Below are 72,089 nucleotides of genomic sequence, written 5' to 3' on the forward strand. Positions count from 1 at the left end.
TATTTTGATTTTGTTATTTGTAAGTCATGTATATTGTTTTGATTAATGTATTATTTTGCATATTTTTGTATATTTACTTACATGCATGAGTTCTAAACCAGGGCTCTATCCTTTTTAGGAGGAAGTGAATGTTCTCGTGAAGTGATAATCTCTGTATTTGCTAGTGAAATACTTTCACTCAAATCGAACCCTTTCCATTTGTAACCTATAATGGGTGAGGATTGATATGCCTTACTAGTTTGTAATAGGTGATGTTGTAAGGTTGATTTGGAAACTTTTAGACGAATAAATCTTGACCTAGCATATAGTGAGTAATAGGAAGCCTTCTTAGGGCAAAGCCATATCACCTTATAGAAAATTACCAAAAGTTAGGAAATTAGATATATTCTATTAATTATATGGTTGCTATGTTGTTTCCATTATTTGTTTGTTTTGAATTATTAATTCATTTTATTTTTATATTTTTTAATTTTGTTGCATATATTATATAGGCATTATATTTTAAGAGAAGGTATTTGTTTTAAGTCGATTATAAAAAAAAATCAAAAATTAAAAAAAGTAAAAAATGGTTTTCATCAAGCCATTAGTGGTGTTAGCCTATTGTAGAAATTATTTGGAAGTTAAAAGCTATGCCAATCTTTTTCATAGAAATTACACAAATGTAGAACATGTAGGGTATTATGATGCAGGTTGTGTTTAAGGTAATAGAGTAAATAAAGTTAGAATAAAAAAACGAGTCCAAATAAAAAAAAAGGAAAAGGCAAAGAAAAAAAATTTAGGATAGGTAAGAAGTTTGTCATTTTTTTGGAATTTAATCATTGCATTTTATATTCATCGTTAAGGTGATTTGTATATTTTGGGCTATTCCATTTTGGTATATATTTGCATCATTATCATATTCAAGCATTCATAGACATTTTATATAGCATGTAAATTAGGAATTGTTTTGTATCATTTATTCATTCAGTAAGAAGAGTAACATCATCATTTTTTGTTTAAACCCTTGAAATAAAACATTTGTTTTAGTAGGTATATGGAAGATCAATTAGAGGCCCGAACAAGTATGTTAGAATGCAATCAAGAGGAGTTTGATCATGATATTAGAGAGATGACAAAATAGCTTGCTGAGTTAATGAAAACTGTTGATAGACTCAATGAATTTATTTTGGTGCCTTTTCAAGGGTGGGTCTTTACCAATTTCAGCCCAAGTAAGCATTATGAACTCATGGAGTTGTGATCAAATGATTCTTGCTGGGCCCAATACATTTCTTGAGCATGTTGAAACAATCAGTGGTTTGAGCAATAATGAAGGTTTGGACAAGATCATGAAACGAATGAGTGATTTGATCATCCAAGTTTCAGAGCTCCAAAATTTGATTTCCAAGATAAAGTTACCAGGTTGTGTGCAACTTTCACCAATCATTTCGAACTCGACTCTGTGTCTAAATCCTTCTCATGTTTATTTTTGACCTCTTTTCCAAACATATAGGTTCAGGCCCCAAAATGTCATGCAATCTCTGAGAAGTCCACATTTGAACCAAAATCTTCAGCCTTCCATTCCTCAACCACCTATTAGCCAATTTCTTAACTCCGAACCTTTGTACCACCATTAAATTTATGGACTCCTAGTCAATATGTTACCCAAAAATTATTTAAGAAAAAGAAACAGTTAGATCTTATCCCCATTTCATATGAAAAACCCTTTTCTTATCTGTTTAAGAGACACCTTATTGTCCTTATTCCTTCAGAGCTTTTAAAGCTTTTATACCCAAAATATTTTGACCTAGATGCAAGCCATGAATACCATGATGGGATTATAAGGCATTCTATTCAGAATTGTGAGGTTTCAAACATAAGGTGCAATCACTCATAAATACGAAGTGGTTCGATCCAAAGACAATAGTAGGATAAAGATCTAGGAATAATGAGAAAAAGATAGCATGATGATGACATGAATAAGATTTTTTATTAAAAACGATTTTCAAGTGTTGGGAAAATGAAATGCTTTGTGATTTCCTTTTGTTTGTAAAATGTTTTTATATGTTAATATGGTGTTGTCATTTTAAACTTAGATATGTGAATTATGGCTTGTCTTTAATTCTTGCCTCTTTTTCAATTTTCACACTTTTCACCAAAAAGCTTTGTCATTTGTGCATTCATTCATTCATTCATTCATTCATCTATTTATATATCCATTTAATAGCATGCAATTTATGTGTGCTCTAAAAAAAAAGATTTTCTTCGAAAATAATCCTTGTGATTTCTTCTAAGAATTAGGAGAATACTAATTTAGGAGAAAAGATTGAGGAGATTATGAAGGGACTTTTTGCTCAAGAAATGATCAACCCGAAGGACCTAGTTTATGACCTATAAGGGAGGAATCATGAAATCTAAATAAACAGAGTAGGTGTAGTCTCTTAGAAGAAAAAATTTAAGTTGTTGAAGGTAAGAATAAATCTTGTGATGCAAATGAATCCCAATTAGTTTCAGATATGGTTATTTTGCCCAAATTTAAGGTTCTCTTGTTTGAAAAGTATAATGGAACTAAATATCTTGAGACACATTTAGCTCCATGTTGTCATAAAATGTTTAGGTATACCGGTGATGAAAAGTTACTTATTTATGCCTTTCAAAAAAGTTTGACTAGGGCAATGACCAATTGGTATTATAGTTTAGAAAGAAATCAAATTTGTACTTAGAGGAATTTATCTTGGAAATTTTTAAAATAGTACCAACACAAATTGGAGATAGCTCCAAACTAATTAATCCTTCAAAACATGAGAAAGAGTCTCAATGAGAGCTACAAAGAATATTATGTTGGATGGAAAGAGGTTGCATTACAAGTTCAACCACCTTTAACTAGTAAGAAGCTGAATTCTCTATTTATGGATACATTTCCTTCTCCTTATTATGATAAATTAATTGGTAATACATCATAAGAATTTGTCGATTTGTTATTTGTTATGGGTGGAATTAAGAATGGGATAAAAAATTAAAAAATTATGAATGCTAATGTGAAAATTCCTAATGAAAGGCAAGAGAATATTTTTGACAGATACGCTTATGAGATAATTATTGAAAGGAAAAATAAAAGAAACCTCACCATAATACAGGAAGATTTGGTGAATGAATATTCCCAACGGTCACCGTATTATTCCCAATCGACACCTCGGGTATGTAATTTTTCTTAACCATTTCATCTATATGCTCAAGTTTCTTCGCCACAAACATTCACAAAACAAAGGATCAATCCAAGCCATTCATAAAGTTGTAAGAGAAATAGAGTCAAGGTTTATTATTCACTCCAAATGCCTTATGCTAAGCTTTTCACCTTACTTGTCAAAAATCATATGATCTCTGTTGTTCCTATAAAACCCAGAAAGCCTCTATACCTAAAGTGGTATAATTCCAATGCTAAGTGTGAATTTCATGATGGGGTCAAAAGACATTCTATAGAAGATTATACTGCCTTCAAGGATACAGTTCAGACTTTGATTGATGCAAATCTCACAAAGTTTAAAGAATTGGTTAGTGGTTTTGATGATTGATAATGGAGAAGTTACGAGTCAATGATGTTAAAACTGAAGCAGCAAGGGGGGAATTTTTGTTTTTATAACTTTGAATGTCATCATAAAAACACTATTAGAATATGAGTTTTGAACTTTTACTTTAGTGTTTGCATTAAATGAATGAATGTTGTGCATTATAGTGTTTCATGGATTTATTTTGTCATTTGAGGTTTTGATATTTTTAAGTTTTAGAATAGTAGATTTTCTTTGAAAAAAAATGACAAAAAGGGAAAAAAATGTTAAATTTGAATAAAGCGTCTATGTAGTTAAGTCCCAAGGTTTTAGAAAGAGAAATGCCTTTAAAAAAAAAAAGAGAAAAAAGAGAAAAGAGAAAATATTTTGTGAATAAAGAAAAAGTCTTAGATGCAATCGCTATTAGAAATTTGTCAAATACCTAAATAGTTTTTCTTAAGCCTTTCAGTTGATTTCATTCAATAGTCATGACCCTTCAAAAGCCATGAATTTGAGTTCATGAATCTTACCCTCACCTGATAATGTTATGATATTAAAGGATGATATTATTTTTCAAGAATATCAACAATAAAATGACTAATTGAAAAAGAAAAAATAGAATTCCTAAAAGATCATGCATACATGACATTTTTAAGAATTAAGATATGGTAATTTGATGTATCAATGTTACATTGTAATTCAAAAAATTTTCAATGTCAAAAGCAACCTAAGTCTTGTAAAATAATCTCAAACATACTTACTTTTCAGCTTTTTATCCTAAAATTAGCCTAGTCTAGTGTCATAGGGGCACGTAGATAAGAAAAGAAAGACTTCATTGCCATTAAGACTATTTGATCTATGATCAACCCATTCGTTCTCTTTTTGGTAGTGACATGGACCATTTGAAATATTTAACGAGTTTATTTCATATGACCTTTTTCTTGTTTATTCTAAATGATCTTGTTCTCACAATAACTTTCATTAAAAATGGTTTGTTAAAATGGAGCATCTTTCATGAAACGCATTACTAGCAAAGTGAATTTAGGTATGAGTTATGATAACAAGTTAAAAACAAAAACAAAAAAGGGGAAAAAAATAAAAAAAAAGACAAAAAAGGAAAAAAAACTGATTATGATAACATGCATTTAAGAAATTTGAATAAATCCAAATAAAGTCTTTATAAATCCAAAATTTTAGAGAAAAAACAGAGAAAAAAAAAACCTAAAATGAAAAAACCAAAAGAAAAGTCAAGAAAGCCAAAAATAAAAAAAATAAAAAAAAAGAAAAATTTTTTGGTACAAAAAATTCTTTATTCAAGTTCATTTTTTCTAAAGGGAACTACTTTTCAATTTAAGTATTTATGCTTGAAATGACAAATTGTCACTTTCATCATCCTTTTACAAATATAATTTTATCCCTAATTATCCTTTTGAGCCTAATAATTTTCTTTCAAAAATAAACCCTAACTGAGGAGTACTCTTTACACTAAGCCCAGATTAGCTAGCACATAAGCTCGAATTAGTTGAAAAGTGCATACACTTTTTGTCCCCTTTATATGGTGAATTTTTTTTGATTCAATAAAAACTTTGGTGGGTTAAACCATCGAATCCATTAGGAAAGAAAATTTTCTTTTTTCATTTCTAATAGGAATTGCCAATTCTCCAAAAAATCTAAGTCCACCCAAGTTTTAAGCTCAGTGAAGTTGGCATTTATGAAAAGATTTAAGCCTAGCTTAGCTAGCACACAATGAAATTTAAGCTCAGTTTAATTGGCATTCAATGAAAGTTTAAACCTAGATTATTTGGCACCAATGAAAATTTTAGGCCAAGTTTGGCTGGCACTCAATGAAAGTTTAAGCCCACATTATCTGGCATCCAGTGAAAACTTAAGCCCAACTTAGCTGGTATCCAATGAAATTTAAACCTAACTTAGCTGGTATTCAATTAAAATTTAAGCTTAGATTAGCTAACACCCAGTAAAAAGTTAAGCTCAGTTTAGCTAGCATTTAATAAAAATTTAAGCCCAGATTAGTTGACACTTAGTGAAAATTTAAGTCTAGTTTAGCTGATACCTATAAAAATTTAAGTCTAGATTAATTGGCATCTAAACCCAGAATTAACTAGCACGAAAGCCCAGATTAGCTGGCACGTAAACTCAAATTAATGATCACTTTATTTGACTTATGATTTTGTTTCCATCATTTCATTCGATTTGTAGTTTAATCCCGATCATCCTTATCTTTTGATTAACAATTTAATCTTGGTTGTCATAAAAGAAAAAAGAAAAAAAAAAGATATAACAAGACGAAAACAAAAAAAAAAAAAAACAAAAACAAAAAAAAACATAAAAAAAGATAGAATAAAAAAATTCTTCTTAGGAAGTAGTATTCAAATAAAATTATTGTTTATGTCTTTACATTATTCCTAATCTTCATAAACATGCAAATAAGGACAGCAATAGACACCTAATTTTATCTAATATATTTTGTTTTTTAAATCGAGACTTGTTTCTGTAATTGAGTTTTAATTATCAATTTTTCGGGTTCATTAACAGTCTATTAAAAAATGTTCAAAGATAAGGCCCAATGTAAGCCCCAAAATGAGACCTGTTGCATTGGCTTGAATAATACCCGCAATAGCCCAATAAAAGCTTAGTAAAAGAGTCATCTTTAAGGCCCATCAATGATCGATTGTTGACCATTAAATACAAAAAATAAAAAATATATAAAAAAATAGATATAAAAAATGGGTTTTGGCCCAAAATAAAATTGCGAAAGCCTAATTGAATCCGAAATGGCCACAAAGCGAGTTTTAGCTTCATACATTCCTATGGTAACACTTTTTTTAATTCTAAATTAGAAATATACCCACTTACAATTTACAATTATTAAAAAATGTAATTTTTTGTTTAATGTTGATAAATGTATTTTAAAAAAATTAATTAGTAAATAAAAATTGCATGAATATTAATGCGTTACTATAAGATTATTGGACTAGACTCAACGGTTATTTTTTTATTCTCAAAGAGTAAATAATTTTGTCACTATTCTCCGTTATATTTTCCATTGTTTTTTACATATGTTTAATGATTATTTTTCTATAGCAATAAAATAATTATTTATTATATATATGAAGTACCATTAATTTTTATTTTTCAAACTCATAAACTATTTAATTATAGAACAAAATAAAAGAAAAAAAAAATTTTTTACTTTTACTATCGCTCATTTTTTTAGGATGTACTGTTTATTACTTGATTTTGTATTTTTTGCTTTTTTTTATTTTTATAATATTAATAATTATTGATCATAATACTTGCTTCTTGATTTTCAAATTTTCTATTTTTATTTTTTATAATATTTGTAATAATTGTTTTTTATTAATTCTGTTTTCTATAATTATGAGAAAAACGAAAATATTCTTTTAATCCTAAAGATAAAAACACCCTTCAAAACATTTTCTCTAATAATGAGTTCTTTTGGTAATTTTCAAAGTAGAGAGAGGAATTAGTGAAGAAAGAAAAATTCAAAGTAAAATTTACTTCATTTTGAGCACAGCAATGCTGAACTGTTCAATGCTTGCTATTGCCACAGATTAGTGTCAATGCAGAGAAGATAGTGGGATAAAATGTGTTATGATCACGCTCCTCGGACACTTGGTCTTAACGCGGGGAATAAAGTGCTAGAGAGGACACTTGGGTGTGTCCTCACATCAAGGACACCTCTATAGCCCCTTCGGGCTCAAGATTAAGGATCTCCCAAAGAATATTTTGGACAGCTTGCCAGCTAAACTGTCCTTTACTACAATTAAGACACATGGCTCCATTCGAACCGGCCATAGTAGATCCCCAATACTCTGACAACGCATATAACCTATTGGCGTAAAAAAAAAAAAAAAAGGGCAAATACACTATTTAAGGTTAGACTTTCTCAGCTCTTCCTTAGCTTTGACTTGACCATTTGAAAAAGAAAACTTTGAATATACATTTTTTTTTACATTTAAAGCTGTCAAGATTTAAATTTTTAAATTTTAAGCACCGAAATTAAAAGTTTACTATAATAAAGCTACAGGCTGTTAGAACACTAAAACAAATTTTGACACCCCCATTTAGTGTTGCAACTTGTAGAGCTCTCTCACCGAATTGTGTCCAAGCTTTAAAGTCACTTCCTCAACACCTTTCCTCCATTTTCTTTCCTTCCAAGCATAACTAAGATACAAAGTTATTATTAGAGAAGCAAAGGGCTAATAAAGCTAGCCCAAACTTGAAAAATCCCCCAAACTCCTCGAAACCCAAGCCCGTCCAACACCAAAATAAAAGACTTGAATGTCTAACATGAAACGATCCCAACATAAATTGATTTGACTTTAAAAATCAATAATTTGGATAAGAAATGAGTCAAACTCAATGATCCCAATTCGACTAATCCAAGTGTCAAACGTGAACAATCAGAACATGAAATGAACCGAACCTCAAACAACCTCAATTTCCTTCGACCCAAAATGACCTGACCCAAACCAAACTTGCCCCACCCAATTGGCACCTCTGGACTTAAAACTATCATACTTCTAATAGTCAAACCAAGAGATGTCTATTTCTTCAACCTTTGCAGCAACAATAACTCATGCTAAATTGTTCTCAACTCAAACATCACCTCACAGAAAGCAAGAGTTGACTACAGGCTGTGTTTTCTTCCTTAAAGTTAAAAAGAACAAAAAACCTGCATACAAAATGATGTTCATTCCCTCTTTGCTGCATCTCATAGCATGTGTGAACGTGACACCATTCTAGTTGCTTATGGATGTTTAACATGTGCCAGGGGTCAAACATATGGCTCCAATTTGATTATCATTTGAACAATGAAAATAAAAATTACCAAGGGGCACTATTTTCTAATCAAGATGCAGGAATATAATTTAGCTTTCCAATACTGCTGCAAAAAATTTATGTTTGAGAGAACACATGCAAGCTCCAATTTGGATCTTGCTATTAAATTGATAAGGATAAACATTTGGCATTGAAACAAAGAATAACATACAAAGGGATCAAACAAATTTGTATTCTTGAATTGCAAGAAATTTTATTCCATCAAAGTTTTATTTTTGCCTACTGGGTTCACATTGTGACTAGATGTGTGTGCTTTGCATGATATTTTAAATACTGATGCAACTGAATATGAAAATTGAAGAGCAAAAGAAAATAATAAATATAATTTTTTAGAGCATGACAGTTATAAGGTTTTCTAGCTCTTGTACCTTAAAGCTTGGAGTTTGCTTTCTTACTAGTCAATGCAACTGCTGTCTTCGAACTAGATTGCCGACCCAAATGCTTGCATATAAAATCTCCAGCCAACATGAGCTTTTCAAGATCCACATTTGTTTCTATTCCAAGTCCATTGAGCATGTAAACAACATCCTCAGTGGCAACATTTCCTGAAGCACCCTTAGCATATGGACAACCTCCAAGGCCAGAAACTGATGAATCCACAGTGCTGATCCCCATCTGTTAAGGGAATAAAAATTACTAACAGAAATTTAAAGTGCTTGAAAACATTTCTAGAGCATCTGCAAATTTTAAATTTTTGGTTACAAGATAGGGTGCTGGAAAATGTTTTATCATTCAAAAATGATGAGCTGGAATAACTAGGACAAACAAGTGACTCAATAAATTTTGGCCACTGTATAAAATTAGATCGTAGAATATTGGTCAAAACATGTCCAAATAGAGAGCAAATTAGAATCCTGGGAGGAAAGAAACAGGAAAAGAAATGAAGTAACCGAGATCTACATGTTGGTTTCATTTCATCTGTCTTTAACCTTGCTGTCAAGATTTTTGCAACTGTAAAATCATTAAACCTACAGAGCAGACCACCTTTTCCATTAATTTTACAAAGAAAAAAGAAGTTAACTAGGTAAACCCGGATCTGGTGAGGGTAATATTTGATCTGCCTTTAGTACAGCCTGCATTTCCATCAACAGCCAAATCCTAAAGCCTATTTCTTCAAACACACCTTTTACATTGATTTTATTGCTTCTAGAACCATGTATGAAGAAACTAATCAACAGAGTCCATGCCATTGATAAAACCTGGATCCTTGCTAAAGTATTGCAAAATGTTGAGGGCCACAGTTTTCAAATTTACATTATCAACAGTCATGAAATGAACAATATGATCTTTATAGATCTAAGAGATGCATATAGAAGTGTTCTCTTCAGTGAAAAAGAAAAAGAGAAAAAGACGTCGATGCACAGCAGCCAAAAAAAGAAAAAGAGACAGTATTGGGATGCACTCACTTTTGCTCATATTTTAAACCAGAAACAAAAGTGCGTTGCCATGAAACAATCAATAATATCACAGGTTCTACTCATACTTTTCTATTTACTTATGAACAATCTATTTGAAGCATCAGTGAAAACAGCTTGCTAAATAGAGAAGCATCTCCATTGGTAACACAAGGGATATGAGTTAGACCATTGTGTTGGCAGAAATGCAACATGAGCAGAAGTTAATGTAAGTTCACTCTACTTAAAACAAACAAATCCTTCATGTCAGCAGTTTAATGTGAGGAGCAGGAAAATGAGTATTGCTTACTTGGAGCGATGTTAGAATATTAGAAAGAGCTTGCCCATAAGTGTCATGAAAATGGACAGCAAGCTTATCAATTGGGACAACACGAATAACATTTTCAATCATTGGAATGATAGTGCCTGCACCAAAAGGAAACAAAGACGAGAAGCCAAATCTAAGTAAAGACTGAAATTATTGCACATAAACTCACATAAAGGTCAAAGTCTACCAGAGAATGATGTCAAATACAGATCTACAATATACAAGCTTAGTCAAAATCAAGTAAAAGATGGATCACCATGGGCATTATGAGAAATAAATCGTTTCCACAGATCAATCAATGCAAAATGAAAAACAGTGTCATTATGGAAATGTCCACATACATCAAAGGATTTTAGAGGGGATACTCATTGTTTAAAGAACAATTAAGAGTTCATAGAGCAGCTTGTAAAGCTAGCTCGAAAATCTGCTGTCAATCAAGTTAAAAGAGCCAATACTGATTCAAGTTTCAAAAAGTCTTCTAAATAAGAACAGTAGTCCCGCACATTATCTCCGATAAAAAGGAAACCAAAACATCTCTATATTACCAATCCACACTTGTCTTGCTACCAGAATGGATATATTCATCTATATGTGTCTCCTTCAACTAATCATCTCCACTAATAAATGGGAAAAAATGAAAATATTATTTTAAAATTGCATTATTTTCTTTCATTTAGAGGTGCATATCTATTCCAAAGTCAATAACAACAATCAGATGTAGTAATAAATTTCGATCCAAATCTTTTTTGCTCTCATAAAAATTGCAATCAGTTCTGTCATGCATCAGGGTAGTCCTCGTTCACAAGGATAAAAATCCAAGCATTTAGGCATTACCTTAACGCAAGAAGTTTAAGCAGTCAACTTCATGACAGAACATTATAATTCAGATTACCACATTTCTTTGGATGCAGGATTCAAGCATTTCATGCGTTCTTAAAAATCTCCCTTGCAAGAATCTTAACCAAAATTGGAATTAGAAACATCAACATGCCCGCTCTACCATATAAGCTACCAACCTATGAAGCACAAACACGCCTCAACCCCTGCATATCAGTATCGTGTTCGTGAAGAAAAACACACCTCAGACATGCTGGATACTTGTGCGACACATTACACGTGGCAAAAAATATATATTATTTTATTTGGACATAGCTGGAGATGCAGATCAACACCAGAAATTCGAAAGCAAAACTGAAGAAAACAAAAAGAATGTTGCAGGTCTACAACCGATGAAGCATGGTAGCAATACCTCCACCTTGAACAGGAGGGCAAGAGATGATTCTAGATGACAGAGGAGCAGAAGAAAAGAAATGGAGAGAAGTTGGCCTGAGTGTCGTCATGGCATCATGGTTTTACCAGCACAGTTGTTAACGTGAGTCATCAAAGAAGGAAATGGTAAAAGGTGGCTGGGCAAGGACAAGTAGGCTAGATTTTTTGGAAGAAAAGGGAAAAATAACTTATGTATTATGGGCTTATAACTTGTGTTGCCGTTTTAAAAAGAGCCCGCCCAAACCAGAACACTAAACACTAAATCAGAAATGATCTGAACCCAAAACGAGTCACATTCAAAAAATTAGCTGAATTCTTTTAGACCCAAAATGACCCAACCCGAAGTAACCTACCCTACCCATTTGCCACCTCTAAATGTATGCATGCATGTGTGCAGAGAAAAGCATGGATCTGTGTACATGGATATAAATTACCTTTGCATCCTAAACTCCAGCATCAGCACCACTGCCCACCCGGAAAAACACAAAAGAAAAAACACCAAACAAACAAGCATACGCAGTAAGATGATTATAGCGGGCGGTTCAATGGTGTATGTCATAACAGTAAGGAATTACTAACAGAAGGTAACTTTAAATATTACCAGGTGTACCAACACCAATTGTATCACCAAGGGATATTTCAGAGCAACCCATATCAAAGAGCTGTTTAGCCACGTATGCTACTTTTGATGGAGGCACCATTCCTTCCACTGGACAACCAACGACACATGATATATATCTGAGAAGATCAGAAAGTTCTAGGACGATCATATTTCTAAAATACATCATACTGGTTATTGCTAACAGAAAAAAAAAAGAATCCTTTTTGCTAATCGAAAAAGTTTCAAACCCATTACTAGTTTTTTGTAAGAAAATTCTGATTAAAGTAAATTCTTTAAAATCCATTCACCTGACAAACAAGACACCAGATATCTGCAAATTAGAGAAATTTTAAAAATAACAAAAAAAAAAAAAAAAACTCATTATATAACCTAAGGAAACAAATCAAAAGGAGGAACCATTGTTTACTTTCACCAAAAAAAAAAAAAAAGGATCTGGTTTGGGATTGCTCTTTTTCATTCCAGGGTTTCCCTAAATTTCAATGTTATCACTTAATAAGGCTTCCGTACCACCTACTAATTTTTCAGTCAAACCTTACTCAGAAGGAGATATAAATGTTCTTAGGTATGACATTTGAAATTTTGCAAGTTGACATCTATACGTTGTTGACTCCAACTTATAAACTTTATAACTCTTTCTTAGCACTACAGCTGAGCTTGGTGTCCTCAAAAGTTGGATTTTTCAGTTACTGGTTGCCTAAATTCCTCACTCATTTCAAAAACAGATTCATTTCAGGATGAATTAGAATAGCTAGTTAACTGGATACGTTCATCTTATTGTCACTCAGTTAAATCAATGGAAAACCAACAGGACAGATATGCACAAAATTAATCCTTCTACATTTTTACTTCATCATCATGTTTGTTCATATTAACAAGGCCTATTTTGATATATAAGCTGTCAAATACCTAGATAGCTATGATCAAAATGTAACAGAAAGAAACTTTAAATATTGTCATGATTAAGGAGGATACTTTCAAGGACTGGAAAGTGCTACCATAGGATGATGCCATAGTCAGTTTCCAGAACTACAGTAGACATAATTAATAACTTCTTCAGGATATAATCCATAAAGAGAAATGATTAAAAAATTCTCAAAGCAAATTCAAAAGGGAGAAATGATACTAGGGCACAAAAAACAAAATGTTTGTATACATTTTACACTTGTGAAGTGTGCTTGGAAGACTGCTCCTCTTCCTCTGAAGTAGATTTGAAGGAAGCATTTCTTTGCAATTTTATTACAATTTAACATTTAAGACTTTGGGTAACTCAATAATGCTGAGTTGCAGAATTAATAAGGCCAAAATTTAGTCTCTTTCACCAATATTCAATTTGCAACTCACATGTGATACTCAAAAGTGTTAATCAACATCCAAATTAAAAGAACTATTCAACAGCAATCACGGTACTATCCCTATCAAAATGCTGCATTTACCTGACATTTTCTTCCTTTTGGGTAACTAAGGTGTCATTTAGATTGCTGTCAATTCTGAACTGACTCTCAATTCATTGCAAAGTCCAAACACATAGCTTATTGAAAAATATTCAATCTTTAACTAAAATTGATGCTACATGAAAAGAAGCCTAATTCAAAAGCCAATACCACGGAGAACACAGGAAACAAGAACACCCTTTCCTCCTATGAAAGAAAAAATTGAAAAGAAGTGTTCAAATTCTGATGCTATACATATGTCAAGACCAATGCTACCACATCAAATCAATTCTCCATTGTCCCTACACGTAAGGGAGAGTATTAGAGAGGAGATCAAAGAAATCCCACTTTTGTTAAATTGGGGGTAACTTGGGCAGACAAAAATAACAAGAACCTCTCCACCTATTGCCAATTGGATTTCGGTTGGATGTCCATATTAAAATTTAATAGATGTGGGATTTCTTTTTTCTCCACTCTAATTCTTCCTACCTTTAACCTCCCCTCACCACCTCTCCAACTTATGGGAGAAACAAAAAAAGGGGACAAAAAAAAAAGTACTTTCTAAAGGGAATAATATGTCCCATAACTCTTAACATAGCATCGTGGAGGCCATAACTAACCTGATTTTTTTATCTTTGGGTAAGAAGAAAGATCTGACATTTAATATTTCAGCTTTTAAGTTGACTATCTAACTTGTTTCTTTAGCCGTGAAGTGAACATAAGAATGATGCTTAGCAAAACTAGGGGATTTCTAGAATATTTCAGACTTGAAAACCGAATTTATTATAGTTCACTCTTAAAATGAAGATAGTCTTTACCTCACTTCTCTCCATCAGCCAACCCCCCAAAAGGGAGAAAGAAAAAGGGAATTTTTGTCAATCCTACGTTAATTAGAAAATATACCCTCGAACTGGAAGTGAGAGCTTTCTAGCAGCAGAAGCAACATCTTTATAACGAGCAAGACTATCTTCAATGCTACAATTTATGTTTGACTTAGAAAAGGACTCAGAAGCTGAGGCAAAGATGGCCGCTTCTTTGGCTCCAGCTTCAACAGCAGCTTCAAAACCCTAAAGAAAGCATTTTATGTTATCAACAAATTTGCACAATTTGTTAACAGAAATGTTTTTATCTGTTAGAGATAGCTTACTTTAAGGTTGGGAGTTAACACTGGAAATCTGGCTCCTCGAATATTCTGGATTGCATCAATTACATCCTTTGCATCTGCCAGCTGCAATTCAATCATGAATTAGCTCAGGATAGTAGTTTTTTGTTTTTCTTTTTTGCAGCATCCAGTTCCTTTGAAAGATGAGCATGACACCAATTGATCCTTAAGTCCATCGAACAAAATACACCATCTTAAAAATGACAAAAAAAGTGAGGTGTACCATACCATAGAGGTTTGATTTATTTATTTTTTTTATTTTTTATTTTTTATTTTTTTTTTTGGGGGGGGGGGGGGGGGAGGGGGAAGATAACATAGGGGTTAAAGGAAGAAAAAAATAGCAAAAAACAAAACAATTATGATTAACAAAGCATGAGCCGTAGATGACTACTAACATTAGAGATTGACAGAACAATGCAGACCAAAAATCAGAATCATGAACCAAGAGAATTATAAGCAACTCTACATCCAAGTTAGAAGCATTATTTGAGAAAAGGTTGATTACCTCACATGAACCACAAAGGCACACTAACCTGCGGAACCCATTTTGGCGAGACAAAACTTGTGGCCTCAACAACAGTCAATCCTGAAGAAACTAGCATTTTTATCAACTGGACCTTTATGGTGGTAGGTACAATTTCCTTTTCATTTTGCAATCCATCCCTTGGACCAACCTCCACTATCTTTACATATCCAGGAAGGTTTCTTAAGACCTGGAGTGTAGCATAGGGTATAGACTACAGAATAAGTAGTAAGAGAATGCAAAAGAAAGAAAAAACACCAAACTACACTTAAAAAATAAAAATTTTAATTGACCTTATTTGTGGGACTATGATTGCAATTGGAGCTGTAATGAGAAGTTGAAGAAAAGGCAGCAACACCATCATTGTTACAAAGCAGCCTAACTTTAGGGTTCCAAAATTCAGTCCAAAGCAATGATTCCTTACTGCAATCAAAAGAGAACAACATTAAAAATTCTATAGAGCATCAGAATTGAAAGGGAAAACTAATGTAAATGCTTACTTGAGAGCTTTAAGCGAATAAGGAGTGGCTCTGCTTCCCATCAGCCTTGATATCTTGTCAAGTCGCCTTGCCGCTATCATTTCTTCAATTATTGTTTTCCAAGCAAATATTCACGCACTTGAATCATTTAAAGAGACAAAGTAAAAGCAATTTTTTAGAAGGATGAACCCCAGCACAGCAGCAGCAGGTTTGAATAAGAGGATATAAAAATTTTAAAATGAAACTTGAAGAGCTCTTTTCTGGTGTGAGTTCAATCTTCAAAGGATTCGGAGCTTCTTTTTTTTTTTTGTTTCCTTTTTGCTAAATGATCGTTATCTACCAAAATAGTAGTAATATATAAACAGACTATTTTTTCTCATTTTTTTCTCAAAATGACAGTTTCGATTTATATCTATTAACAATATACAAAAATGATTAACTTATTAAATGGCATGTAAATATTTGAAACCAAACCCACCCGTCCTCCAAAACAAAAAAAAAAAAACAACAACAAAGCCTAAGAAAGAAAAAAAAAGAGGTTCAAAAATGTAAAGCTGATATATGGCAGACTTTCCTCTGTTAAATCCCAAACACTGTGGAAACTAAACTGATACTCAACGCTATTTTGAACCATCTAATTCCAACATGTCACGTTTTCACAGAAAGTCAAATGAATCACTACTCACAAGTTACAATTAATTACGCTACTAACTAATTCAAACAAAAATAAATTGCAAAACAGCTAACAACCACAACTTATCAAATAAATTGTCACTTTCCAATCTAATATACCAGATGCTAACTTTCTTATATCAAATGTATAATCAACCCTTCAAAGTTTCCTTCAGAAATCTGATAGAGAATATATAAGAAAATAAATTCCAAAATTTACTTGAAATAATCGCAACACGAGCTTATTCCAATAATAATAAAAAAAAAGTTAATTTCCTCCACTCGCATAACCCAATCAAGACAAAACAAGATGATTTGCTTCTATTTTGAAAATTAAAAAAAAAAAATCACTGTTCAAATTTACCATGCTGAGCACGAGAAAGGATTTCGACAATAAAAAAAAACTTACAATTGAGAAAATTGATTCTAACAATTAAGTACAACCTTTTTCGACACTCTTCAGCGATGGACGGGTTTATCTTGAGCTTCAACACAGGCGTACTTAAGATTTTAGAGAATAAAAAAACGTATATCTTCTTCCGAAGTGTCTAACGAAAGCGAAAGATAAGCAAGTGTAATTCCTATTTTAATTTAATTAAACCTAAAAAAATTTATTAATATTTATTTTTGGGGCCTTTTTTTTTTTATTTTTACGAAGAAGCTAAAATCAGTTATATCTTAAAAAATTTTATTAATTTTTATTTTTAGGCCAGCTTTTTTTCTTTTTTTACAAAAAAAAATCACAAGTAAAAATTAAAAAAATTTATTAGAACTGGTATTTAAACCCAGCTTCAATGATTACATGAATAACTAAAACTCTAAATTCTACTTATTTTTAATTTGAGTAAATTATATAAAATATCTTATGATTTGAGGTGAATTAAAAGTAATTTGTGATGTTTTAAAAGTGACATTTAATTACTTTATAATTTAATTTATTATTATTATTTTATCTAAAACCATTATTTTTTCCTTATTCTTCATAATTAATTCTTTCTTTCTCTTTGAAACCAAACAAACGAAGTTTTTCATTTTTTTTTTATCTATTCTTTAGCTATTTCCAACTTTCATGAACGTTTCTTAATCTTTTTCCATCTCTAAATCTTTGCAACTTGCATTTCTTTTAAATTTCGATGAATCCAAAATTGTATTGTATGGATTTGTCATGAAATATTAAATTCTAATCTATTTCTTGATTTTTGACACTTTTTTAATCTTTTCACTTTGCAACAAAAAAGTGCATATTAACCATATCTTATTATCTCAAAATAAAATAACTTATATTTCACAAATTTTAAAACACAACAACCTATTAAAAACCTGAAATAATTCAAAACACACATATTAAAAGTTTCAAGACCCAATTTAACAACCAATTGAAAACCAAAATAATTGAGTTTGATGATATTGGCATAACCGCCCATAATAGGTTATAATCCCTTGATGAAGTAATTGTTATAATGCAATTTATTTCTTTATATAAAAACTACCTTAAACAGTATACAAACTCTTTTTAAGAAAAGAAAATGGCACCCATTTCATAATAGAAGATTATTATGGCATTCAACCATTAATAAAAAAAGAAAGGAGAAAAAGGTCTCTCACAAATACAAAAAGAGAGAAAAGGAGAGAGAGTAATTGACTAGGCATTGTATAACTCTCAAGAAGAATTCTTACTTTGGTGTATTGAATGACTTACACAGTGGAAATAAATAATTTTCGTATTTTGATTTTGTTCAGTGACCAGTAATTCAAGCTAGGTTTCGCTTTCACTTCTGCTAATAAATAAGAATATGTTATTATGTTCAAGTGTATATCTTACATGAATTTTATCTTTCATTAATATCAAAGCTAAGTTGGCTTGTGTTCTAGTTTATTTTTATATTCTTCATAATGGAAAACATGATACGTTCTTACATGCTTACAAACATCTATAGGAGTTGACATAATTTTTGTGTTCTTGGTATAATTAATGTTATTGTGACAATTCTTGAAATTAAAAAAAAAAGCCATTGATATTTTGCCACTTTTAGATTTTTTTTTTTTTTTTTGGTTTTTAGATAAGGTATTTGAATGCCTTAGATAAAAAAATTTTTAAAACAATTTGTCCTTGATTGACTTTGGAATGTGATTAGATCTCACAAGAATGATTGAAATGGATCTGAATAAATTTTTTTACTTATGCTAAAAGATTTTATATTTTTTTCTCATATTTTGTTATAGAAAGTCATGACTGTTTTCATAAGAACTCCCATCATTACGGGGACACATGCGAATTTTTTAAAGTAATAAGGCTGATGGTAAAATTGACACAATATCGAATGGATTCAAATGATGATATTGATAGGCATATTATCAAGGTAATGGCATGATCTAAAATTTGATCTAGCATGGCTTTATACACATTAGGAATGACTAGATCAAATATGAAATACTGATAAGTAATCTTCTTTAAGATATCTAGAATTATTTGGAGAGTGATCTTAAGTATGAACATTAATTAAGAATTTTGTGAAATAATACATGAGAATAGGGGCAAAGAGGAGTGCAACCCTTTTAGTTTGCCTAAGTTTCCATAATGGGAAACACAAAATTCCTAGACCTCCATGGATAAACAATGTGAATGCAGAACTATCAGAAAAGTTTTAAAATCAATTCTTGTTTTTAGACAAGTCATTCAAAATGATTAAGAATATGTTTAATTGACATTTAATATGTATATATACTTTTTATTATGAACACATTTATGGATTCGAATTATGTTTTGTAGGAATTATTGTGTGAAATCAATATATATTATTGATTATATGTTGATAACTTTATGTTTAGTAGGAGTTCTAAGATAATTAATTTATTCTATCTTAGAATAATTGATTTTGCATAATGAAATAAATTAGTGATAATCAAATACATTAAAAAAAAAATTGATTGTGAACATAGTGACCTTTTTGTTTCATTTTTATGTGAATGATTGTCATTATTTCATCTGTGATATGTGGCAAAATGAGAAGTGTGCAATGCTACGCATTAATAGGCGAGAGCAAAAATTGATTCAAAAATTTAACCAACCGAAATTGATAAAAAATGGTTAATTTGGTCTGTCTATTAGGTTTTGATTATAGTCAATTTTTTGGATCAATTAAATTCGTTAAATCAGTTAGCTTTCAATTCTTAAACTGATAATCGAACCTAATAAATTAACCAGCTTTTTAATAAGTAAACGTTTAAAAGTTTAGATGAGTATTTTTGTTTGTCTTTTTCTTGTAAAATGTTATTGAAATTATTAAATTATTTAGCTATTTAGTTTGAATGATACTTAAGTTTGAATTTTATTAGATTAAATTTGCAACTAAATAATTGTTCATAATAAGAAGAAAAAATAACAAAAAGTTCGGTTATTTAACCGAACCAATTTTGGTCAGTTTGGTTATGGTTGGTTATTTAAAAATTTGGGTCAGTTTGGTTACTTATTGAATAAAAGTTTGTTAATTCAGTTATTGATTTTTTCAAATTGAATTGACCAATTGCTCACCCCTAAGCATTAAATAGTGCATATGTCTCTTGAATGTAAATTTATACTTTGAAATGGCTTCTATTTCTAAGAACATTGTTGTTGAGTTAAACAAGGGTGAAAAGCAGAATGGAGATAATTATGAGATTTAGAGTATGAAAATTCAGTATGTACTTGAAGAACAAGAGGTTCTTGATGTTTTGAACAATGTCCTTGATGAACTCGAAAAAGGGAATACATCCTACATAGGACGGATGGAGAGGCTTATAAGTTCTGTAAAAAAACAAAACTCCACTGCACATATTACGTTGCTTAACAATATAAAGGATGATATTATGTGCGAACTTCGATCTCATGGGTAGCTAAAGAGATGTGGAATGCCCTAAAGCAAAGTTTGGCGCAACTTTGGTTACCAAATTGAGGTAGCTTACTATCAAGTTTGGCACATACAAAAAGTGGTCTAATCATAATATGAGATAGCATGTGAGAGAGATATCAAACATGATAAGTGAGCTAAAGAAGGCTGGCCATACCCTGACAAATTAGTAATAGGTTTAAGCTATTATCCGTTCTTTGCCACACAGATGAGAGCACATGAAGGTGCACTTTACCCACAATTAGAGTATAAGGACTCTCAATGATGTTTCCCATTGATTTGGGTATCCTGTAAGCAAATAAGTTGTTCAAGTAATAATAGAGGCTAAAAAGCCTAGATGTCGATCCCATAAGGATTAGGTGAAGAAGTTCCTAAACTAAGTACCTATTATCACCACACACTATGTAAAGTTGGTTTAATTAAGCTTTGTTATGCACTAAACATGAATTAAAATGTGATTCTAATCTAAAAATTAAAAATAGCAAGTAAATATTGAAACAAAAATAGTAACTAAAGTATTGTAACCCAATTAACTAATTCTAACTAACCATTTAATTTCCATTTAAGAGAACTACCAAAAGAACTAAACCAATATATATATATATATATAAATGGAAAAAATACAGTAGACTAATCTAAGTGAAAGCATATTTGAAGAAAGAATTAAGAGCTAAAAACATAAATTTCAAGTAAATTTACAAAAACAAAGGATGGAAGGCCAATTTTAGAAAAAATCAAAATTTAAGCAAGAAATACAAATCTATTATGCTTTAAATTGTATAAATTGAATTGTAAAGACAAAAACAGTGAGTAAACCAAGGTAAGAACAACTTTGCATTATAATTAAATGGAGAAAATCATAAGAGTATAGCTAAAGTATTGAAAACTAAACATATCATTAAATCTATAATCCAAAAACTTAAGCTAACATTCTGAATTTACATCATACAAAATCAATCAAACATGAACTTGAAATTAGAAGAACATTAAGGGAACTATAAGAGAACATGAATTGAAGAACAAAAATTGAACAAAAATTACAAGATTTGACAAAAGAAATTGGAAACTGAAACTAAGTTGAAAGAAGAGACTATCGAGTCAAGAAGGAAAAATTTAGATTTAGAAATTTTTAGAGAGAATGAACTAAAACTAAGACATGATTCTTCAACAAGTTTACCATAAAATTTATCAAGATCACATCATATAAGAATAGATTCAGCTTATTGAACTAGCAACTCAAATAGTACCTAAGTATGGAAAAAAAAAGAGCATATGCAAAGAAATCTATCCAAAAGTAAGTAAGTTCATGAAAATAAATGCAATCAATTGAAACTAACAAGAAAACATGTAAATCTAAGAGTGAGAAATGTAAGAAACACAAACCAAATGCCTAGATGGAAAGTAGATCCTTACAATGCTATCACTCATGCAAAGCTCATCTCTACCGTTTGGTTTCAGCAGTGAATTTAAAGCTTGATTTGGAACTGTGTTATTGGAATTTAAAGATAATTTTTTCCTAGATTTGAAGATTTATGAGTTAGGATTCTAAGAAAAAAATTTGGCTCAAAACAAGCTAGATGTGATTAAGAATCAATTAAAACACTGTAAAGAGGTCAAAATCATGAATTGCAAACTAGATTTGAATAACTCATGGAATCAATGTAAATTGAAGGCATAAACAAATGAATCTTGAAATATTAGTGAAAAAATTTGAAAGTACATTGATTGCTGCAAGAAAGTTAAATTTGCATAGAAAGCGAAAGAAATTTGGCTGCCAAATAGCCTTATTTGAAGAGCAAGAAAATAAAAGTGTAAAGAAAAACAAATGTAGAAAACTTAAAACTAAAATCTAAAAATCTAATTAATTCTCCTCTTTTGGCTGGCCACTCCTCTCTATTTATGGGTAAATGAGAGATGGTTCCACCTTTAAAATTTTAGCAAAACTATCTAAGTAAAATATCTAAATATTATTAATCTTTTAGATCTTTCTTCTTTCATAACCTTTACTTGCTTGTTTGGCTTCTTAAGCTCTTTTCTCATTATCCATTACACTTCAAAATGTCAAGATTATGACCAGTGGGAGTCCTTCAAACAGCCAACTCAGCAACTCTTAATGGTCTTCTTTGAATCACCAAATTGGCACCAAAGTATATGTGGTTACATAAAGCTTGTATACACAACACTATTGCACTTTTGCCTTTTCCATTTTGGTACTAAATGTAATCATTCACTCTTTCATTTTGCCACCAAATTTCAAGTCATTAAGTGAACAATTTTTACATTATAATCACTAAAAAAATTATGAAAAATTACCAACTCAAAATTAACTTCCAACTCCCTAATGCACTAATAATTTTTTAAACATGTATAAAGATACTAAAAAGGTACTAATGCATGATTAAGCTAAGGAAGACAATTACAAGTGAAAATTATTAGAATTGAAACTTAAAATAATGTTTATTAAGTTTATTCAAGCTTAAGAAGTCATAGAAGAAAAGGGTAAGAAGAACTCCCTTAAAAAGCAATGTAGTACAATTACGCTAATTATGGCATTTTCTAGCTTTTAGCACAAAAATCCTCCAAAATGAGTCCAAAATCTCCAAAATTCCTCATTTACCATATTTTCACCTATACATTGAACATTTATGTATTTAGGAGTATTTTTGTCAAAATCCTCAATGATCAAGCCAAAATTCAAGAGAAATTGCATTAAAAATAAGTATGAAAATGCTAAAATCTTAATGAAATCACTTGTCATCTTCAATTGGAAAAAGATCATATGGAAGTATCTAAGCCTAATGCTGATGCTTATATGGCATCATCTAGTTCAAAAGAAGTTTCAGGTTTCAAAGGTAGGTCATATGGAAGGAATAAGGAAAAAGTTCCTAAAAGGTCAAAGAGTGGCCAAATAGGCAAAGGGCAAGGTCCTAAGGCTTATCCTAAAAAGAACAAACTAAGAATCAAGTGCTTTAACTATTGTAAAAGGGGTCACTTTGCTTATGAATATAACGAGCCAAAGAAGGTACAAACTCTTAAGAGATGTTTGGTTCGAGGGAATTTGAGATTTTCCCTTAAAATTTAGCTAGTGGGAATGTGATTCTCATGTTTGGTTCATGGGTATCTGATTCTTAGGGGTAATATTAGATTTTTAATAGTGCCCAAAAGTTCTGAAATTAAAAACCAAACTCTCTTTGTGGTTTTTAAAGATTTTGGGAGAACAGTTACTTTCATCCCACATTAGATTTGAATAAAAAAATGTTTTCATTCTATTTTATCGTTTTGAAAATCAATGTATTTTATTTGATTATTTTTTTATATTTAACCAATGAATACTGCGTTTAGAGGGTTTGAAACATTTCATTTATTTGACTTTTTTTTATATTTACTATGTTTTTTTGAATAAAAATATAGTATTTAAGTTCTCTTTTTTTTTTTACTAATTTCTCACTTGATACTATGTTTTTAGGCTATGAAACGTAGTATTTGAATTCTTTTTTTTTTTTCTAATTTCTTACTCAAATATTCCATTTCTAGTATGTGAAATGTAGTAATTATCTACTATTATTTACTGCATTTCTGACATTACAAATGTACTTCTTGTTAATAAATAACGAGCCTATTTTTTAATAACAAATAAGGCATTTCATTGGTTAGAAATGCAATATTTGAATTTACAATTACGATATCGTATTTGTTCAATAACTTTTTTGAATGACAAAGACCACTCTCTCTTTTCAAACAATATCACAGGGCTTTAATCAAAGACCCCATTTCTGTTTCAACCAACATCAGCTTTAAGCTTTACAATTTTTATCTTTGTGTTGTTTATATCATCTTGTATTTATCAATAAATTATGAGTCTACTATCTATTAAATCATGATCTATTCTACATTATTTGTTTGATTCAAATGTCTTATTATTTTATTTGTTTAGATCTCATTTAGATTTTGATTGAAAAGTTGTTGATATATTATATCTATGCTTGATTTTGGTTTTTGTTCTTGATCCACAAATGTTTTATTGTTGGTTTTTTTTGTTAGACGTATCTTAAATTCCACCTACCAAATGCACATATTTGCTTTCGACATATGTTTTAGACATTAACAAAAATCTTTCTTCTAAATAATTATGGCTCATTTATCAATAAGAAAAAAGATGCAATTGGTAACAATGTTTATTTTACAATTGAACTTGATAGAGACTATGTTTTAATTGTTACTTATTGTTGTTGTGACATTAGTTGTAATGAAACTTAGAAAAAAACGTAGACTATCTTATGCTAATAACATTCATGATAGGCTTTAGATTAGGGAATTAAACTTAAACAAAATGGTTTTTATAAATGATAGAGAGAGTGGAGGTAATTATAGAATGGATAGGAGAGTTTTTGTAAAATTATGTCAATTGCTTCAAACATAAGGGCGATTAAAGACATCTAGACATATTTCAATAGAAGAAATGGTTATTAGTTTCCTTTACATCATTGCCCATCATATAAAAAATAAGGTTATGATGCGTCAAGTAGCTAGATTTAGAAAGATAATTAGTAAGCAATTTCATACTATGTTGATTTTTATTTTGAGACTGCATTCCTTATTGTTTAAGAAACTAGAATCGATATCAAAGAATTTAATAGATAATAAATGAAAATGGTTTAAATGTTACTTGCATGCCTTAGATGGAACAAACATAAAGGTGAATATAGACTCAGTTGATAGGTCTAAATACAAGGCTAGGAAAAATGAAATTGCTACCAATGTTCTTAGTGTTTGCACACTAAACATGAAATTCATATATGTGTTACTAAGATGAAAAAATTCTGCAATAGATGGCAGAGTACTTAGAGCTGCCATTACAACAAAAATTATTTAAGGTTCCCACAAGGTATTAGCTTAATATTTTGGTTTTAGTTTTGCATGGAGCACATTTTTTTGTATTAATGTTGTGACATTGGAATAGGTTTTTACTATTTATGTGATGCTGGAATATGAAGGTTTTTTGGCACCTTATAAAGGTCAAAGAAACCATTTGAATGATTGGAGGCTAAGACACCAACCAACGACACCTAGAAATACTTCAATATGAAACATTTTCTAGTTAGATATTGTATCAAGAGATATTTTGGTATATTGAAAACTGGTGGGCAATTTTAAAGGAGAAGTCATTTTATCCAATAAAAATATAGTGTAGAATCAATTTTGCTTGTTGCCTTTTTTATAATTATATTAGGTCTGAAATGGTAATTGACCCTATTAAAGGTGATATTGCTAAAGTGAGTAATAACTAACTAGATATATCTAAGCATTAAAATTTGATTGGGCATGTTGTGCCAAGTGATGTTTGGACTAAGTTTAGAGACAACTTGGCATAAGAGATTTTCACAAATTGGTTGCAATCCCATGGTTAAGGACATTGGTTTTTTTTTTCTTTTTTATTGGTTACATTGGTGTTTGTACAATATAGTTGAGTGTACAAATTATAAACGCAGTATTTGTTTTATATATATTTTTCCTTGTTTTTTACAAGTGTATAATGTATTTGACTATTGTTTACAATAATATTGTTTTGTTTTCATGTCTATTGCTTTACTTCCTGTACTAGTTATATGTTCATCTTTATTGGTTTTTTATTTTATATGCATTTTGTTGAATGATCTCTAACTATATGGTTAGGATATCAAAATGTATTCATTTACTGCCAACATAAGAAATACATCAAGAAGAAGAAAAGAAAGTTCATTAGTAGGTAATCACAAATGGACTAAGGATAAGGATATAATACTTGTCTAATGCCTAGATACATTGATAGATGATTCTAGATGGAACATCAATAATGGAACGTTCAAAATTGACTAACTAGGACATTTAGAAAAGATGTTGGAGTTAAGAATTTCCCAAGCCTAGCTTAAAGCAAACTTACATATCTAGTCCAAGGTCAAGCTATTCAAGAGATAATATCATGCTTTCTATGATATGATTAAACATGCAAATGGAACGATCGTGAAAAATGTATCACTACTAAGAAAGTTATTTTTTATGAGTGGGTTCAGGTAAGTATTTTAACATGAACTTAGAAGTTAATTTGATTGTTGATTTCTTATAAAAATATTTTATATGTTTTTTAACCTTTATGTAGACTTATCCCCATGCTATAGGGTTAAAGAACAAACGTTTCCCTCCCTTTGATAACTTTATGACGATATTTGGATCAGACAGAGTAATTGGTGAAAAAGTTGAAACAACAGCTGGTGCAGTTAAGTCATTTTCTATAAGAAATGAGGATGCTAACTTTGGCTATCATGAGAATAAGCTTGATACTGATCATAAAGAAGAGAGATTAGAGGATGAAAAAGTTGAAGCTTCAACTTGTGAGCTAACTCTAACCATAACTAGAACATTGTTAGACATGAAGCATTCTAGGAGCAATAATAGATTAGCTGATTTGATCGAGCAAATAGGTGTGCTACATATTGTGAGGCAGCAAGTAAAATCAAAGGCATTTCATATTTCTTTAAGAAAAAAGCTGAGAGTAGTGATAGTCAAATGTCACTTTTCAATGAAATAATAAAACTATGTAATTTCTCTTCCGATTAAATGCTTTTTGCTAATGAGTATATCTCAAGAGATACTCATAAAGTTGATTTCTTCTTTATGCTGCCTCATGAATTTAAAAAAAATTACATACGAAAGCAATTGCATGAATGTAATGCCTATCCACCATCACTTGACTTTCATCCTTTAGGACATATATAGATGATTTATATTCCTGACAACAATCATAATGTTTTATATCGTGGAGACTAATTTTGAATATGGTAGACAACTTTAATATTATAATTACATATTGTAATGGATCATCTGAGGCTATAATTATGATTACGTTAGCCTTATGTTAAATTGTTGAGTTACATTGGCATTTTGTATTTCGGTTTGTATTGTTGAATTACATTTTTTTTTTTTGTAAAATTGTTAATTAGTATAAATTGATTAAATTTGGACTTGTGAATATGATACAATTTTGAATTGTATATCTGGAATTATATGAACTACAATGAATTGGAATTCTATAGTTAAATTTACAAATTTACATAAAAAAAAATATGAAAATGACTTGGTGTCCTCAGTTCTCACTTTGCAAATGTGAATATATAGTCACACCATTTATGATGGACTTCATCAATTTCCTCTTATGTGAAGTGTTCCTTTTAAGCCCACTATGAAGCAAAAAATTGTTAATGAATGTCATTAAATTTGCATTTCATAAATCTGATAAGGAGAAACAAGTTTTCGTAGTTTAAATTTATACTAATCTTATCTAGTGTTCTTATAAGATTGTTAAAAATGATATTTTATATGAAATGAAAGATATAATATCCACGTTTTATTGTTCCTGATTGACGAAGTGCTTGCAAAATTGTTGGCTAGTTAAAGTGCTTTTAAACAAATAAACAAAATAATATATTTGACACTTACCAGAAATATAACCCAATTTAATCTTTTATTTTTATCATGGGTAACTAATCCCTTGAAATAACACAAAGGAACCTATAAAGATAAACTACATGAATAAATAAACCGTAAACATGATAGAAATTAGTTTACATAACAAAGATGAATATCTCTTTATTATATTGACAAGCTTGGATTTAGGCTTCGACTCTTCATTCCCTAAGTTGAAAAATTAAATCATAAATGTTGTGTACTCAATGACAACTAGCTGCCAATAACCTTTGTAAATCATAGTCATCTTTCTAATGTTATAATGTAATGATTGTAAATAATTATAAAATCGATATATAAAACATAGTCAAGGTCATCACATTGTAAACAATTAACACATACATAGGATCATAAGGTACTAAAAAATATTGGGACTTTTTTGCCATTGCTAACGTTAAAAATTTGCCATAAATAGGTACAAAGCTAGCACCATAGCAAATATGACTTTGGTCAATAAATTTATAGGTGTCAATCATTTATCTCCCCCTTCACACCTCTATAAAGAAGGTTACATGATGAAAAAAATAATTTATCATACCGTTATACATAATATATGAAAATATATTCATTATATATTTAAATGAATATAAAAGCTAACCTCATGTACACATCTATTGCGGTAATTGATTCTCATTCATCTCACAAAATCTAAAAATCTCTTCCTACCCAATCCACGACATCAAGGGATAATCAAATAGTCTATTCTTGAGATTGATATTAAGGATCGATCCTTCTTGTAAATACTGACACTCATAATTGGATAGCACATGAATACTTGATTCCATAGGTAGGATTATTTAAAGCTGAAAAACATGTTACTATAAAAATCAACTATTCAAATATAAAATCAAATCACAAAAATCAAATAATCAAATGAAAATGTTCAAAATGTGCATTACTAGAGATGAAGATTAGTTAGAATTTGTAACCATCATGTCAGTAAAAAACTAACCCATTATGTTAGTTTGCATTGATGCCAATTGTGCTTCCAACTCAACAGTTTGTAGTTGTAGTCTTACTTTATTATGACTATATATTCAACATTCTTTGAGGTGTAAGGGTTAGGTTGAGTTTTCAACTAGGTTATTAGAGAAACAAAGCTCCCAACCCTCTTAACACAGCCAAGTCTATCTTTTGAATCAAAAGCTAAGGTCATCACATATTTACTATTCGTAGTGTAAACTTCACCTTATGTGAATCTTATACCAAAGTCATCCTAAAACACAACATGCAAACATAAATAAATTCAATATATTAACATGTATAAATGGCAAAATCAATGGTGAGATATAAATATGATATGTACTTCCAATCTTCTTAGCCATTTGTTCAATTGCTTAATTCTTTTAGTTTTCAGATTTTAATATATGCGCTTTTTTTCAAACATCTCACCTTAATATTTCGATGCCTGAGCTAGATGTTTTCTAAAATCATTTGAAAATATAAGTTAGTAACTTTATTGTAAATGAATGTCAAAATCCTAAAAATACATCTATAACAACTAGTTAAAAATACTTACAAGTTCATTCTTCACATTTGCATAGCCCTTTCTTTTATGCTTAATGGTTAAATACTTTTTGTGCCAGTATTTTCTTTTGGGCTTCTTTTATTTTTTGTAAAAAGCAAAATCAATAACAAATCAATAAACATCTATTGCATCAACAATGTATTATAAAAACAAAAAGAAATTGCTATGCATATGCTGAAAACATCTAATAGAGGAGCTGAAACAAACTTTGTCCACTTTGCATCACTTATAACATCTGAATATGTGGTTAGGGGATGAACCAACAGTTTAGCATTATCAGCATAAGGTAAAATATATTTTGTTCTCAATTTGCTTTTAAAGTTTTAAAATTTCAACCGAGCAGATTGTAACACAACCTTTTTATACTTAGTTAGGATATTGAAGTATTCCTAGAAAAGATTAAATTAAAAGATGAGAACAACTGCATTCCATAAGTAATCGACAAATAAGTAATCAGTTTCAGTTTGATTATTATTACTTACCATAATTGATTATTATAACTTACCACAACCAAATCCCATATGCAATCTTTTGAAACTCTAGAACGTTCCTCCAACTATTGTAGTTAATGGATATTGTCTATAAGACAAAACATCCAATATGGCTAGCCATCTTTGATGCACTACTCAACATAGGGTGCCCATCCACATTGAACATAACATGTATTTTTTCTCAGGTTTTTTAATCAACTTTCCACGTCCCCTAACTTTTCTTTTCTTGTTTTTTTTAAGAGGATGTGTTAATTAAATGTTTTTCTTCATGTTCAGTACAGGTAAACATATGTTCTTCATAAGCCATAATATTAACTAATCTATACAAATTTAAATATGGAATGAGATTAGCATAAAATAAATTATTGAATTATCAATTCATAAGGAAATTAAAGGAATAGAATTATGATAAAATGACATTCTAAATATCAAATTAAATTGCGACATTTAAGAAAAAAATTATAATATAATAGTAATTATTAAAATTAAAAGCAATAAAATAATAATCAAATGAAATTAAGCATTCAAGGTTTGTCATATTTTATGATATCAATCCATCCATCCAATTCCAAAATTCTAAACAAGCAGAGAAAGATCAAGTAATTTAGACCTAGAATTCTAAACAAAGTTGAAGTTTCGATTAAGTTCAACACAAGAAGATGAAGCAAAATCAAAGAAGTCAGAAATAAGAAATCAAGCATTCAGTAAAGAAAATTAAACAAAAAATAAGCTTAATTTTCACTAGAAGCATTCATTGACAAATTCAGACAATAAACAAGCAAGTAGCAAGCATCATCAAGCAAGAGACAATCAAGAAAAATAGAAGCATCAAGCAGAAGTAAAACAGAGAAGCATTCACCAAGCAAACAACCAAATCAATAGCATACTCAGAACTAGCAAGTTAGAAAATCAACCCAACAAGCTCAAAAAGCCCAAACCTTGCAGCCAATCTCTAGCCTAAACCCTAGCAACCAGAACCTACTAATACTAAGCTATCAGTTTTAACATGCAATTTAGCCATAGAAAACCCATTAGAAACTATTCACATAATTCACACAAATTGACTAAAATTAGAACATAATGATTTCGGCAACTAAAAGATAAAATAATCAATTAATATGAACATAATGATTTTGAAATTAAAAATATAATTAACAAATTAAAATTTTACAAATAATTGAACACTTAATAAATAAAACACATTTTACCTCAATGATAGTAAGGGATCGATGGTGTTGAAAATGGTGATGGTGGTGACGATGGCAACGATGGAGACAAAGTGGCAAGAAGGGTCGATCAAAGGTATAGGGTTCAAGGTTTATCCTCTGTAAAAATAAAATCGATTTTGAGGTTTAAAGTTTCTGTTGGGGATTTTAATTAAAGCCCAATTATTGCATCTCTTTAAAGCTAAACGCAATAATTATTTATTGTAATTTTTTTAAAAATATAAAGTAATCGAATACTGCATTTCAAAGCTTTGAAATGCAGTAATTATCATATTTATTGCATTTTTTAGACTAGAAATACAGTAATTGATTTTGATTTTTTTTAACATCCTACTTGGATACTACGTTTTTAGGCTTTGAACAAAGTAATTGTGGATTATTTCTTATCTTTCTTGGATGGCTTTGAAATGCAGTAATTGATTACTAAATTTTTTTTTACAATTGGTCAATTGAATATTATGTTTTAACGATCTGAAATGTGTTAATTGTCAATTATTTTTTTGATAAATTATTGTGTTTTTTATGTAGTGATGCTTATTACAGTAAAATTACATGATTAAGTAATTTGACTTTCTCCCAACCAAACACAAGAATCTAACAATCCCATGACATGAAGAATCACCCTTTGCCAAGAATCCATATTTTCTCGAGGATCACTTTCCCTCTAGGAATCTAAGATTTCACAAACCACACACCTTCTTAAAATATTTTTATGTAATGTTAAAAGTACTATGTTTGTTTCTAGTACTATTATGATGACTAATTCACATCTTTTGTGGGTTGTAAACTCAAGGGCCACAGACCATGTAGCACAAGACAAGAACACATTCATGGATTTTTGTCTGATTCCACACGAAACAAAATGGATTTATGTAAGAAGCAGTTCATGAATTAAAGTAACAGTATTGGCACCTGTAAGCTATGCATGTATGGTGAAAAAACCCTTATCCTATATGATGTTCTTTTTGCTCCTGACATTTGATTAAATTTAGTTTCTATTACTATTCCTTTTAATCTAGGATTTGTTTTAAATTTTAATAGTACTGATTTGAGTTTGTATTTGGATACAGCTTATTATGCATCTATATATTTGTTAGACGATTTTATTATGTTAGATATTATTCCATACAATAATCCAAGCTTTTCCCTTATGTTGATTTGGATACAAATATTGATGTGAATATTTGGCATGCTAGACTTGGCCATGTAGGTCAATAAAAAATGGATAGATTAGCAAAATAGGGATTACTTGGCCCTATTGAGAAAGTTAATTTACCATTTTGTAAAAGTTATCTAACAGTAAAAATGATAAGAAAAATGATAGGAAAAATGTAAAAGTTCCATTGTAGTTGACACATTCTGACAATTATGTCCTAATGAATGTTAGGTCACAAAAAAGAGGTCAATATTTCATCACATTCATTAATGATTTTATAAGCTTTGAGTTTGTTTATTTGATTTTTCATAAATCTGAAGCATTAGAGTACTTTAGAAAGTATGTGATCTTAGTAGAGAATCAATTAGACAAAAATGTTAAGGCATTAAGAACGGACCAAGGACATGAGTATTTGTTTGAATAGGTCAAACAATTATGCAATGAAAATGGTATTTATAGGCAATTGAACATTCTAAGAATTCCATAACAAAATGGTATTGTAGAAAGAAGAAATAAAACTCTTATGAAAATGGTGAGGTCTATGATGGCCCAAGCAAATTTACCATTCATCTTTTGGGGTGATGTGTTATTAGTTGCTACCTATATACTAAATAGAATACCTTTCAAGTTAGTTATGTCCACCCCTTATAAATTATGATTGGGAGAAAACCTAATGTTAGTAATTTGAAACATCGAGGTTGTGCTTCTTACATACATGAGACTACTCATCCATATGACAAGCTAGGTCCTCGAGGTAAAAAGAGTATATTTGTAAGATATTTCAAGGTTTCAAATGGATATGTGTTAATAAGTGAACTGTTAATTAATAAATGTGAGATAAGAAGTGGAACTATCAATTATATGTGTTTATAGGAAGTGTAACTGAATTTGAATCTTGAGATGTCATTTTTTTGAAGTGAGTTTCTAAAAAAATATGAAATAAATAAGCAAATATCTCTTTACGAGATTGATGAGACAAATAATTTGTTAGTTCCAAATCAATTAATGCATGTTCTTAATCAAGAACCAACAATATCTCATCCCAGTGGGAGCATGACTAAAGATGATGAATTTAATGAATCAATTTATCAAAAATCACAAGTCAGACAAAGGAATCATGAAAATATTCCCCAACGTCATTTTGACATAGAAAGGGAAGCATTCTTAATTATTCCACAAGAAGAAGAAAAGCCAAGAAATGTTAAAGAAGCTCTCTCATCTTCTATAAAAGAAAATGGATGAATGTAATAGAGAAAAAAATAGAGTGTATGAAATTGAATAGTTTTTAGGAATTCATTGATCTTCCTAAAAGACACAAAGGGATTAAGAACAAATGGGTTTTCAAGATTAAGTGTAACTCAAATGGAACAATTGAAACATATAAGGCTCATCTGGTAGTAAAAGAATACACTCAATAAGAGGGAATTGATTATGAAGAGACTTTCTTTCCTATTGTGAGATTTACTTCAATACACTTAATTCTAGCCATTATAGCCAGTTTAGATTTAAAATTACATCAAATGGATGTGAAAACTACTTTTCTAAATGAAGGATTGGAAAAAGGAAATCTATATGGAACAACCTCTAGGTTTCATTGACAAAGGGTAATAGCACAAAGTGTGCAGGTTATTAAAATCGATTTACGATTTTAAACAATCTTTCAAGTAGAGTATATTAGATTTCATCAAGCAATAATTTCATATGATTTTATCATGATTAATGAGGACTATTGTGTGTATGTCAAAAGAGATAGATAAATTTGTGATCTTGTCATTTTATGTAGATAACATACTGTTGGCTAGCAATGATAAGGAGTATATCACTAGGGAAAAACTTGGTTGTCCTTAAATTTTAAAATGAAGGACATGGCTTAAACAACTTACATACTTGGTGTAAAAATTATAAGAGATCGTTCCAAGAAGTTGTTAGCTCTTTAACAAGAATAATATATTTAGAAAGTACTGGAACAATTCAATATGTAAGAGTGCAAGCTGATAGATACTTCTATAATAAAAGATGAAAGCCTTAGCCAAATAATGTATTCTAAGACTTCGTAAGAAAAGGAACAATGGCCAGAGTTCCTTGCTTTACTACTATTGGAAGCCTTATCTATAATGTGTAAAAGGCTGTACGTCTACTATGTCATGGGCATGGTAAGCAAATATCAATCAAATCTAGGTCAACCCATTAGAAAGTCTTTAAAAAGATATTAAGATATCTAAAAAGTACTGTAGATTATTTGTTGTGCTATCAAAGAAGTGATTTGTATTTGATCAGCTATATGGATGCTGATTAAGGAGAAGATTTAGATGAAAGAAAATCTACCTCTAGCTACAATTTCTTACTAAATAATAAAGTTATTTTGTAGAGCAGTGAGAAATAAACTTTTATAGCACTATCCACAATGAAAGGTAAATTTGTAGCATTTTCAGTAGTAATACAATATGTTCTTTGGCTTAAGAAATTCTAATCATTTAGGATTTGAGAATGATGAGTCAAACTTAGTGTTGGTGAATTACGATAGTCAAGCTACAAAGGTATTCATAAAGGATTCCAAATTCATTTTAAGACCAAACATATAGATACCAAGTATAATTATGTGAGAGACATGATTGCATAAAAAAAATCAACATGTAGTATATTTTTACACATATGATGATTGTAGATCCATTTACAAAGCCCATACCTAGAGATGTGTTTAATAGTCACATGAGATCTCTAGGACTGCATAGATGTATATAAGATTGAATAGTTCTATATAAATAATATATGATATTTTTCCATTTGAATTGACTTATATCGAATAATATTAATGCCATTAAAGTTTAGTACTTTGTTTTGTAATGCATGCACACGTGTTTATGTATTTGTATATATATGATATGATTTGAAAGGTATGTTGAATAGATTATTAGCCTTCTCACACAGGTATTTGCCTAAATGATTTGGCACCATAGTAATGAGACTAGTTTAAAGCCATGGATTGAATGCTCCTAAACTTAAAAGAAATCACCTTGATACAGGATTAAGAGGAGATCACTCAATATTGAGATTTGTAACTAAAAGTGAATAAACCCACAATTCATTTTATTTGTCTTAATATGCTAGTGGAAGTTTTATTAATTATATAAAATCAAGTAAAGTTATGGACTCGAGGTAGATACTTGTTGCATCTCAACTATCACCTATACGATATTTATATGATGAAAGACATACACTTCTTGTAAAAATGAGAGTAATGTAGTAGCATGTGTTTCATACCAACTATACATTGTTTGACCAACAAAGGTAACAGAAGAGTAGATTTTTTTTTTATTATGTAAGACTATCAGAGGCTTTCATATTTTGTACCTTCAAAGACTTTAAACTATTTTTTAAAGTTTCATTTCAATGTCAGTTATCTTGGATTATTGCCAATTATCATGGATGGTTTGATTTAATGGGGCATATCTAAATAGCAGTTGAATGAAAATTAAGAAATTTTAGAAGAAGGAAAGATTATTCTAGTTTCATATTTGGTTATATTCATAGATTGATCAATTTATGTTTCAAACTCAAATATAATTGTGAATATACAAGTATATTATGCAACATGATAAAAGAGAGATTGTGAAAATCTTGAAATGTGACTGAATAGGTCTAGGGTACTTCATACTTACTCTACTTGTACTTAAGAGTTACTATACATACCTAAGAGTTGTATAAGTGACTATATGTGATTATGAGCAACTATATACACCTAATAGTCATATAGCAATTGAACTCTTGAAATATGCTAGTCACATAACTTATTTCCTTGTATGAACCTGATGCAAAGAATAAAAAAAATATTTTCGAGATCATGAGAGTTTAACACCCATTCTATGTGAGTGGGAGATGTTGGCATAACTGCCATAATGGGTTATAAACCCATGATAAAGTAACTGCCATAAGGCAGTTTACTTTTATATATAAAACCTACCTTAGGTAGTTTACAAACTCTTTCTAAAAAAAGAAAATGCTACCCATTTCACAATAGAAGATTATTATGGCATTTGGCCATCAACAACAAAGTAAAAGAGAGAAAAGTTTCTTACAAAAACAATAGAGAGAAAAAGAGAGAAAGAGCAATCGAATAGGCATTATATAACTTTCAAGAGGAATTCTTACTTCAGTGTGTTGAAGGACTTATGCTGTGGAAACTAACAATTTTTGTATTGTGACCTTGTTCAACAACTAGTAATTCAAGCCAAGTTTTCACTTCCTTTTCCACTAAATAAGTAGATATGATTATGTTCGTGTATATATCTAGCATGAATTTTATCTTTCAAATGGAAATAAAGATAGGACCATAATTAAGCAACCCACTACTGCTTTTTAATTTCAATGGTGATGGTAATAGAATAGGAATCCATCGCTTTTGATTTAGCTTCATTTTTTAATTCAAAATTTATTAATGCATTGGGTTTAAATTAAAAAAGAGAATTTTGAGTTTCCAAATTTGAAGAAAAAATGGGGTGGGTAAGATAATTAGAAGAATAAATTGTGAAAAATGAGGTTAATGGATGATTTCTAGTTGCTAAACATTATTGGATTTGCAAAATGAAGGAGAAGAGAGTGAAAAAAAATTAGGGAAATATTTTATTCAATTTACTTAGCATGATGGCATATTTTCTCATAGATTTGTAAAAAATTTCATGAGTATGGAAAAAATGCATATGAGTAGTGGCTTGGTGGTTAAAATTTAAAGAAGTAAGGGGAAAATGTTTGTGGAGATAATGATGATGAGTGGTGGCTTGGTAGCCCAATGGGTGAAGTTGAGAGAAAAATGGAAAGGAAGTTTGATTTAATAATGTTAATGACAATGCTAATGGAGCAAAATACAAAGAGGTTAAGTGTCACTTTTTAAACTTCAAGGGGTAAATTTATTCCAACCCAAACCATAAAGTATTTATGTGTAATTTACCTTTTTAACTTTGCTCCTTAACAAAGTGACAAATCATAAATTGTTTTTCAAAATACTAATTGTTTTCCATTTTTTTTATTGGAACTAGCTATTTTATTCATCTAAATACTTATATATTTTTAAATAATAATTACATACTGAACATATAATTGTTATACAAATAACTAAAACTAAAACAACCTCTCACGCTTTGCTTTAGAACATATATAATATTTTGCTAAACGAAAATTTGATAAAAGTCAATTTATGATACAATAGTTCAATTCCATTAACAATCTTGAAAAATTAAAAACTTTTAACAAATATTAAGAGCTTTTAATAATACAATCCTATTAATAACCTTGAAAATTATTAAAAAAAGAAAAAAGTATTTACATTTGTCAAAATACCAAAATTACTTAAATTTAATAATTACTGAATATTAAGCAACTTTAATAAAAAGTTGACATATAATGCAATAGTTCAATCCCAATGGAAATCTTTAAAAATTAAAAAGTCCTAGTATATTAAGAGTTTTTAATAATTCAATCATATTAACAATCTTAGAAAGTTAAAGAAAGTATTTACCCTTATCAAAATACTAAAATTGCTGACTTAAAATTGATAATTATTGAATATTAATTAAGAAATTTCATAGAAGTTGGCATACAATATAATAATTCAATCACATTAACAATCTTGGAAGTTAATAGCTCTTAGTGAATATTAAAAGCTTTTAATAATTTAATCTCATTAATAATCTTAGAAAATTACAAAAAGAAAGAATTATTTACTTTTGTCAAATTACAAAGTTGTTAACGTAACGTTTTATAAATCTATTTATATCCCAAGACTTTATCAACAAATGAAATCTTGTAGTTAAAGTTGTACTTCGTAAAGTGAAACAAGTGAAAAGATGGATAGAAAATGGTGGAAAGGTGGAAAAAAATGGATTTTTAGTATGTTTGGTAAGAAAAAAAAATGAGAGAAAAGGTAATAATCAATATAACCATTTCCTACACTTATTCACAAATACAAATTTTTTCAAAATGGAAAGAAAAGAGGAGACAAAATGAGAAAAGTGTCATTATTTGTAGTATATTTTTAAGATTATCTATCATATTTAGATTTTTCTTTTTCATTTTAATTTACAAAAGGTTATAATGATCATACAATTTTCATTTTCTTTCTTTTCATTTTACAAATCTACCAAGCAATGGATAGAAAGAAAATAACATTTTCTTTCAACTTTTTCATCTTTCCAACCAAATACACCAATGAAAAGAAAAAAATATATTTTCATCTTTTCATTTTTCTATCCATCATATCAAGCAAAACATTTCATTTATAGGATTGTGTCATGCCCTGAAACCAAGACGTAATATGATCATATTATCTCAAAGTAAAACTTAAAGTAAAACCTAAAGTAATACCCTTCTTTCTTAATCATTCTAAAATTCTCTAATAAAATAATTTACCTAAGTAAAATTCATATCTTTAATTCAACTAATGATAAATCTCTATATATCCAAATGTAAACTAAATATAAAACCATTTCATAAGATCTTACTAGCCACCAATGTCATCAATGCCCAACTAATCTTCCAAATTTGATTTTTTGGCTTCTTACAAGACTAAAGAAACTTATCACTTATTCATCTGTAAAGAGAAAGAAAAAGGGAAATGAGCAAACCACAGCTCAGCAAATATAGGCTCACACACCTTATCGGATCAAGCATCATTTTCATACATACATATAGATCATTCAAAATATTCATCAAATCATAATGTCAAAATATTTCAAAAGTTATCATTATGTCAAACATTTCATAAATCATAAATCAATATCAAAACATGTCAATTCATAAATCATTACAAAATACACTATCATTCAAATATCGTAATCAAACCAAATCATGGATCATTCTTTAAAAATCATCATATATCATCATTATCATTCGTTTATCGTTAGTTACGGTCACTGTTATAACCTGTGACATTAGTCATATCGATAATTTTATCCTCATAATCATTGCTAACTATTATAACTTGCTAGCCAAGGCATTATGTTAACTATTATAATTCGTTAGTAGAGCTGTATGATTATGGCTATGTTAATTATTATAACCTATTAGTCAGGGCCGCAGAATTAGTTTTGGTGTTAATGATTTCATTTCTTAAAGATGTAAATTTATAGCTATTATAAATCATTATTTAAGCATAAATCATTTTCTCATTTCATTCATAAGCATGATCCATCATTTACATAGCAAAATACAAAATAATCATATGCTTAATCCTATTTTCATATATTGAAAATAAAGGAATAAAACATTTACTCATTTTGAAACATACATTTATACATAAGTTCAAAAACAAGTAAAGTGTATGAGATTTTACTTACTTCTTTTTTATTTCATTGCTTAGTTTTCCCCCCAAAATAATTTATAGCCTATTTAAGATCATTTCAACATATAAAAAATTAATCAACCCTTTTTGAGCCATTTATACTAAAAACAACTAAGTTATTCAAGAAATAACTCAACTAACTAATTTTGGCAACATGCACTACTTTCACTAAAATGAACATATCTCAAGATATACAACTCGAAATTAAGATATTTTTAGTGTGTTAGAAACTAGACTCGCGCTTTCTTACCATATATCCACCTTTTAATTCCTTGTAGATTAATTATAATAATTTTTACAATCTACATCATATGCTACTATTAGACAACATGTATACCTTATAATAAAAATTATATTGCTATTCATATGAGACTCCAAACTTAATTCTGCTTATTTCATTGGAAATTAGACTCAATAAGTTTTCTAAACAATTATGGCTCAATTTAAAATTCTTTGCAAAAAATTTAAGACAATTTTTGTAATTCATCATTGATGCTGCTGTCATGCAGCCTACACATCTTTAAGTAAAAATTAGACAACTCCTTATAAAAAATTCATAATCGACTTTCATTTGTTACTTTGGAAAATAGATTCAATGAGTTGTCCAATAGTATATAATACTTATAGCAATAACTTATCCATTAATACATAATTTCATTTTAATTCACCATCATAAATAATATCTCATCCAAAAACATAATTTTTCCTTCAATCTTTAAAAACTCAAATCCTTATTTTTAGCCTTTAAAATCCATTCAGTAATCATCATTAAATCGTAATAACTTAAAGTAAACAAAGCCTAATAATTTACCTAAATAAATCATGAAGATTAATGAAATATTTCATAATTTTTCTTGGTTTTTCTCTCATAACTTTAACTTCAAATAATGGTAACCAACATGGTATTTTTCTTAAATAAAAAAAGGGTATATACTCACCTTTAAGAGATTATTCTGATTGTAGCCTCTCATTTTGAATTTTCAACTTGATTTTTCGTACTCCCTAACCCTAAGCAAGATGAGCAAGAATTGTTTTACCTTTTTTTTTTTTACGATAACCATGTATTCTCTCTTAGAATGCATCTGCCACTTTTCTTTAATAATTAGTCTTTTAATAAACTAATGGCTTTGGTAATAGTTTAGCCCAATTATCATTTGGGCTAGGGTATTACATTTTCCTCTCCATATAAAAAGTTTTATCCTCGAAACTTGATTGACATCCACTTTTTATTCTTCCATTTTTGAAATCACTTCTCTTACCGTATGATTGTTTTATTAAACTTTTACAAAGATAACAATTCAGCCTCAAAGCTTGTTCATTACTATCAACCTTTCAAATAAGATAGTTTCAATATGTTAAAACTTATACCATCTTAAATTTTTATATACTTATATCCAACCACATAGGTGAGATTAAGAACATATTCTCTTAACATAGATTTGTAACAAAGTATGTACAATAGATATCTAAAGTGGCAAGATTCTTTATATTGAACTTCCTTCACTTTACCAAGAATTTCAAATGTTCTTACATAATGTAAACTTAACCTTCCTTACTTTATAATCCTCATAACACCTTTAATGATGACATATCTAAGTACAAATGATTAACCACTTGAAGGTACAAATCTTATCTTTGAATTCAAGCATAATTCTTTTGCTTACTTTAAACCATTGCTTAATAAACTAAAATTTATTACCCATTTGTTCCATAAATTCAACAAATAAATTTTTTTCTTCATTATCCTTATCCTAATAAGTTTAAGATCTACTTTCATATAAAACCTCAAAATGAATCATTGAATGTTTGTCTTATGACTATTATTATAAAAAACATTTCTCTTCAAGTCACAACATAAGCACTAGTTTCATCACTTTCTCAAGTAACAGTAACATATAAAATTAGAACTTAAACCAAATCAAGTTTGCATTGCATACTTTAATATTTCCTTTTAATAAAACTCTAAAATAACAAATTAACTTTCATAACATTGTTTTATAGCAAGAAAAACATATGTTCATAAAATTTCATGTAATTTTCTTCACATTGGGTATTCATTATCATATACAACTTTAAAGTTGAATAACAATATCAAAAAATCCTTTAGTCACCAAAAAGATATGACATACTTTAATTTTATTTTCTTCTTCACTGACAATATGAATTTTTCTATCAATTAACCATTAGAACACATATGAAATCAATGTAATAAATCGTATCTATAAATTTACATTGTGTAAATTCAAACATAAATCTCTAGTTACCTAAGTTGTCTTTGATTATGAATATTATTATTTCAAATTTCATAGACCAATTATCATATAACAACTAATTCTTCATAATCCCCACAAACATCATAATGTCTCAAAATTTCTTTTTACTAAATATATTGCTATCATTTTCAAGTTAAAGTTAAAACCTATGCTTCATAACCCATAAGAAAAATTCTCTTATAGAATTTAAGCAATAAAAACTCCAAATACTTGAATTCATGCCAAAAGTATAATTATGAATAATAACCAAATGCATCACATTATTACAAAAGTTTTTTTTTTCAAAATTTTCTAAAATCGAATACATGCTTAGCATTATCAACTACACAAAATCATAACTAATTATTAAGACCTGATCATAAAATGAACAATCTTTTGCACATGTAAGATTTCAAACAATCATTCTTAACCAAAATATATATACTTTTCTATAAATTGATTACTCCTTCAAAATCAATTTTCTTACTAAATCATCTAGATAACCATAACTTTAATTTTTTATCTACAAATTTAATTCCTTACTAAGTACACACGCCTTCTACCATAATTAGCAATGTTCTCCATAAATATAAAATTTAAAGGAATCCAATATTATACTTCAATTAGAAACTATAACCACAAATTAATCGCTTTGGCTATTAAAAAAAATTAGTACACCATAAATAGGAATTTAATGATCAAACTTCAAATTAACTATACAAACGTCTAATTCATATGATCAAACCTTAAATAATTTCTCAATAAAAATGTAAAACCAAGTCAGGTGAATATCCTTTTTCACATATATTAAACTATTTAACACAATTATAATATTCTGAACTAAATCCATTAAGACAAATTCTCAAACATTATAACTCATAAATAATTACTTCAAAATTTCAAAATATCATTTCATTCCAACTCCAATATTCTATACTTTTAATCCCACCAATATGCACTCATATTCTAATCTCAATCCATAATTAAGGATTGACTTAACACTCATCAAATAACTTTAAAACTTTGTTAAATCAAACATTGATCTTTTCTCAAATCCATAGGACATTCATTGATCAATTCATTCTCTTTAATAATCTTTTAGCTTATAAGATATGTCTCATTATAAGTCGTATTGAAAATCTCTTCAACTTATAAAATCTCATTATATCAAAGTAATTAGACTTTTTCTTAACTACAAAATCTCAAAAACAAAATGTAATTACTCTAAAAATTCATTAAATCATAGGTTCCTCGAAATTCATTGAAAACTTCAACTATTCCAAAGTTCATCGAATTATATACTTATACTCACCATTATAGTCTATGGCTCAAACTTATGTTCTTGGAAAACCATCACATTATCTAGAGGTCATTATTTAAGTTCTTAAAAATCTTCATATAGTATATGGATCATAACCATGCTCGTAGAATATCTATTTCAACCCAAGAATCATAAATTATGTTCTTAGAAAATCACCATTAATCTAATTATTATAACTTAACCTTTAAGAAATCTTCAAAAATCATAATCCAAGTTCTTAGAAAATTCTTCAAGTCATAATATAAACTCTTAGATATCTCCATATAACATAAAGATCATAACCTATACTCATAGAATATCTCCATTATGTCAAGCATCATTCTCAATTCTTTTTAGAACAATCTATAATGATTGTAACTTGAGTTCCACCTATTTAAAGATCATAGCCTAATCTTTAAAAAAACAAATTCCATCATAATCTAAAGATCATAAGTTGACTCTTAAAAATTCTCCAAAGATCGCAACTTAAACTTTGATACCACTTTATGTCATGCCCCGAAACAAAGACGGAACATGACCATATTACCTTGAAGCAAAACCCCAAAGTAATACGAAACTTTTTTTCTTAATCATTCTACAATTCTCTAATAAAATAATTTGCCCAAGTGAAATTCATATCTTTATTCCAAATAATGATATATCTTTATATATCCAAATGTAAACTAATAAAAAAAATACAAAACCATTTCGTAAGATCTCACTAGCAAACAATATTACCAACACCCAACTAATCTTCTCAATTTGATTTTCTAGCTTCTCATAAGACTAAGAAAACTTATCAATTATTTATTTGTAAAAAGAAAGAAAAGGGAAATGAGGAACTATAGCTCAACAAGTATAGGCTCATACATCTTACTAGATCAAGCATCGTTTTCAAACATACATATAGATCATTCAAAACATTTATCAAATCATAATGTCAAAACATTTCAAAAATTATCACTATGTCAAACATTTGGTAGATCACAAATCAATATCAAAATATGTTAATTCATAAATCATTACAAAATATACTATCATTCAAATATCAAAATCAAACCAAATCATGGATCAATCTTTAAAAATCATCATAAATCATCATTATCATTCATTTAGTGTTAGCTACGGTCACTGCTATAACTCGTGATATCGACCGTATTGATAATTTCATCCTCATGATCATAGCTAACTATTTTAACCCACTTACCAGTGCCTTATGCTAACTTTTGTAATCCGTTGGTAGGGTCTTATAATCATGGCTATGCTAACTGCTATAACTCATTAATCAGGGCTATAGAACTAGTTCTAGTGTCGATGATCCTACTTCTCAAAAATGTAAATTCGTAGCTATCATAAATCATTATTTAAGCATAAATCATTTTCTCATTTCATTCATAAGCATGATCCATATGAATGATCCACTATTTACATGACAAAAACACAAAATAATCATATGCTTGATCCTATTTTCATTTATAAAAAATAAAGAAATAAAATATTTTTTCATTAAGAAATATATATGTATATATACATAAGTTCGAAAACAAGTAAAGTGTGTGAGACAGACCTGCCTCTTTTCAATTTCACCACTAAGTTTTCCTTACAAAATAAATCATGCCTATTCAAGGTCATTTTAACATATTAGAAATTAATCAACCTTTTTTGAGACTATTTATACTAAAAACAACTAAGTCATTCAAGAATTAACTCAAACTAACTAATTTTAGTAGCATTCGGTACTTTCACTAAAAAGACTATATCTTAAGATATACAACTCAAAATTAAGATCTTTTTAGTGCATTAGAAACTATACTTGATATTCTTTCTAACCATGCATAGCCCACCTCTTAATTCTTTGTAGATTAATTATAATAATTTTTTAAATCCACATTATATGCTACGTCAGATAGCAGGTATACCTTCTAATAAAAATTACATATTTATTCATAGGAGACTCCAAACTTAATTTTACTTATTTGGTTAGAAAGTAGACTCAATAAGTTTTCCAAACATATCGGCACCGTCTATAATTCTTTGTATAAATTTTAAGACAATTTTCGTCATTCATCACTTATGCTGCTATTATGCAACCTATACATCTTTAAGTAAAAATTAGATAACTGTTTATAGAAAATTCAAAATCAACTTCCGTTTGTTTCTTTGGAAAATAGATTCAATAAGCTTTCCAACATTATATAATACTTTTAGCAATAACTTATCCATTAATACATAATTTCATTTTAATTCACTGTTATAAATAACATCTTATCCAAAAATATAATTTCTTTTTCAATTTTTAAAAACACAAATCCCCACTTTCAACCTTTAAAATTCATTCAATAATCATCATTAAATCTTACTAACATGAAGTAAATAAAACCTAATAATTTGCCCAAATAGATCATGAAGACTAATGAAAGATTTCATAATTTTTCTTAGCTTTTCTCTCATAACTTTAATTCCAAATAGTAGCAACCAACATGGTATTTTTTTTAAATAAAAAGAGGACATATACTCACCTTTAAGGGATTAATACAATTTTAGCCTCTGATTTTGAATCTCCAACTGGTTTTTTCATGCTTCCTAACCCTAAGCAAGATGAAGGAAAATAGCTCTTCTTTTTTTTTTTTTTTTTACGATAACTAGGTTTTATCTCTTTAAATGTATCTACCACTTTTCTTTAGTAATTAATCTCCTAATAAAACTAATAGGCTTTGGTAATAGTTTAGCCCAATTATCATTTAGGCTGGCATATTATAGGTAGACAACTGGTGCACTCATTATCTACCATAAAAGTTAACTAATGTCTAAAAATAATTGTTTTTTACATATAGATGCCAAGAAATAGTACTTTAGAATAGCATTCCCAATTGGTTGGGAGAATAATCTAACAAGTAATTCTAGGTTTATAAATAAATTGAAGTATAAAAGAATATCCCTTAAACATAAATTAAACTTAAAACTTTTCCAAATGTCAAAAAGGGAGAAAGTATGTGAAATAAAGAAAACTCTTTTCTCCCTGAGTTTTTTTAGATTCTTGAGGGAAAGTAAAATTTTTACCTTATTTACCCTCAGTTGCATTTTCAAACTACATAGACAACAATATTTGCATTAAAAACATAGTAATTTTACATTTTTCTTTTTATAGTTTCGACAAAGATAATGTTTTTAAGATAAAAATGTAGCCTTTGTTGAAAATATATTATGAAAAAAATTATTTTTTAAAATTCAACAAAGACGAAATTTATAAGATAAAAAATGTGGTCTTTGTTGAAAATATGAAAAAAATTACTTTACCAAATTCAATAAAAATAATGTTTTTAGGATAAAAAAATATTGTTTTTGTTAAAAATATAAAAAATTTTATTTTTTAGAATTTCTTAGTTTCAACGAAGATGATGTTTTAAGATTGAAAACACGATTTGTGTTGAAAATATATTATGAAAAAAATTTATTATTACATATAAAATTTATTATCACATATATTATATGTTATAAAACCTAAAACACGTTTACTTAAATAATTTAATAAAAACATTAAATGAAAAAATTACATGTTAAATAAATAAAATTTTAAATAAATCACTTGTTATTCATGTGTTATTAGTGTGTCACATGTTATAAATGTTGTGTATTATTCATGTGTCAACATTGATAATGTTGTAAAAGATTTTATTAGGTAACTTATATTCCTCTAACCAAATACGAAAATCTTATATTTTTTAAGATCGACAAAACTCAAGAATTACACATTCCCCTCTAATATCACTTTTCCCTAGCATCATTTTCCTTTATGAAATCTAAGAATCAATGAACTAAACACTCCTTTAGGGATATTAAAAAATAAAAAATTAATTAAAAAATGGGATAATCTCTTAACACTGCTTGTGAAGTTAAAAAATTACACACTTAGTATATCAAAAACAAACTTATAAAAGAGGTCCTAACCTAAAAAAAGAAAAAGTAATTACAAGTACTGTGATTCACACTCATACCTACGAATGACAATTATTAAGAGTAGCTACATGAGCCAATTAAGTTCAAAAACTCTTGTTTGATAATGCATTGACAATTAAAAATTTTTAATAGTTTAATTTATTTGACAATGTATATTAAAATCACTAAATAGAATTTTTTTAAAAAAAAAGTTGAAAAGATAAGAAGCTAGAAAATTGTTTATTGATTAACATAAAACACATTCAATTAATTTTAGTTTTTTTAAAATTACATTTTTTAATAGCTTTTTCATTATTCTCCTAATGTTTGTCTCTCAATATGCTTAAAGTTATTTTTATTTTAAAATGTAGAGTTTTTCTTGAGACTAAGATATTTTATAATCTTATTTCTCTAACTAGAGCACTTTAAAACTTTATTTCCAAAATAGGTCATATTATACAATTAGATTCCATGTCAACAAGATAATTTGAAGTCACCATTTTTTTTTTCTTTTTTTTTTTTTGTAAATCCATAAGACTTTAACTATCGTATTCTCTTTAAATTTTTTTTTCCTTTTGTTAAGAAAAATAACCTCTGTAAAGTCTTCATAAATGAATAAATGAAAATTCCATGGTTTCATGATAAAGTCTTTCTATTCTTTTTTCAATTTTTTCTCCAAAAAATAAAAACCCCATGATTGCCATCCTTGAAAATCCATCAACTCTTTGAGGATGATTTTCTTCAATCCTTCATAATAAATTAAAAAGATAAGTTGAAGAAGCTTTGAAGTGTGAAAAATATCTATTTCAATATAATCATAATCTTTTACAAGACTTTATTTAATGGTGATGAAAACATCACCAAAACTTTATATCAATTCGCATTCCATAAAAAAAACCACTTTAAATTTTATTCTATAATATTTTTCCTCAATTTCTTTATGCCTTACTTTTATTTATGTTTTTGGTTCTATATTTGTATTTTTTCTCTTTTTCATCCTAATTTACAGTATTTTGTGTTTTCATATTGAATGCCATGAGATTTGTCATCTTTTCTCTAACTCCACACTCCATATTGTAAACACATATGCCTTTCAAGGAAATTTTTGTAATTTGACCTTCTCAAAGTTAGATTTTTGTGAAAACTTTTTTATCACATTTAAATATTATTTTATACTTTTTAATGCATTAAAAATCCTGATAGCACCATAAAAGTGTGAAATTACCAAAAGACTTTAAGGGTATTTTCATAATTTGACATGCCCGAGGTCAGGTTTTCACAAAACATTCTAGATCATGGTTTTATATTATTTCATGATTTTTTATGTATTAAAAACCTTGATCGCACCTCAAAAGATGTTAAATTACTAAAATATTCTTAAAGAGGTAATTTGATAATTTGACCTTCCTAAGGTCAATTTTTCATGAAAACTTCTAGATTATAATTTCATATTATTTTAAGATTTTTGGTGCTTTAAAATGACAAAAATGAAGAAGGGATCATGATTTTCCATGAAAATTACATAAAAGGAGAAAATTTACTAATGGGAGGTAAAATGATCTTTTTATATGGTTCTAGCAACATTAAAAATGTAATCTTTGGCCATAAACATTCTAAGCCATGGGATGATCGTAAGGGGCTAATCCAAGGGTGAAAGGTGGTTTTTTGCAAAATAAAACAAGGGAAAAAGGATAGCCATTAGATAGAAAATGGATTCACAGGCTTGCATGTATTTTGCATGAGATATTTATTCATCTTTTAGGGTTGAAAAGAGGGAGGAGGTAGCTTGGATTGGCATGGGAAAGGAGGAAAATATGAGAAAAAATAGAAAGGTTTTGGAAGCTTTCTTTGAAGTATAATTTCTATTAATTTCCTTTCTTGCATTTCATTACATTTCATTGCATTTTCGTATTTTGGCCATATTTTTGCATGCATGATTAGTTTGCAATATATTTTTAAATATGTCTAAATTTGTAATATGTTTGTTTTCATACATGGTCCATGCATTAAAGTTTACATTTTCGTTAATAGCATTTTGGTAATTTTTGTTACATTACTCACATGCGTCAAAGTTTGCATTTCTATCAATGGCATTTTAATAATTTTGTTACATGCATTCTAAACCCTAAATCTAAACCCTAAACCTCAATTGAAAACCCTAAACCATGACAACAAACCAAAATCCTAAATCCCCAACCCTATTCATGCATTTGCAATATCACTTTATTTTGTTGTTACATGTATTCATATTGTTATTATGTTTATGCATACATGTATTGTTTTTATAAATAAAGTTTTTCAAAGGAAAGTATTTTAAAATAAGATAATATCTCAAGTAAATATCACCTTTGAGAATTTGGCCTAAATATAGAGGGACTTTCAATGGTTATTATTTATGTAAGGTATTATCTTGATTTTATAGGGCAATTTGAAAATTCCTAATTTAGAGATTTTTTTAACCTCTACCTAAATATAAGAGGATGGAAAATGTGTGTTGATACTTAGGACATTTTGATTTTAATAAAGAATAAATTGTTTTTTCTTTCAAAAAAAAATAAAAAAATGATTTGCTCTTAAAAAAAAGGGAATTTTTTTTTTATTTTTAAAATAAACAAAGAAATTAATTTTTAAACATTAAAAATAAGATTATTTTTGTCAAAATCGAAGGATAATATGCAATCAATTGGTATCATCTTTGATGGACGTTGTGGGGCACTAATCCTTCCCCACACGTAATCGACCCTGAACCCCACTCTAGTTTTTGTAAACCACAAAGTGTTCTTTTATAAAACTTTAAACGAATTTTAAATGTTTTATAAAATGGACAAAAATTTTGGGTGGCTAATCAGGTCCTAAAAAAGATTGGTCGTGACACCTTATTTTGGTTTTTTATTCAAAATGCTTTTTAAGACCCCCCATGTTTTTCCATTCCCCAAGTTTAACAGTCGGGTTTTCTAGCCTGCATGTCACAACAGCTTGGTGACTCTTCTGGAGATACTTTTTTTTAGAGAGTCAAGCTAAAGATTGATTGTATGTTATCCTAAATTTTTGTTTAATTGTCCTAATTAGTATTTAATCTTAATTCCTTGATTTTTTTTGTTTTCCTAAAAAAATGGAAATTTTGAAAAAAATAAAATTTTTTTGAAAGAATTAAAAAAATTAACAAAAAATATTTTGATTTTAATTTCCTTCCAAAGAATTCAAAATAACAAAAAAAAAAGTGTGTGTGCTTTAAATTTAATGCAAATCTTAATCATGTCATTTATTTTACGTTGTTGTTATTTATTCTATTTTTAATAATTGTGGGGCATTTAGGATAAGGGTATTTTAGGAATATGTGAAAGGTTTGTATGTTCTTTCGCTCACACTCACATTTGCACACTCATATCTACATTGCATACATAAGCTTTATACTCAGGCTCTAACCCTTTTAAGAAGAAGTAGAGTAGCTACTCTTTCATGAGGTGTAAATCTCCGTAATAGCTAGTGAAACATTCTCACTCAGATTGAACCCTTTTCACCATAGCTTGTAATGGATGAGGATTAGGGTGCCTTATTAGTCTATGATGGACGATGATGTGAGGAACAATTTGAGAACCTTTAGATTCATCAATTTTTGGCCCACCATATAGTGAACTCCTAAGTAGAGCCTTGCCTACCCTTTTTATAGAAAATTACCTTAATTAGGACATGTGAGGAACATTTTGGTACAATCTATATTTAAGGATAATAATGGTGCGAATAAGACTAAAATTTTTTAAAAAAAGAATAATAAAAAAATTCTTTCACAAAAAATTCTTTTGACATACTGTTTGATTCATTTGTTGATCGTTCAAAATGTGCATATTTAAGAAATGTTTTAAAATAATTTTTTTTTACTATCCAACAAAAGTAAAAAAGAAAAAAAAACCCAAAAACAAAAAAAAAATTCTTACAAAAAGGAAAAGAAAGTTTTTCTTAAATTCTTTGTTAGCCAATAAAAAAACAAAAATTAAAAAAAAAACTTTTGAATCCTATTCATTTTATATGGAATAAAAAAAATATAAGCTATTGAATTTTTTCTCTTCTAGAAAAAGAAAAAAAAAAGAAAGGCAAGATTGTTCCATTCCTTGTATTCCATTTGATCTTGTTTGTAGACATTCTCATGTTTTTGGAGTTGAAAATAATAAAATAGAGCATACACTTCATTTCATGCACATATTAATAAATAATACATACATTCTATCCCATGCACATTTTAATAGATGGAACATGCATTCCATATCATGTACATCTTAATAGATGGCACATACATTCATCTTATGCACATCTTAATAGATAATATATGCATTCCATCTCATGCACATTTTAATGGTGGTGTCAACCTCAATAGGTTTGCATAACACAAGCATTGCATTTCATGTAGACATATCTTATGCATATAATATGTCAATGAATCTCATATAAGTATGTGGCATTAGTCTTAGGTACACATCTCATTATTCATGAAATATGTCATTGCATTTCATGCATAAGGATCCATGAATGGTAGGATGTTATAAAACAAGCATTGTATAAATTGTATGTTATAAGAACATATCCCACCACCTTACAACATTACATTTCTTGCATAGACATTCATGGGTGATGAATTTTTTATCATTTAGGCCCTCGTACATATGAAAATCCATTATTTTAGACATTTTTGTATTTCATGACATTCTCTTGCATCATTATCATATTCATGCATTCATAAACATGTTCTATGAATTAGCATTTATTATATGGCATTTATTCATAAGAATGATAACATAGACTTATTGGTATAAATCTTTAAAACAAAATGTCTATCTTTATGGGCATCAGAAAAGTGAAAATGAGAGATCAATTAGAGACAAGGATCAGAGTATTTGAATTGAATTATAAGGGATTTGGACATAAGCTTCAAGAAATGAAATAGGAGGTTATTCAGTTGATAGAATGGTTAAAGGTGGTGATAGGGTTACATTTGTTTCTCATTAAGGGTTTTTCTGACTTTTAATTCAATCAAATCAAGATCAATCGGTTATTGCTAGGTCTAACATCCTTAAAAAAGATCTCGCTATATATGGTGTTTCAAGTGAAGATCAGAGTTTGAATAAACTCCAGAAAAGAATGGATGAATTGGCTACATAAATGATTGAATTCAAAAGTTTGATTTCCAAAATGGAGTCACTAGGCTTCAAACAACCCTCACCAACTATCCCAAATCCAAACCTCCACTTAAATCCTCTTATTATCTATTTTCAACCTCCTCTTCAGATGTTAGGGATTAGACTTCTGAAGTTTATACAACCTTTGAATGCCTTACACCTAAATCCATATTCTCAATCACCTACTCGCTTTCATATTCTACATCCATCTGTTTGGCCTACAATTCTTTGACCACTTATTTAGCTAATGCCCCAAGTTCTTACCTTTGCACCTCTAGGTCAATCTTTCAAACAAAAGCCAAAAAAAGACAAGACTCAACTTAACCCCATCCTTATGACATATACTTACTTGTATCCTCGTTTGGTAAAGGCCCACCTTATAGCTCCTATCCTTATAAAACTTCTAAAGCCCCATATCCCAAGTGGTATAATGTTGATACACACTGTGATTATCACTATGGTAATCCATGACACTCTATAGTGAATTGCCTAGCCTTAAAATACAAAGTGCAAGGTTTGATTAATGTCGAATTACTGACTTTTAACACCTCAACAAAGCCAAATGTTAGAGGCAACCAATTATCCTATCATGTTGGGGGTACAACAAATGCAGTAGATAGAGGGAAAAAGATCAAAATATGGGTAAATAAGGTGAGACCCTTATGGAGAAAATGTATAACAGCCTAATCAAAACTTATATAATTCATCCAATACTCTCTAAGACAATGGACAACCGTCAAGATTTGGGTTTAATCTACAAATATCATGAAATGGTAATAGATCATATGATTTAGTATAATAAAGATTTCAAGCAAATGGTACAAGAATTGATGAATTCTAGGAAAACTAAGTTTTATAATGAGAAAAAAGAGAATGTTGTGAGCATGATATCAAGTCAACCTTTAAAGGGTCTTTCATTCTAAAACCCTTGATATTTTTTATGATGAACCAAAACTAATGATAGATGAGTCAATTCCCTACCCTAAAATAGTAGTGGCCATATATGTGCCCAGTTCATTTCTTTACATGAGTGATAAGGCGATCTTGTTGAAGTATGATTGTGATGTAGTAGTCTAGGGATTGAGTGTCAATGCTACTTTGAATAGTTCAAACATTGGGGATACAAAAAACATATCAAGGATTAGAAAACATTCCATAAGAAGTTGCATTGTTTTCAAGGATGCGGCTCATTTTTTGCTTGATTTAGATCTTGCAAGATTAAAAAAAAAATGGTTAGTGGCTATGATAGTTGAATAATGGGAAAGTCAAGGATCAAAATTCTAAGGATAAAGTAATCTTTTAAATTTGTATATCCTTGAGAGTGTTGGAAAGGTTTTGAATGTTTGCACTAAATGAATAGACTTTAAATTTTAGTTATGATGCATTGCATTGTCTTATTAATTTGTGAATATTATTATTTGAGGTTTTTAATTTCTTTTAAAGTTTTGCATTTTTAGGATTTTTCCCAAAAAAAATGTTAAAAGGAAAATTGTTGAATTTTGAATAAAGCCCCACAAAATTAATTTCCAAAAACAAAAAACAAAAACAAAAATGCCTTGAAAAAAACTTAAAGGAAAAAAAAAGAAAAAAAGGAAAAATGAGGAGAGTTTTCTTTTATAATAGAAGGTGAGAGAAGTCTTGAAAGAGTTAGTGATCATTATTAGAAATAAACTCATTAAATACATTTACATTTTTTTCAAATTAGTTGATTTCACTCATCAACCATAACCCCTCGGGTGGTGTGAACTTGAATTTATGAACCTTGCCTTCATATGATAATATTAAAAGGGTGATAATCATTTCCTAGGCAATTAACAATAAGACAACCAATTTCAAAAAAAAAAAAAAAATTAGGATTCCTAGAAGATCAAGCAAACTTAACTTTTTTTTTTTAAAGAATTTGGATGTGATAATTTGATGTGTCCAGGCTATGCTGTAGCTCCAAAAATTTTCAAAAATCAAAGCCACCCAAATCCTTTTAAATGACCACAGACCCATCAACCTTATAGTTTTCTATCCTAAAATTATCCTTATCCAGTATCTTGGGCCATATTGACAAAAAAAAAAAACCTTATTGCCCGTAAAGAAACTTGAGCAATGGTTAACTCATTCTTTATTGTGAAGTGACATGAACTCTATAACACCCTAAATGAGTTTATTCCACATGACAAATTTTCCCTCATATTAACGTTCCTTAGGAGTGGTTTGTTAATAAAACATATTTTTTGAATTATGGTGAGGGGCATGCAAAGAAAAAGAAAGAAAGAAAAGAAAAAGAAAAAAAAAATTTATTGGTATCATGCACTTAAAGGCATTTAAATGAATCCAAAAAAAAAATAAAAAGATCTCACTAAAGAGATCCTAAAAAGAAAACCAGAGGGTTTAAAGAGTCTTAAAGTTTAGAGAAATGTCAAATAAATAAATTTTGAAAAAAAAAACTTTTCATCAAATCTTTTCTTTTTAAAGGAATTGCTCTTCAAAATTGAGTAACTGTGTTTGAGATAATAAATGGCCATCTTTCATCACCCCTTTCACAAATATAGAAATTTATTCATTATTGAGCTTGATAAATTTTTTTCAAAATGAGACCAAGGATTACCTATCACATTAGGAGGCAAAAAGGGATGCACCTAGGGGTTAAAATGGTAAAGTTCAAAAAAGGGACTTTATATGCTAAGGGCAAAAGACTAATAAAATGTTTCCAAAAGTTTTGAATCCACTCAAAAAAAAAAAGTGAAAAAAAAAATGAGAAAGTAAGAAAAGTGAAAGAAATGAAGGAAAGAAAAAAAAGAAAAAAAAAAAGAGAGAAAAAAGAAAGAAGAGGAAGAAATGAATGATTGAGTGAAAAGTATAAAAAATGAAAAGAGAAATGCCCTAAAGTGAATTTTTCAAATAAAAGAATGATCTTTGGTTTAAATCACCCTTAAATAGTTATTTTGAGCCTATCTATCATTTTCTTTGAAAATCTCGAACTTTACCCTACATTACGTCCTTAGAAATGTCCATATTGGATTAAGCATAGATGCTTAAAATTAAAGAGCTTCTCTTTGAGGAACAACCATAAAACCTATGAACCTTTTAGTCTTCATTTACCATGTAATTACATGTTTGGACCATCAACCCATTCTAAACAAGTTTGAATTCTTAAGTGTATGATGTAATAATAAAAAAAGAGAAACTAAAAAAAATTAAAAAAAAATTGAATGTGGCTATAGGGTGAAAACCTTGCAAAAGGGTAATTTAAGGTAAACCTTAAAGGCTTTAAAGCCACTCTTGATATAAAATGAGATGGATGTTAACCAAAAGCTTCCCAAACCCATTAAAAGATCTAAAATAATTAAGGTCCCCCAAGGTTTCAAATACATAAAAAGGGATTGATTTTTAAAAATTAGAGCATTCTTTCTTCATCTCTAAATAACATTCTAAAATTTTGAAGTCCATTATAGTTGAAACTAACATCTATCAAAATGCCATGTTTGGATACTAAAAAAAGTGTCAAACTTGTTTAGATTTCAAGGGATTCATGCTTTTTTAGAAAAATCTATATTTCATTTATGAGCCTGCATAGAAAAAGTATAAACCTCTTTTATTCCCTTTAAGTGGTGAAGCTCTTTTTGAATGAACTGAAACCTTCACATACTAAACCATCCAATCCATTGAAAAAAAATTATCACCTTTGTCATTTCTAATAGGGAACACCAATTCCCAAAAAATTCCTAATGTCACATTTGTTTAGATATTTCATTCTCTTTGATTAAGGAATTTAATTATGTGGGGTAATCTTGTTAAGCATTTTGAAAAATTTTTGAATAATCAATCACATATTTTTGTAAAATAAGGAAATTATGTTGTGAATCTTTGAGTTAATAGCGTGCGTGGTCCCTAAACTTTGGGCCAAATTCTATATTGGTCCCTAAACTTCAAAAAATTTTAATCGAGTCTTCAACTGACCAAATATGTGTCAATATGGTCCTTTTGTCTGCTAGACCATCTAAATTGACAATAAATCCCACGTGGCATAACAGATAGTTTTCCAAATTTGTATTACAGGAAATTTTTTTATTGTTTGAACAAATTACTTGGAATTTTTTTTATGGTTTTTAAATAAATCATCAAACAAAAATGGCAAAAGACTAAAAAAATAAAGTTTGACCACCTATCCTTTATTAAAGCACTCATTAAACTTGAAATAAAATTCAATTCAATCCTCTCCAAAGATCTACATTTCTTTACTCTTGCCTAATACCTTGCTAACCTCAAAACCCTCATCGAGACCTTTAAAAGGAATTATGCTTATGGTTTTAAGAGCTTTTTAACTCATCAAGTCTCGACTCACTTCATTTCTTTTGTTACTAGTTTGATTGAGTATGAGGTTCAAGCCAAGATTGACCATGAATGCATCAAGAGCTTGATAAAGGGTTTAAAAAAAGCCATGAAAAATAAAGACAAGTTGGTTCAGTTACAAGCTCAATTTGAGATTGAGTCTCACAAGGGTTTAGTCATGAGTTACAAAATTTAGTCCTAAAATCAAAAGCCTTTTTAGTTTTAAAGTCGATCCTTTTATGACCTGAATTGTTCAAAATAGATCAAAGAAAATGCAACATTTTGTATAGCCACCCCTTGCCTGAAAGTTTTGTGCGACTTGATTAAGTTTACTAAATCTCCCTTTGTGGATGAAATTATCAATAATGGGGAAATTCCCAAAATTTTAACTTTGTTGGAATCCAAGGATTTAGACATGAAAGTTTTGGCCTTTGATTGCATTCTTGAAATTGGTTACTTTAGACCTAAAGAAATTGTAGAAGCACTACTTAAAGAATGAGAAAAGTGGGGAAAAGAAACTTATGGCCTTTGATAAAGATTTGGACATGAAAGTTTTGGCCTTTAATAAAGAAACTTGTGGAATTGCAATGATCAGAGCTTGGTGAGGATTGATTGAGATGGAAAGTTTAGTGATGAAAATGAGAAGAGTAAGAAAAAGAAAAAAAAAAGGAAAGAAAACAAGTTTTGATATTTCTCCACATAATCTATTCAATAACAAAAAATTTCATGTAATAAAAGTTTGGAAGATTATGTGTCATGCCACATAGGATTTACCATCAATTTAGACAATCCAGTAAATAAATAGACTACATTGACACACGTTTGAGCAATTGAGGACTCAATTAAAACTTTTCAAAGTTTAGAGACCAATATAGAATTTGACCTAAAGTTTAGGGATCACGGGTGCTATTAACTCTGAATCTTTAAACTAGTTTGGATTTAAGGAAGAAAAATATTTTTCACTAAAGAATTAATGTTGTTAAAAAGGACAGAGAAAAGAAAAAATGTTTCTAAGAATGTTGGTATATCTTCTTATTTTTGTAATCAAGTCCAAAACACATGTTGCATGTTATATATTGACAATGAAAATAAGAAGGAAAGCATGTTGAAAATGAAAGAAATATCTAATAGGTGACAGAATAGAAAAATGGTGAGTTAAGATCATTTTGGGCAAAAATTGAAGATCTAATTGGATAGGAACAAAAGATAAGCAGAATTAAAAAAAAATTTCCTTTTGAATAAATGAGTATTTTTTATTTTTACATCCATGTTAAGGCACATGCATCATGAAGTTTTTGCATTTGCATAAGCATTGATATTTTTAAAATGAAATTCTATAATTACAAGAAACATTTGCATCATTGGGATAAGTATTCCTTGTAGAAGCATTTACATTATTACATGTGCAACTTAGAAAGAACATCTGTATTTGCCAAGGGACACTGTATTTGTAATAGAGTGCGTTGATAGTTCACATCATAATGGTTGATCATTTGTGTTTGCTTGCTTGGAATAGGGTTTTATGTTTGCATTTTGATAATTACTATAGGCACCTAATTTTGTTTGGACAAAATCTGACCAATTTGAAACTTTCAAAGTCCAACCTGGTTCAAATCCAACATTACTTTAATTTTAAAATATTTTTTAAAATTAAAATTTGGACCAATTTAACCTAAACGTCTCGAGGTCAAATTTGGTCAAACAAAGTAAAATTCGATAAAAATAATTCAAATCATATTGAACTCAGGTCAATTATTTAAAATTCATAACCAAATAGGATTAATCAGCCTTGGGAATGATATTTGTGATTTTAAAGCACTGAAACTTTGATTGTACTTTGAGAATGATAAAATTACTAAAATGCCCTTCATGGTTTGACATTCTTGAAATTGAATTTTTGTGAAAACTTTCAGATCGCTTTTAAATATTATTTCATAATTTTTGATGCATTAAAAACCCTGATTGCACCCTGGTAGGTGTGAAATTATCAAAATACCCTTAGTGGTATTTTCGTAATCTAACCTTTTCGAGGTTAGTTTTTAGTGAAATATAGATCATGGTTTTATATTATTTCATGATTTTTAGTACATTAAAAACTTTGATCGCACATTGGAAGGTGTGAAATTACTAAAATACCCTTAGGGTATTTTTGTAATTTGACATTTTTATGTTGGTTTTTTACGAAACATTCCATATCATGATTTTATGGTATTTCATATTTTTTGTGTATTAAAAGCCTTGATCACATCTTGAAAAGTGTGAAATTTCTAAAATGACATATGCCCCAAAGAGAATTAAGCCTAGTCTTACTATCACCGATGAGATTTAAGCCAAATTAACTGGCACAAGGATGAGATTTAAGCTTAGGATAACTAGCACCAAGATGAGATTATTAAGCCCAATGAAATTGGCACCAATTAAGAACAAAGGGCAAAAGAAAAACTAAGATGGCAAAAGTTTTTTTAAAAAAATGATGATGAAATGATGATGAAATGATGAATGAAAGAATGGGAAACGAATAGGAAATGGATATGATAAATGATTGAAGGAAAAATGAATGAATGAATGAAATAAAAAATAAAGAAAATTAGAAATGGAAAATGATGGGTGAATGAATGAAGATAAATGACAAATGACCATGATGAAAAAAGAGATAAGGTATTGCTTGAGGGATCAAAGTGAAAAGAATGGCAAAGAAAGGAAAAATAAAAAAGACTAAAATTAGGGAAAAGAACTCCATTTAGATGAATATGATTTGACTATTAATGACTTATTCAAGAACCAAAAGTTTGAAGATAATTATGGTCATAAAAACCTTGTTTCCATAAATAAAAGTGCATAATGTGGACAAAATTATTTGAATGACATACACTATGTGCTTGCATTCATTGCATACATCACATGAATTTGATCTTGGAAAAACAAACACAATATTAGAAAATGAACACATTCCAAGCAAAACCTAAAAGGAAGAAACAATCCTCAAAGAAAAAAAAATCTTTTTTAAAGTCTCAAACACAACCTAAGCTTTTTCAAAGTGAGTTTCTTAAAGTTCCCCGCTTATGTTTATAGGAGCCCTTTTCAAAAGAAAATTTTAAAGTTCCTTGCCTATGCTTATAAAAGCCTTTTTCAATGTGAGATTCTTAAAGTTCCCTACCTATGTTTATAAGAGCTTTTTTCAACGTAAGATCTTTAAAATTCCCTGCCTATGTCTATAGGTGCTTTTTTCAAATTGAGATTTTTAAAGTTCCCTGCCCATATTTATAGGAACCTTTTTCAAAATGAGATTATTAAAGTTCCCTACCTTGTTTATAATAGCCTTTTTCAAACTAAAATTTTTAAAGTTTCCTCCTTATATTTATAAAAGCCTTTTCAAAAAAAGATTTTTAAAGTTATTTGCCTATGTTTAGAGGAGTATTTTTCAAATTGAAAATTTTAAAGTTCCATATCTATACTTATAGGAGTCATTTCAGATAGAGACTTTTAAAGTTCATTATACTTATAAAGTATTTTCAGATAGAGACTTTTAAAGTTCATTACCTACGTTTATAGGAGCTTTTTCAAAATGAGATTTTTAAAATTTTTTAGCCTTTAGTTTTCAAAAAATAAAAAAAAAAACAAAAAAAATGAAAAAGAAAAAACCAACAAGCAACCACCTTTTTCAATCTTAGTGTCAGACAAAATTGATGTCTTTGGTCTTTATAGTATTTTTTATTTTAAAAAATACGCAAAGAGGGACAACTATAGACACAATTTTATTTGCATAGAATCCAGCAAACTTGAAGCTTTCAAAGTCCAACCCAGTCTGAATCTAACGTTTCTTTAATTTTAATAGTTTTTTTTAAATCAAAATTTGGACAAATTTGACCCAAACACTTTAAGGTTAAATCTAATCAAACAAAATCAAATTTAGTCAACATCAGTCAAACTAGATTGAACTTGGGTCAAATTTTTAAAATTCATAACCAAATGGGATTAAATAGCCTTAAGAATGATATTTATGATTTTAAAGCACTTGATTGCACTTCAAAAAGCGTAAAATTATTGAAATACCCTTCAAAGGTATTTTTATAATTTAACTTTCTCGAATTTGGATTTTCATCTTGACCTTCTCGAATTTGGATTTTCATCAAAACTTTCAAATCACATTTAAATATTATTTCATAATTTTTTATGCTTGAAAATCTTGATCGCATCTCGAGACGTGTGAAATTACCAAAGTACCTTTAAGGGTATTTTCATAATTTAATATTTTCGAGATTAGTTTTTTGTGAAACACTCTAGATTATGGTTTTATATTATTTCAATTTTGTAGCAAAGTACCTTTAAGGGTATTTTCATAATTTAACCTTTTCGAGATTAGTTTTTTGTGAAACACTCTAGATTATGGTTTTATATTATTTCAATTTTGTAGTGCCTTAAAAACCTTGATCACACCTTGTAAGGTATAAAATTACCAAAAAACCCTTAGGGGTATTATCGTAATTTGGCATTCACAAGATCTTTTTTACGCAAAACATTTTAAATCATGATTTTATATTATTTCATGATTTTTGGTGCATTAAAAGCCTTTATCACACCTCAAAAGTTATAAAATTACTAAAATACCCTTAATGGGTAATTTTATAATTTGACTTTTATGAGGTCGGTTTTTCATGAAAACTTTCAGATCATAATTGCATATTATTTGAGGATTTTTTATGCTTTAAAATCATAAAAATGAAGAAGGAATCATATTTCTCCAATAAAATTGCATACAAACCAAAAACTTTCAAATAAAGGGTAAAATGGTCATTTCACTTGGTTTCAGTACCATTAAAAATGCAAAATTTAAGCATGAACATTCTTAATCATGGGTGATCTAGAGAGGTTGGATCTAATGGTGAAAGTTGACTTCTTGCAAAGAAAACAAAAGAGAAATGATGGCCATTAGATAGAAAATCAATCCATGTGATTGCATGAATTTTGCATGAGATATTTATTCTTTATTAAAGGCTAGAAAATTGGAGGAGGTAGCAGTTGGGGGCATAAAACACAGTAGATAAAAAAAATAGAAAAATTTTTGGTCAACTTAGAAGATGTATAATTCTTTTACCTTTGATTTTTCATAGCATATTTACCATGTTTTTCATAGCATTTAGCCTTTGATTTTCTCATTTTTTTTCTTGAAAAATTTATATATTTTTTTTATCTCTTTTAATCCAAGCTTGGATTAAAATTTCATCCAACTAAATAATAGTTTGGATTGAAACTAAAAGGATTAAGCAATAAAAAAAAATAATCCACACTTGTTTACCATTATGAGGTTTGACCAAGCTTCCCTCCTCCATGGCTGAACCTCTTTTTAGCCATTCTTGGTTGTTTTCTTGCTTTTAATAATATTTTTGAATGATTTGAATGCTATTTCATATATTTAACACATGAATGTTGGTTAGTTTAGTGGTTTGTATGTGTAGTTTAGCTCTATATGTTTGGTTACATGGTTTCCTTACTATTTAGTTCATTAAATGTTTAATAAAATTTCTCTCATGATGTAAATGACTTCATATGATGATTTTATAAATGATTGACACATGTTTTGATCAAATGAAAGGATGTATGATTGGGGACTTGCTATGAAGGCTTTCGACCAAGCCATTCCCATTTTTGGCCAAACCTCCTAACTTGCTTGGATGGTAATCGATTCATCTTGGTTTGCTTGTGTTCTTGCTTTGTTCTTCAAGTTTTCTATGTGTTTGATCAATTTTCAAGAAATAAAAATGTTAGATTAGTAAACTTTTTGGTGGTCTTATGATTATTTGCATGAATTTCCAAAAAAAATGGTGGAACATGTCTTTAAATTTTTAAAACTCTTGATTTTGATTCATTTTTACCTCCTTTGTTACATGCATGTTAAGTTTGTAATATATTTGTAAATATGCCTTAGTTTATAATATGTTTGTTTTCATACATGGTCCATGCATTAAAGTTTGCATTTTCATTAATGACATTTTGGTAATTTTTTGTCACATTGCACCCATGCATCAATATTTACATATTTACCAATGGCATTCTTGTTATTTATTTTTGTCACATGCATTTTCCATAAAACACTAAACCCTAAACCATTATCTAAACAAAAACCCTACACCCAAAAAAACAAACCTTAAACCCCAAAATCTAAACCTAAACCCTAATCATAAAGCCCAAATTCTAACCTAGACCGCAAACTAAACCTAAACACTAAACCTTAAACCAAACCCTAAAACCTGACCTAGACCACAAACTAACCCTAAACCCTAAACCATACCCCAAACTCTAACCCAAACCTTAAACAAACCCAAACCTTAAACAAACCCAAACCTTAACCTAGACCCTAAAACCTTAACCTAGACCCTAAAACTATCCCAAACCCTAAAAACCTAAACCAATTTTTCAAAGCCTAAACCCAAACTTTGACCTCATTCATGCATTTGCATTTCATTTTACTTTATTATTACATGCATTCTTAAATTATCATTCATTTATATCATGTCATTCATGTTTAACCATCATGCATTCATCATATTATTATGTTCATGTATATCATGCATATGTTTTTTAAAAAAGAGTTTTCATAAGAAAAATGTTTGAAAAAAATAAGTTGACATCTTAAATAAATATAGTCTTTAAAAGCTGACCTAAATATAAGGGGACTCTCAATGATTATTATTTACGCAAGTTGTTATCTCGATTTTGTAGGTCAATTTGAAAATTCCTAAGTTAAAGATATCTTTAAAGCTCTACCTAAATATAAGAGAGTGAAAAAAGGTGTGCTGATACTCAGGATATTTTCATCTTGATCCAAAAATAAATTATTTTTCTTTTTTTCAAAAAAAAAAAGATTTGCTTTCAAAAAAAGGGAAAAAAATTAATTTTGAAATAAATAAATGAAAAAAAAGAATTGATTTTTAAACATTAGAATACGACCATTTTTACCAAAATCAAAGGATAACCTGAAATCAATTGGTACCATTTTTTACGGACGTTGTGGGGTTACTAATTCTTCCCTACATGTAATCGATTCTCAGACCCAACTCTAATTTTTGTAGACTACAAAGTGTTCTTTTATAAAACTTTAAACCCATTTTAAATGTGTTACTAAAAAGATAAAATTTTTAAGTGACCAATCATACCCTAAAAAAGATTGGTGATAACTCCTTATTTTGTTTTGATCGAAAATACTTTTATGCACCCCGTTCATTTTTTTCATTCCTTAAGTTTGGCAATCAAGTTCCTTGGGCCCATACATTGCAACAATTGCAAAGACTCATGTGTTCACATGATCAAAGTTAAGATTTGTATTAGCTTGTTTGAGTGAGTGCTTGCACCATGCATCTTCAAGTTAGATATTTGCATTTGCATTTGACAAAAGAAATTTACTGGCAAGAGATTCTGCATTTGAATCTTTGCATGCAACATTTGCAACATGGAAAAGACACTTGCATTTGCATAGGTTAGTAGGGATTTTTACACTAGCATAAAGGCATTCACATTTGCATTTTTATAAATGTTTGCATCATAATTAAACTTGAAAGTTTTGTAAATATTGAGAAAAAAGAAAAGGAAAATTTGAATAGGTAGAGTAACAAAAAACAAAAAAAAAAAAAAAAGAAAGAGAAATTGAAAAATATAAAAATGGATGCAAAAACAATGAATAACAATTCTTAAAAAAAATGTGTCAAGATTTAATTCTATTGGTGGTGATATCCGAGTTTTTTGCATGCTTTATGATGATATGTGGATTTTTATAAAACTTTCTCAGTGGTGATATCCAAGTATTCAAAAACTCCATATTTCATTCAAATCTCGATAGTGATATCGAAATGTTCAAAGCCTAAGTTTTCAAATCTTGATGGTGATATTTGAATGTTCAAAGTCAAATTTTTTAAAAATCTTTGTAGTGTTATTTGAGTCTTTGTCACACTTCTTGGTTGTGATATCCATGCATTACTGAAATCTTCTAACAAAATTTTATTTGCATTTTCTTGTTGGTAATTTTGATCTTCAAGTTTAAATTTCGTTAAAATTTTTTTGGTGTCGAAATCTGACATTTTCTTAAAACTCTCTCTTGGTGGCAAAATCTGACTTTTCATTAAAACTCTCTCGATGATGAAATCTTACCTCTTTGTTAAAATTTCTCAATGGCAAAATTTAACATTTCATTAAAATTCTCTCAGTGGGGATATCCAAGTTTTTTCAAAGTCACTCAATAGTGATATCCATGTATCATTGTCTGAATTTCATTAAAATTTTTTATGGAAGCTTTAGTAGAATTCACTCAATAGTGATGTCCAAATTCTCTTTGATCATGATGACTAAAGTTATTTGCATTCACTCGATGGTGATATCTGAGTATTATTGGATGGTGATATCCATAGTGATTTACGTTTACTTAATGGTGAAATTTGAGTATCTTTCGATAGTGATATCCGATGTCATTCACATTCACTTGGTGGTGATATTCGAGTACTATTCGATGGTGAAATTTGAAGTCATTTGCATTTACTCAATGGTGATATCTAAGAATCCAAGTTTGAATTTTCATTCTTCTTTGGTGGTGATATCTGAAGTCATTTCTTCTTGTGGTGATATCCGAGGTGTTTATGGTGATATTCAAAGTCATCTCATTTTTCGATGGTGGCACCCAAGTTTTCAATTATATTTATTTTCAAAAATCTTTGAAAGTAAAAAAACAAAAACAAAAACAAAACAAAACATAAAAAAAGAATAAAAAATAAAAAACAAACAAACAACAAGCGAAAAACCTTTCGCCATTGGTCATAAACAAATTTGATGTCTTGGTCTTTACATTATTTATGATATTTAGAAATATGCAAAGATGATCAATTGTAGGTATCTAATTTCATCCAAACATAATCCAATTAATTTTGAGGTTCTTAAAATCTAATCTGGTTCAAATGTAACATTTCTTTTAATTTTGACAAGTTCTTAAAATCAAATTTGGGACCAATTTAACCAAAATGCTCTAGGGTCAAACTTGGGCAAAATCAATCAAAATTAGTCAAACTAGATTGAACTAGGGTCAATTTTTCAATTCACAACCAATTAGGATTAATGCCCTGGGAATAATATTTGTGATTTTAAAGCACTAAAAACTTTTATTACACCTCGAGAAAGGTAAAATTACTGAAATGGCCTTTAAGGGTAGTTTTGTAATTTGACATTCTTAAAGTCAATTTTTGTGAAAACTTTCAAATCACATTTAAATATTATTTTATGATTTTTGATGCATAAAAAACCATAACCATGCTCCAAGAGGTATAAAATTATCAAAATACCCTTAGAGATATTTTCATAATTTAACCTTTTTAAGGTTGATTTTTTCGCAAAACATTTCAAATCATGATTTTATATTATTTCATGATTTTTTGTGCATTAAAAACCTTGATTGGACATCAAAATGTGTAAAATTACTAAAATACCATTTGAGGGTAATTTCGTAATTTGACATTTCCAAAGTTGATTTTTCACGAAAACTTTTATATCATAATTTTATATTATTTTAAGATTTTTGGTGATTTAAAATCACAAAAATGAAGAAGGGATCATGGCTCTAAAAAAAATTGCATAAAAGGCGAAAACTTTCTAATGATGGATAAAATGATCTTTTCACAGAGTTTTAGTAGCATTAAAAATGTAATCTTTGGCCATAAACATTCTAAGCTATGGGATGATCTTGAAGGCAAAATCCAAAGATGAAAGGTGCTTTCTTGCAAAATAAACAAGGGAGAAAAGATAGTCATTAAATGAAAAATGGATCTGAAGACTTGCATGCATTATGCTTGAGATATTTATTCATTTTTTTAGGGCTAAAAATGAGGGAGAAGACAGCTTGGATTGGCGTGGGAAAGGAGGAAAATAAGAGAAAAAATAGAAAAATTTGGAAGCTTTCTTTGAGGTGTAATTTCTATTAGTGTCACTTCTTGCATTTCATTACATTTCATTATATTTTCATATTATTTTCTCTTTAATTTTTCTATTTTTTGTGAAGAAGTTCATAGTTGTTTGTCTCTTTAAATCCCAAACTTTGATCCAAGCACTCAACCAACTAATTAATAGTTGGGTTTGAAGAAAAAAGATAAAACAAAAAAAAGTCCACCATTGTTACAAACCATTAGAAGTTTAGCCAAGCATGGCTACACCATGGCCGAACCTCCTCTTGGTCTTCCTTTGTTGTTTTTCTCACTTCAAATAATGTTTATAAATGATTGAAGTGTTACTCTATATGTTTAATACATGTTTGTTGATTGTTTTGGTAAATTGTAAGTAGTGTTTGGCTAGTACTTATGCTTTTATGGTTTCTCATTAGTTAGTTTATAACATGTTTGATAAAATTTCATTCATGATATAAATGCCTTTATTTTATAGTTCAATGAATATTTGATGCATGATTTAACTAAATACGATGATTGGAAGGATTGTGGAAGCCATGGGAGCATTCAACCAAGCTCCCCATGCTTTAGCCGAACCTCCTTCCCTTGAATGGTGGCTAAATGTTGTTTGTTTCTTACTTGTGTACATGTGTTTTTGCTTTATTCTTCAAGTTTTCTATGTGTTTAATCAAATTTCCAATGAAATTAGTAGACTTTTTGGTAATTTTTGGTTGTTTGCATGAGTTTTAATTCAAAACAAAAAAATGGTGGAACATGTCTTTAATTTTCTAAAACCCTTGATGTTTGAACTATTTTTGCCATATTTTTGCTTGCATGATTAGTTTGCAATATATTTGTAAATATGCCAAAGTTTTTAATATGTTTGTTTTCATATATAGTCCATGCATTAAAGTTTGCATTTTCATTAATGGTATTTTGGTAATTTTTGTCACATTACTCCCTTGCATCAAAGTTTGCATTTTTATCAATGGCATATTCTATAATTTGGTATTCATGCATTCGAAACCCCAAATCCGAACCCTAAACCTAATACCTAAACCTTAAATCCCAAATCTCAAAGCCAAACCCTAAACCCTAACCCAAACCAATGACTTAGATCCTAAACCCTAAATCTTAAACCCCAAACCTAAACCTAAAACATTAATCTTAGACCATAAACCAAAACTTTAACCCCAAACCTTAAAACTATAAACCCTAACCTAGACCTTAAACTAATCCCAAACCTAAATTGACCTCCAAATCCTAAAACCAACTTGATCCCATTCATGCATTTGCATTTTATTTTATTTTGTTGTCACATGAATTCTTTAATTGTCATGCATTTATATTTTATTATTCATGTTTAGCCATCTTGCATTCATATTATTATTATGTTCATGCATACATGCATTGGTTTTATAAATAAAATTTTTCAAAGGAAAGTGTTTCAAAATAAGATAATATCTCAAATAAATATGACCTTTGAAAATTTGACATAAATATAGGTAGACTTTTAACGATTATTATTTATATAAGCTATTATCTCGATTTTGTGGGAAAATTTAAAAATTCCTAAGTTAGAGATATTTTTGAAACTCTACCTTAATATAGGAAGGTGAAAAAGGTGTGTTAATACTAAAGACATTTTCATCTTGATTCAAAAATAAATTGTTTTTACTTTAAAAAATTTTTAAAATGATTTGCTTTCAAAAAAAAAAAGAGAAATTTTTTTGATTTTTGAAATAAACAAAGGAATTAATTTTTAAACATTAAAAATATGATCATTTTTACCAAAATCTAAAGATAACATGTAATCAATTGATACCGTATTCGACAAGCGCTATAAAGGTGCTTATTTCTCCCTTTGTGTAACCAACTCCTGAACCCAACTCTGATTTTTGCAGACCATAAAGTATTCTTTTATAAAATATTAAACCCATTTTAAATGTTTTATAAAAAGAAAAAAATTTTTGGATGGTTAACGAAAATGTTTTTTAGCCCTTTCCCCTTGTTTTTCATTCCCCAAATCTGACGGTCAGATTCTCGAGCCTGCACGTCATAACACACATCTCTTCTTTTTTGCATAAAAATCAAGTAATTAAAATAACAACAAACACAAAAAAATAAATGAGTTAGTCCAAACCAGAGAACACAAAGCATGAAAATAAAAACTAAAATGAGTAGGCAATCAACTTGTAAAAGGACATGGCCTCAACCATTGTAGCTCTTATCATGATTCTAACTTTTTTTTGTAGTGGGTGATATCTGTTCATGCTTGAGAAGACAATTACATATGGCTTGAGCAATTAAATATCTTCAATAATGGCTTGTTTTCAAGTTCCTTCTACATCTTTATAAATTTATGATTTTGTTCTAGATTAAAGATTTTGGTTATCTGATGTTTCATTCATTACAAATATTATATAAAAATGATTTCGGTATTGATATTAGAGTAAAACAAAGATGGTACATATGAAGATTCGAGAAAGGAATAGCTTTTTTTGGTGTTGAATTTTCAGAGTTATAATTAATTAAATAAAATTTCATTTTATTTCATTTTTTTGCCATGTTTGGCTGACATGGATTCCATGTGTACAAAATACCTTGTTTTGGGAATCAAGTTTAAAACTACCCTAATTTGATAAATAAGATTAGAGATCACCTTGATAAGGGAAAAAAACTCTTAAAATATAAGTTACTTTAAGTTTTTATCTTAACATAAAGCATATAGGTACATTAACCTACAATTGTAATAGTTTTATTAGTCTATCTTTATTGTATTCTATCTTAAATTTAAACTAGTAAATAATAATGAATTTGCTTAATCAGTTTAATTGTAAATTATTCATAGATGCAACATTGCATAAATTTGCTTTATGACACATTATATTACATGCCTGATAGCTTTGAGATAGTGCTGTCTTGCATACAACAATCAGGCACATCTCTCATTGCATTCTTTGATGAAACTTTTAAAAGCTTTATTTTGTATTTTTATCTTATACTGGACTGTTAAATTCCATTGTCATCATGCTTTTCTTCAACTTAAATTGCTTTGTTAGTAGTATTTTATTTCATCTTTTATATGTAAAAAGAAAGGTTTTATTAATTTGCTTACACATTTTGGTTCACTATATAAGGTTTGTTGTTAAGTTGCTAATCTTATAAGATTATTAGATTGGACAAATCCAACACTTTTGTTGTTCCACACTTCATTTTTTAAATTGAATATGTTGAGGATTATAAAAAACTAAATGTTGTCTTCTTAAATTATCTCCTGTTTAGTTTCATGTTAATATGTATATATGTTTAAATGTTTAGACTTTAAAAACAATAGTTTGTTCGTTTGATTTGCAAATTATGCCACATAACAAGCAAATCTGCAATGTCAGGTGCTCCTAAACTTATAGTCAAATAAATAATATTACACTTTTTACTCTCCGATGCCAATGGAAAGTATTGATATTTGGAAAGATAAACAAATAGAAATAGAAACACTGAAATCTTAAAACAAAATAGGTTCTCACTCCTCAAAACCAGCGGGATATGAAACTGGTATTTATTTATTTATACAAAAATTATTGTTTTTCTCGTCCATTTTTATACAAAAATAATTATTTTATTGTCTATTTTTATTCTGCAAGATCTATTGCACAAGCAAATTGGTTAGTGGATTCTTGTGCCTCCCATCATGTCACTTCCAATTTGTGAAATCTAAGCCTTTTTTCATAATGTGAAGGTCCTGAAGCTCTCTATATTGGTGATGGTTCTGGTCTTTCAATCACTTACATTGGTATTGGTTTTACTCTCCTAAACTCTTCATCTCATTCCTTTAAATTAGACAATGTGTGGTGTGTTCCTAAATTAAGCAAATAAACACCTCATTTCAATTTTCACAATTTTGTCAATCTAATAAAGTGCCTTTTGAATTTTTTTGCCTACATGTTTCTTGGTGAAGGAACTGCACACGAGGAAACCACTTATTCGAGGCATAAACAATGAGCGTGGATGAGTTTCCAACATCTGAACCTATTTTACAACCACCAGCATTAGCATCAGTTGGAATTAAAACTACATCTATCTGGCATCAGATAATTGGTCATCCATCCTATTCTGTTCTCCATCAAGTACTCATCAGATCTTCCTTGCCTTGCTCCACATTTCTGTATCCTCTAAATTATTTGATTCATGTTGTTGGAATAGGAATCATAGACTCATTTTCTGTTTCTAATTTAGTTAGCAAAGCTCCATTGGATCTTATTTATACAGATGTTTGGCATCCTGCTAAAGTTTCCTCTATTGATGGTTTTAAATACTATGCTGCCTTTGTAGATCACTACACTAGATATATCTAGTTCTATCCTAAGAAAAATAAATTAAATGTTCTTATTCTGTTTCCAAAATTTAAATCCATGGTTGAGAACTATTTCCATACTTCTATAGTATTTGTCTTTTCTTCTTGTGGGGGTGAGTTTGAAGCATTAGACAACTTGTTTAATTCCTTTGGAATTCAGCATCTTAGAACCCCACCATACACACCACAATACAAAGCTATAGCAGAAGAGAAGCATTGTAGAAACTGGTCTCACTTTGTTACATGCTGCTTCCATGTCACTTCATTATTGGTCTTATGCCTTTCTCACTGCAGTATACCTCGTTACTAGACTTCCATCTCCTGTTTTAAGCAACAAATGTCCTTTTGAATTGCGTTTTAAGCAAGATCCAAATTATATTTTGTTGTCTATGTTATCCATGGTTAAAACCTTATGCACAACACAAATTGGCTCTAAACTCTACTCGTGTCTTTTTGGGGTATTCAAAAACACAAAGTGCTTATCTTTGTCTTAATACTAAAATTAAAAAATTCTGTACTTCCAAGATGCGTTGTTTGATGAATCAAAGTTTTCATTTACTAATACAAATTCTAATTTTAAAATAACACCAAACTTATGCAACATGGAAGCCAGCATTTGATTATACACGTCAGTCTCCTAGCATTATACCTATTCAATTACAGTATACCTCTAAGTTACCAATTTCCTATACTGATTCCAACACTCAATCTTTTGCATCACCTTCTGATGTTTTTCTATTACAATCACCAGTTCATCATCATTTCCAACAGAACAACAAGTCGTATCTTCTTCCACATCTCCTTCATCAGCACCTAATGTATACTTCTATCTCTATACCTGTTAGAACTCATTGAACAACTATTTGTAGTTACTAAATATCCATTACCTACTACTATTAAACCTACTTTTGCCTCTAAATCTTTCAACAACCTCATTGGAACTAAGCAATGTTGGATGAGCTGGTTGCTCTTTCTAAAAACCATACTTAGGAATTGGTACCTTGTCCTTCTAACCGAACAATTGTAGGCTGCAAATGGGGTTTTAAGTTTAAACAAAATTCAAATGGTATAATTTTCAGGTATAAGGCCAGACTTGTTGCAAGGGCTTTAACCAAAGGCCTGGTTTAGACTACTTTGAAACATTTAGCTCTATCATTAAACTGGTTATAGTTCGTTTGGTCCATGTATAGCAATAACTAATGGAATCATTTCACCTGTAATTCTTTTTGCCACAATTATGCAATTATCCAACCATAATCAAGAATTATGTAGGATTCCACCACTTATAAGTGTGAACTCTACCTAATATTTTGGTAGATCATATATAACTCTAAATTCTGATTTGTTAATTATAGCACAACTATTGTAGGTGATACACTTTTGTAACTAATGGATGCCCTCTTCACCGATTAGATCTAGACAATGTTTTTTTGC

The 72,089-nt window shown here is 29.0% G+C and overlaps 1 protein-coding gene and 1 pseudogene across 10 annotated transcripts; one reads left to right on the forward strand and one right to left on the reverse strand.

Annotated features, from left to right (window-relative positions):
• Positions 1 to 7,026: 7,026 nt before the first annotated feature.
• LOC111296234 (uncharacterized) lies at positions 7,027 to 16,854 on the reverse strand. 10 transcript variants are annotated; one of them, XM_089769229.1, is made up of 10 exons: positions 16,729 to 16,823; positions 15,634 to 15,715; positions 15,427 to 15,556; positions 15,144 to 15,323; positions 14,596 to 14,676; positions 14,352 to 14,515; positions 11,998 to 12,134; positions 10,110 to 10,225; positions 8,774 to 9,020; positions 7,027 to 7,392 (listed from the first exon to the last, which is right to left on the reverse strand). In XM_089769229.1, the coding sequence occupies exons 2-9, from the start codon at positions 15,711 to 15,713 to the stop codon at positions 8,775 to 8,777; spliced, it is 1,134 nt and encodes a 377-aa protein (XP_089625355.1). In that variant the 5' UTR covers positions 15,714 to 15,715; positions 16,729 to 16,823; the 3' UTR covers positions 7,027 to 7,392; position 8,774. The 10 variants fall into 10 exon arrangements, with proteins under 10 accessions (XP_089625355.1, XP_089625351.1, XP_089625354.1 ...); XM_089769228.1 differs by lacking the exon at positions 7,027 to 7,392 and adding an exon at positions 7,487 to 7,727; XM_089769225.1 differs by lacking the exon at positions 16,729 to 16,823 and having other exon boundaries at positions 15,144 to 15,347; positions 15,634 to 16,619.
• A 6,096-nt stretch (positions 16,855 to 22,950) lies between these two features.
• Positions 22,951 to 57,075, forward strand: LOC149515630 (uncharacterized; annotated as a pseudogene).
• The last annotated feature ends 15,014 nt before the right edge of the window (positions 57,076 to 72,089 follow it).

This window comes from Durio zibethinus, chromosome 12 (assembly GCF_047325235.1).
Source record: "Durio zibethinus cultivar Kanyao isolate XHJ-2024 chromosome 12, ASM4732523v1, whole genome shotgun sequence".
In the NCBI taxonomy this organism is placed as follows: Eukaryota; Viridiplantae; Streptophyta; class Magnoliopsida; order Malvales; family Malvaceae; genus Durio; species Durio zibethinus.

Bases quoted from the DNA above. Each gene is read 5' to 3' on its own strand.
- LOC111296234 (XM_089769225.1), bottom strand. From the start codon at position 15,713: ATGATAGCGGCAAGGCGACTTGACAAGATATCAAGGCTGATGGGAAGC. The intron at 12,135-14,351 runs GTATATTTTCTA...TGATCTTCTCAG, and splicing joins CTCTCACTTCCAGTTCGAGG to ATATATATCATGTGTCGTTG. The intron at 9,021-10,109 runs GTAAGCAATACT...TTCCCTTAACAG, and splicing joins ATATTCTAACATCGCTCCAA to ATGGGGATCAGCACTGTGGA.